Source organism: Eptatretus burgeri, chromosome 7 (genome assembly GCF_056783735.1).
Source record: "Eptatretus burgeri isolate ZD-2024b chromosome 7, Ebu_testis_v1, whole genome shotgun sequence".
Taxonomy (NCBI): domain Eukaryota; kingdom Metazoa; phylum Chordata; class Myxini; order Myxiniformes; family Myxinidae; genus Eptatretus; species Eptatretus burgeri.
This window is the reverse complement of record NC_140967.1, coordinates 79,096,523-79,163,953: the sequence shown is the minus strand read 5'-3', so window position 1 is coordinate 79,163,953 and position 67,431 is coordinate 79,096,523. Positions and strand designations below refer to the sequence as shown.

General features: G+C 45.9%; 1 protein-coding gene across 2 annotated transcripts; it reads right to left on the bottom strand.

Moving 5' to 3' along the window:
- Nucleotides 1-8,674: 8,674 nt before the first annotated feature.
- GTF2F2 (general transcription factor IIF subunit 2) lies at nucleotides 8,675-60,618 on the bottom strand. 2 transcript variants are annotated; one of them, XM_085889166.1, is made up of 8 exons: nucleotides 60,240-60,618; nucleotides 41,766-41,839; nucleotides 25,717-25,735; nucleotides 15,820-15,964; nucleotides 12,832-12,913; nucleotides 11,736-11,835; nucleotides 11,452-11,591; nucleotides 8,675-9,850 (listed from the first exon to the last, which is right to left on the bottom strand). In XM_085889166.1, the coding sequence occupies exons 1-8, from the start codon at nucleotides 60,303-60,305 to the stop codon at nucleotides 9,820-9,822; spliced, it is 657 nt and encodes a 218-aa protein (XP_085745292.1). In that variant the 5' UTR covers nucleotides 60,306-60,618; the 3' UTR covers nucleotides 8,675-9,819. The 2 variants fall into 2 exon arrangements, with proteins under 2 accessions (XP_085745292.1, XP_085745291.1); XM_085889165.1 differs by having other exon boundaries at nucleotides 11,452-11,595; nucleotides 60,240-60,610.
- Nucleotides 60,619-67,431: the final 6,813 nt, after the last annotated feature.

The following is a 67,431-nucleotide window of genomic DNA, read 5'->3' as shown; positions in this document are numbered from 1 at the left end:
CGTGACGTTTGTCATTTAATTTTTTAATCATGTACATTTTTTTTTTTTATTACCACCACCACCACCGAAGGTGGAGGTGATGTTTTCACACCTTTCTGTCTGTCTTTATTTGTCTGTTTGTATACAGGATATCTCAAAAAGCTGTGGACAGATCTGGATGGAATCTTAAACGAACCAGAATTACTTCATAAGTTAAGGAAACACCAGTGGATGAAGGGGTCTTAAGTGTCTTTAAGGTCTTAGAGGTTATTGGGGGTGTTAAGGGTCTTTCGAGTCTTCCAGATCTTAAGTGTCTTCAAAGTCTTAAGGATCTTCAACATCTTTGGAGTCTAAAGGGTCGTTGGAGTATTCAGGGTTTTAAAGTGTCTTAATTGTGTTCGGGGAAATAAATGGTCTTAAGGATCTTTTGGGTCTTCGGGGTCTAATGGAGAAAGCCCCCAAGCATGTAGAAAGCATTTACGGGGTGGGAGGGGGGGGGTGGAGAATCTTAGGGGTCTTTGAAGGCTGAGGTTGTGGATGAAAATACCCTTCGGACAATCCCCGGGTCAGATTTTCTGGTGGTTGTCCGTCCAGCGGTCCTTGCAAAATAATGCGAACAGACAGACAGACAGACAGACAGACAGACAGACAGACAGACAGACATCCAATTAATGTTATTTATTAGACAAAACCAAAAAGCACGGTCAGGCAGTGAAACCGTGAAGACTATCGATATGCCGATTAATCACGTCCTGCTTGAACGTTATTTCCCCAAAACCCTAAAGACCCCAAAATACCCAAAAGACATAAAAGATCCTGATGACCCAAAAGATCCCGAAGACCCAAACGACGAGAAGACCCTTCAGACCTTAACACCATTTAGACCCCTTTTACGCTTAAGACAGATGAGACAGCTTAGACCCTAGACCATTGAGACCACATGGACCTTTTAATATTTCAAATAAATTTTTACAAAAGAAATGTTTGTATTATGATTGGTGTAAATCATGACAACACAGCAAATCCATGACATCAATCTCCACAACGACGTGTGGAGAGGCGAGTGAAGCGAGCTGATCCACCCAGGATATCGATCTACACGACTGCTCAAGAGTTTTAGAACACCCCCATTTTTCCAGTTTTTACTGAAATTTAAGCAGTTTAATGTTTCAATGTGCTCGGAAATTAAAGCAGAGAACAAATAAACAATTGCAGATAAAAAATAAATCATGGAATCGTTTTGTTGAACAAAATCAAATCTAAATTTTTGACTCATCAAAGTAGTCACTTTTTGCAGATATAACAGCCGAACATACTCGTGGCATTCTTTCTACAATGGAAATCAAATATTGTTCGGAAAGTTCTTCCCAACACTGTTGCAGAAGTTCCCACAAATGTGTTGCACTTGTAGGTTGCTTTGCTTTCACCCTTCGGTCCAGTTCATCCCAAACCAGCTCCATGGGGTTTAAGTCTGGAGACTGTGCTGGCCATTCCATGATTTGAAGCCTTCCGTCTTGTTCTTTTCTTTTAAGGTAGTTCTGGCATAGCCTGGAGGTATGTTTTGGGTCGTTATCTTGCTGTAGGATGAACCCCTGACCAACCAGGCATAGACCAGAGGGTATTGCATGGTGCTGCAAAATGCTGTGGTCGCCCTTTTGGTTCAGGGTGACAGTCACTCTGTGCAAGTTGCCGACTCTGAATCAAGCAAAAGAGCCCCAGACCATCACGCTTCCTCCTCCATGTTCGACAGTTGGTGTCACACACTGAGGAACCATCCTTTCGCCGAGTCGACAGCGTACAAAAACCCTGCGTGATGAACCGAAGATTTCAAACTTTGATTCATCGGTCCATTAGACCTTCTTTCAGTTTTCAGTAGTCCACTGGCGGTGCTTCATGGCCGAGGCAAGCCTCTTTTTCTTATTTTGCCATCTTAGCACTGGCTTTCTTACTGCCTCTCGACCTGTCAAACCTGCAGCTCAAAGTCTTCTCATCACAGTTGAAACTGAGACTTCCTTACTTCGACCAGTGTTGAGCTGTGCTTGAAGCTGCTGTCCTGTGAGCCGCCTATCACACAAGCTGGTGACTCTCAGAAACTTGTCTTCTGATTGTGTTGTGGCTTTGGGTCTGCCAGACCTCTTCCTGTCAGTTTCTTCCAGTTTCCAAGTGCCTTTTGATGGTGTAGGAAACTGTACTCACTGACACCTTGGCTTGTTTGCAATTTCTCTAAAGGAAAGACCGACACTTCTAAGGGTTATAATGGTCTGTCTGTCTTCCTTTGTTTATTGTCTTTTTCTCGCCATTTTGATAGCAATATACTACTTCCTGCAGTGCAATATTGTCCAAATAATGCTTCAAAGGGTGCAGCACAACAGTCTGTTCCAACACTGCTTTTATACAGACAGAGGGTTTGTAACTAATCAACAAAAGTTGGGACACCTGCAGGAATTGTTTGCATCAACTTTCAAGGCTTAATTTACTTCCATTGCTGCAGAACAGCTGCAGTTGCTAACCCATTACTTGTTCCCTGAAAAGGGCCTTTTTTAACAACTCTGAAATTTACATTATTTTTCAGTTTTTGGAAACCTAAACTTTTTTTTAAAGCTCTGGCAGTTTACCACTTCGCTTTGTACCATTTCAGGGTATACACTGTACTTGAACTGCTTAAATTTCAGTAAAAACTGAAAAATTGGGTGTTCTAAAACTTTTTACCAGTAGTGTATCTATACCAATAAAAGGAAATGTGTGTGTGTGTGTGTGTGTGTGTGTGTGTGTGTGTGTGTGTGTGTGTGTGTGTGTGTGTGTGTGTGTGTGTGTGTGTGTGTGTGTGTGTGTGTGTGTGTGTGTGTGTCGTGTGTCCTTCGTAACTCCAAAATCATAAAACCGAGCAGCCTGAAACTTTGCATGTATACGAAGAAAACTCTAAGGAAGTGCAAGGGTGAAAATTGAGTGTTTGGGTTGATTAAAACACCCCTTTTGAAGATAATTAACGACATTATTTAATTATATCCTTCAACAGATGATCCTCGACCACCTTGCTGTCTGGGGTCTTAAGGCGTTTCCTGGGTAACTGTAACGAACTCATGCAGACTCCATCGTGCCGGAAGCGGAAGCGCGTTTATTGACGCGGTGACAATTAACTCTTGTCTGACAAATAAGCGCATCCGATAAACCACAACACAATTACAAGTCAGAACTAGGCACAACAAATCCCACCCATTTAAGGCATAAAGTTATTTTGGGGATCAAATTTAAATTTTATACATCCTTAACCGGAATGTTGATTATAAGGAATAGAATAAGGAATATTTTCGTCTTAGTTTGAAGTCAATTAAGCCATTTTTGACGAAGTTATGACCGTAAAACTTCGGACCCTACCGATCTTCACAAATATGCATTTTTCACTACAGGATTGTTCGGATTTTAAGTCACAAATAGAACAAGGTTCACTATAAGCTTAGTTTGAAGTAAATCGGATCATTTTTGACGAAGTTATGAGCGAAAAATGATTTTGACCTTTTCATGACCTGACCTTGACCTTTGATCCAATTGGACCCAAAAGTTAATGGGGTCGTCCGAGGTTCATTACCCACCTGTGGATACAGTTTGACAGTGTTTGAGCCAGCCGTTTTCCCGTAAAGTTGTATTTTCGTAACCATGTTTTAGTTTTAATGGAAAATTTGTAATTTTGACCGATGACCATGACCCGCAAAACTTCGGACCCCACCGATCTTCACAAATATGCATTTTTCACGATAGGAATGGGTAGGATTATAAGTGACAAATAGAATAAGGTTCACTATAAGCTTAGTTTGAAGTAAATCAGATCATTTTTTACGAAGTTATGAGCAATATTGTCACGATTTTGATATTTTCGTGACCTTGACCTTTGATCCAATTGGACCCAAAAGTTAATGGGGTCGACCAAGGTTCATTGCCCACCTGTGGATTAAATTTGATCGTGTTTGCTAAAACTGTTTTGCCTAAAGTTGCTAACAGACAGACAAACAAACAAACAAGTACAAACAGACAGACAAATCGGATGATTACAATATCCTGCTCCCTCCCTCCGGGGGGGGGGGGGGGGGAGATAATAATACGTTACATCCTCCTTTCTTTCAAGGAAGCCACTTTAAAGGAAACCAGCAAAGCAAATAACTCTATAAAGTAAAAACTTACAATGAATTAACAAACAGCATCACATTCAGATCACGTGAATCCAATTGATTTAAATTTAAAGATCCAGACGTCTGTGAGGGTTGACAGCTCTGCCGCTCCTATTGATGAACTTGGTATTTCTGGGAGATGCAGTGGCTCGAGGCGATGACACTGTTGGGAAACTTTGGGATTCAGATTCTTGCTCACTTGGACTTGAGGACTTGCAGCAGTTCTCCACTGGGGTGTCCTGTTGAGCGGTGGGATCAGGGAAGTCCCTCAGAGTGTCCTGGGAAGAGGAAAAGCGAGAGGGTGGCGGACTTTCCCAGAGAGCATCTTCATCCCAGACTATTCTCATATGTTTCTGCGAGAGCTCTCGCCGTTGGCCAATTTCTATAGCTTTAGCTAGTGTGAGCTCCTCGCCCCTATCGAGCAATTTCTCTTGGACCCTCTTATCATGGCTGCCATCAATGATGCAATCGACGATTATGTCGTCTGGGTCTTGGTAATCGCAATCCATGAGAATTATCCTCAGATCTTTTATGAAATGATCAAAAGACTCACCACTCCGCTGGGGCCTTTGTTTCAGTCGGTGTCTGGCAACTCTTTTGTTCTTTCTGTGCTGTACATAGTTCTAGAATTTGTCCAGCACTTTCTGCGGGTCATCTTTCTCTCCTTCCTCCCAAGCTAGAGTTTGGTATATTTGACGACCTTGTTCGCCAATCCACGTTCCGAGCCATCCTGCTTGACGAGGCTTAGTTATGTCTGCGAGCGGCCCTGACAAGACGAAACTGACGTGATTTCTGAACCGGCAAAACTCCTGGTAGAGATCCAGACTGTCCCAGTCGATCGAGGGTTGATCAAAGTTCGGAGATGCCATATTTATGGAGACGGATGGCGGCCGATGACGTGAATATCAAACGAACTTCTGACACCATATAACGAACTCATGCAGACTCCATGGTGCCGGAAGCGGAAGCGAGTGTTTATTGACGCGGTGACAATTCACTCGCGTCTGACAAATAAGCGCATCCGATAAACCACAACACAATTACAAGTCAGAATAATACGCTACAGTAACCTCGCTGGGGTCTGAAGCCGCCACGTTTTTTCGCTTGCTCAACCACGTTTTTTGACTTGGCCTTGAACTTGGAACAGGCCACAACAATTACTTCACGAGAAAGTTTTTTTTTCACTTTCTTCACTCATTTTACCAAATGCCTGTTCATCATACTACGAATCACTGGCTATATCTTTCACGAACTAGAATTACAAAATGTAAGCTCCAGATTTGAAAGTATCAGTAGTTCCAACTCCCCCAAAAAGTGTTGATTTGTCCAATTCGAACATTGCATCGTTGGATCAACGGCAATTGGTAATCGCTTGCCAAGCCAGGTGTTCCGTTGGAGTGCTTAAGCCACTTACCGAGCTGTACAGTACAGTTCATGTCCTGATTGGGATGTGCGGTCAACAATTACTCCAAGGCAGAGGTACGTATACAGCACACACAGGCATGGTACAAATGGGTAGATTTTGATCTGTACGGACTCTCCGTGGGTGTGTGGACGTGCCATGCCTCTTACAGGCATCGTGGTGGCAAGGCTTCATCTCATATCTTATGGAGGTTCTTTCAGGTTTTCCTTTGTCCTCACACCTGTTTCTAAAGCACTTGGTAATTGGATTTGCTTTACAAAAGTTAAATATTTCTCTTTTTGAGGTTCAAAGCAAAATATATTTGATAACCCCCGATTTCTGAGCCATTTGCCATATTAACATATTTTCTCAATTATCGAGAATTTTTTTTCCATCCGTCACACATAACACAGCTGTTTGTAAAGAATGTTTTTGATCATATCTTTGAAACGTCGATATAAATGTGACGTTTTTCAGTGAAAGCGACTCAAGGTTTCTGGATTATATTTTTGTGGAAATGGGCCCTTAGTGGGTTATTAAATATAGGATCAGCCCAGATCCCCCCTTAAATGCATGTTTAGCCAGGTTGTTCGGTAATTGGACGTTACATGCGTGTCGGGAAGTGTAGCAGGCTGTCCAGTGTTCATACAGTGGTGGTGTGCCGAGAGGCACCTTGCTTCTTTTTCCTTCCCCCCTTCTAACTAGCCCCGCCCAGCGCTCTGAGAGTGTCAGTCGGCGAGACGCGTTGGCAGCCGATTGGTGGAGAAAGGCTGCGGACTCGAGGGATGGACCAATCACGTATCCCCGGAGGCGTCCCAGAAAAGCGAGCCCCAAGAAGCAAGGGAGTAACTTCCTGAGTGTCAAGTCACGATCTGCTGTATAAGGGGACGGCTGTGTCTGTCTGCGATCTACTTCGTGAAAAAGGCAAGAGGAACTGCACAAGGTCTGTCTGCCTTCTGCTGGATGATAGGCTGCTGGTGTCAGTCGGCAATCTGCTTCGAGAGGGACGACTGTGTGAGTCTACGATCTGCTTTGTGGAAAAGGCCCGCCCCGAAAGGCAAGGGGAACGTCTTGTGCGGGTCGGCGATCGGCTTTGTGGAGAGTGGTTTTAGCCGGCTGTTCCTCCTCGGCCATGGACCCAGCCTGCGGAGCCCAAGACCCCGATTTGGTCTAGTCTGGAGAACAGGCCAGGCCTGGATTTATATACTGGACATTGTGAGAAACCAGCTGGAACACACCATAGATCTTGCTATCTTGTGCCGTCGACCTTACGGGTGCTGGACACGCCGAGGCTGCATGCGCGAGCGGTGCCGGGAGAAGAAGTACGAGCGCCATCTTGCCACGTGGCGTGCTCGAGCTTGGGCGCGCGAATCCGTTGACATCGGCTTCTCACGAGCCGTATTCATTCCTTCGACACTTCCTCTCGTCCATGAGGCATCACCAAGTACTCAGTGTCTTGTCTGCATGTTGTCTAAGGTTTATTTCGCTAGGGATCCCTTCGAAACCCGCATCCGTAGCTCCCTAGTTAAGAGCAGGTTATAGATTAATTATAACATTGTCGTGAATGTTTTGCTTGTGTCTTGTTTCCCCAATAAATCTGGCTGATTCATATGAATGTTGCCGCCTTGAGTTTATTTGTGCCGCGCTGAGGAACAGCCGCTCGATTTGTATATAAAACCAAAATGGTTACGGACTGGCAGACTTCGCTCGGTCTCTGACAAACCCAGTCTGTAACCGGGCTCTATTTCCCCAACTGGCAAGGCACAGGTGTACTTTGGTAACGTGATCCAAGGCACGTGACCCAAGGCCTGTGCTGAACCAGCCGGCGTTATAACCCCTGAGACGGCGGTGCTGTTAAGTGACGCCGAATCTTCAACATTTAGCTGTCAAGAGTAGGATGCGATTCCCTCCACCGCCGATCCTTAACCATATACAGTACATACTGTAGTTGGTAACCACACTGACTCCAACCTGCCGATTCCCGAAAAATTGCCAATATCGGCCAAGCACGTGTGTGTGTGTGTGTGTGTGTGTGTGTGTGTGTGTGTGTGTGTGTGTGTGTGTGTGTGTGTGTGTGTGTGTGTGTGTGTGTGTGTGTGTGTGTGTGTGTGTGTGTGTGTGTGTGTGTGTGTGTGTGTGTTCAATATAACCTTGCACACATGCACACTGTTCACATCCAATGCAAGTTCAAGGAATCACCTTGGATGAACACATTTCATTGTCACTGTCACTGGCTCAGCCATCCTCAGACTTCCATCATGTGAGACCATGAATGTTCTTACCTTGCACCGTGCTCTAAAAGAAAAACTCGTATACAACAGTGTAGAGGACGTACTATAATCCTTGCCACTTCGGGTAATTGATTAGTAGAGAGCCGATTGGTTATTCCCGCCAATTGTGAGTGAGAGACGCGATTGTCTTATTTATATGTATGAGGAAATCGGCCTGACAGGTTGGTCTAGGTATAGGTACACTCACTTCAAAGCTGTGTATCCTGGGTTCAAATCTCAGACCCAGCTATAAAATGTCATCCAGGTGTTTCACCAATGTGTGCCATCCCTCAAATGAACATAAAACTGGTTTCTCATCTGCCCGTCATTATGTGATGGACGTGAAAGATCCCACGTGTCCTCCACGAAGGGTCGGCAAGCTATCGCCGGCACCGTAGCCAAATTCCTGCCATAACTACTGCTGGGAGAGGGATGACAAATGGCCCAGCATGCATGACCCCTGGCCAGGAAACTGCTTCAGCAGAACAACGCTCTGTAACAGTGTATGGTACATCAGATCAGACCTTATAAACAAACACTCACCTTGTCCAACTGAGCTCCACACTTGTCCATTGGACGACCTTCAAAGACGACCAAAATTTTGATTCCACCATTTGAAGTGGTTCTGGAATTAAAGGGTCGAAAGCTCGATAATGTATGGTGCCCAGCTGAGGATCCAGCTAGTTACTGAATAAGCCACTCAAGCAAAATCAATCATCAGAGCTCTCTGGAATAAAAAAATATTGCAAAGTTTACACCATTCCAAACAAATTTTGCTAGTTTGCATGAATTTCAATGAACAAGTCATTAGGACTTCAAAGGGGTGGATTTTTAAGAACCACAATGAAAAAAACCATGGGTCGTAAAGAACACTTGCCTTTATTTTCAAATGCAATGTAAGCAAGTTGCCTTACCAGGGGAGGCAGCACGAAGTACATAAAACCCATTCAATAGAATAAGTTTGCCAAATCGAAGTGCAATTGCACAAAATAAACTGAGCTGCAATTGTATGCAGAAATGTTTACAAGAATACATTGGAAGAGTGCAGTGCCAAACTGTTACACAAACCTATGGAGGATACACAGAATGCAACAAAGAGAAATAATTGAGAAATTGCAGACATGGTAATTATTAGTTCTGAAGGGTTATACTCCATTCCAAAACCTACCTGGTATAAATTAATCCTTCGACCAAGTTGCAAGAAAAACGGATATAAAAGAAGCCGAGATATCAATCCTCAAGAGAAGCCGAGATATCTCACCCTCCATATGTGGAAAGGGCATTCCTTCAAACATTCCACATGCCATGCTTTCCAAAATTAGAAGCATTATTGAGCATAACACACGTCACATGAAAGGTCACGCTGTACGTTGATTATTTAAATCCAGCTCTGGGACATAATTCCACTGCAAGTGGTCAACAATTTCCCCTTTTCCAAGCTCTCAATCAGGTGGAAAAACAAGTAGTAACCATTTATTTGGATCCCAAGAGCACTTTTATTACTCTCTTTTTCTTTTTTAAATCATGCAAACATTCAACTCCAATAGAAAACACACTGGTTCAAAAGATGGAGATACATCTGAATGGAAGTTGTTAAGTGTCCCGGAACGAAACTGCTCGGAGATCGAGTTTGCTGAATGGATAAAAACAAGAGAGGGATCAAAAAAAAAAAACCGCCAAACTTGCATGAGAATAGCAAGATGGAAGAATAGCAATAAAAGAAGAGCAATAGCAATGGAAGAATAGAAATAAAATAGCAAGAGAAAAGGGATTCCAAAAAAATTGCAACCCCCCCCCAAACAGGTAATAAATGATGAATGCTCTTCAAATTTGGATTTCAACAAATCCTCAATCGAGGGAGGAAGGAAAAAGGAATGAATGATAGAAGATGTGCACATTTTCCTTTTCCACACTCAGTCATCTGTCTTCTCATCACCGTGGTAATGCCTGTATTCTGGTTTGAGCTCCCAAGTATTCTTGTGTGTGCCTTTGACATTGTAGATGCCTATTTCACGAAGGATGTCCTTAAGGTATGTCTGCCGTGGGAACACATGCACATCACGTGTACGTCAAAATCAACGCAGGGTCCTTCATACGAGCAGATAGCGATTAGGAAACACTGTTGGGCACGATGTGAAGGAATGAGGATTAACCAGGAGGGGATAAAGAGGGAGGGGGAGAGTGGCTTGCAAGGTCAGGTAAAATACTGAGTGGGGAGATTAGGGGTTTTGTTTGGTAAAGACAAATGACACAAAAATCTAATCAGCTTCTTCGCATCACTGAGCCAATTCATCCATCTCGTTTTGTCATAATGAATCCACAACTTTTTGAAATATTGTGCTATACATAGTTTTTGGCCATCTCTCTCAATGGTGAAGAATCATGTTAAAAATTTTAGTATCCGATCCTGATCTTCACCAACATTTAATTCATTCATTCTTGTCACACACCCAACCTGTCCACCAGGTTTTGTCTGAATATGTCCATAATTTTTTGAGATATCCTGCTTACAGACAGACAGACAGACAGACAGGGGTGAAAACAACCTCATCCACCTTCGGTGGCGGAGGTAAAAATGAAATGAGAGAAAACTATATAATAATGAATGTTCAGCAGTCCAAATTTAATCAAATGCAGTGAGCTTTGCTGCACACTGGGAACTTTCTTGTCTGTATTTCCAGTTGCAAGCAGCTGTGATCAATAAGTGAGAGTTAAGGGTAACGATTGCCATTATAGTAAAAGACATGTCTCGCAATGAGTCCAGCAGAGTACTTGAAGCTTGACCAAGACCCATTTCATCTGTCCATGTTTAAATACAATTAACCTGCTTTATTCATGCTGATAAATGTTTGTTTGTTTTCTTCGACCCTCACTTCCCAAGAAAGTTATATTTGATTCACAGACACTCATCTATGTGGTTATGTTCATTTGTTTATATTATCCCAACTAAGGTTTTTATTTTTAATGAGGATTAATTCCATTATCCTGGATGGCTGCGATATGAAAGTAACACAGATGTGATTGGAAAAATGATCCACTTTTGGATTGTTTTATTTTTTGTTCTTTTTAAAACACTTTTTAAATACCACTACATGAGAGTAACGAAACAAGAGCGAGAATTGCTTTGCAATACATGTCCCCTTCCGGTCCCAATGAATGTTCGGGAGATTAAAATTTGTTTGCGTTTGAAGCATGCTCGAGCCAACACCGGAACAAAAATGAAGAAGTAATTCTCTCACCCATCGTGTTTGGGTCTATTCAGCAAAATAAAAGGAAAAGCAATTTTCATTTACCAACATATTTTGTAGACGAGAAACCAATAAAGGCAACAAGCCAATACCGGACTGAAACAAATCAGAAAAACCTCTGAATTTTCTAAGTCTAAAAAGGGCATCGCTCTGTGAAAAATTGACGAAACACCCTAAAAGTCTAACCTGTTCTGAAACTTATCATAATAAAAGTCATGCACCAAGTTTCAATTGAATATGTTCAAGGGTATGGGAAAAATCTGGAAAAACCACAGGTGGGACGGACAGGCAGATAGATGGAGAGCAAACCTCTTGTCCCATCCAGTGATACCGGTAGGTGACTAATAACACAGTCAATGGGTTGAAACTGGAAGGGTAACACAACTTACAATGGGTTGCTTTGTAACGTCCACCAGATCCTTGATGTTATAGTATTGGTGCTTCTCGAATGCCGAGAAAAGCATATCCAGCACTTGCTGCTTGTCAGCCCGAGCTCGCTTTCCTTCCTCCTTCTTCCGTCGTTCAAACTCTATCTATTAAGGATGCACGTGGAGACAAATTAAGTTTTGTGCAAGGTGTGATGTACTACTGTGATGTACCATGAACCACTGCAGTGATGGTTTATAGTTTAAACTGTATGTATGACCCATCATCAAAGTACTCAAATACACACATTATACTGGTGGTTGGAAACAGGCTTGTAGTTTGTCGTTATTGCCTTCTCCAGCTGCTGGGACAACCGGCCTGGCTTAGACGATTGCTCGATGTGCATTCTGGGAAGAAAAAATAAAAATAAAAAAGGAACAATTATGTGGAAATATGAGCACAATGAGTTAGCTTCCTGGGTGAGATGAAGCACAGCAGGTGAGCCAACTGTAAAGGACAAGTTACAACCCCAGATAGAATCCAATAACCATGAAAAATTGACTATATTTTCGACAATGCATTCATGTTCTGGTAAGTCGTTTTGTTATATAATTCAATGCAATGTTGACCACTTCCTTTTGGAAATGTAAACGGTCAAATACAAGGAAATTATGTGCAGGAGGCCATTCGGCCCATCATGTCTGCACCACACCAATACCAGATTTTTAATAAATCCGTCAATACCCCTTCTCTTCAGGCGCAGCCTTTTGGCTGCTGGTTGCATCATTGGTTATGGGCACGGATATGCCGCTGATGCAGTGCCCCTATTACCAGTACACTGGTACTCATTTCGCCAACCTCAGAAGGACGGCAGGCTGAGTCAACCCCTTGGTGTTAATTCAGCAGAAAACGAGGCTTGAACTCAGGACCCTAGGATCCCAAGCCACCACCCTAACTGCTAAGCCACAATACCAGGTAACAGATCAGGAATGTATACAGCAAACTCCTTTTTCATTTCTTGAAATAACTACATCATCTACAAAATAATTTAATACACTACTTCAGAGTGATGTAGAGTTACGTTAACCAAGCAGAAGTTCACAAAATTAAGCATATAAAAGTCTCTAACCATTTTGAATGCAAATGTATGTTTTGTGACTTGCACAGAATGTTGTGCAGAAACAAAGCAGAACGCAATATTTTCCAGTGTTGCGATGTGACGTTAGTCTGTTATCAACTGGTCCTGGATGAAAAATTGTTCACCTGCATCATTGTATCCTTGACATACGTTTTTACATCCATGATGCAATTTGCATTCACACACTTTCACAAGCTCAATTCAGTGCAAAGATCAAACAAAGAAAATCAACCACTACGGACATTCCCGGATTGAGATCGGTCACCTCTTTAGTTTCATGTAAGCATCGTTTTTGCAAGGTTGGCAGTCGGCTTTCTGCACTACAACGCCCTCAAAACTCAATTTATCTGTGGAAGACAGGGTTGAAGACTTTAGAGCCAAGCAGATTTCTAGCTCTCTAGACAAAAGAAAGGCACAACATGCAATGTTTGACATGCTGACCACTTATTAAGAAAATAGAAAATTTACAATGATGGCGATCTACGATGACGCCACCATCGATGTCGATAAAGACCCTGCAGTGATCGTTGTTCATGTTACTGGGGCAGGAAGTCTCGACAGACTTTTGTACAGCACTCTTACACATCTCAAATATTGGTCTACTTTGCCTTTCATTACTACTTCTCCAAACAAACACTTTATTTTATACTTTGTCCTCAGCTTGCTCATGCTCAACTTTCTTGTCAATTTCTTCTAACCTTTCTAATTGTTTGACAGTGTTTCAGTTCTAAATTAGATTGAAAGAAATGTTCCATTTAAATCAAACTGCAGAGCTTACGGGATTTTTTTTCCACCCTTTTTGCTTAAGTAGAAGACAACTGATGGGTAGCAGAAAGTTAAATGAGTTAAGGCAGAAAGTCTTCGTCTTTGCTTAAGTTGAGTGAAATAAATTGAGGTTGATTTTGACCTGGAAGGAAGATAAACATAATGTTTCTGCAGGTTCTATCACAAAGCATTCAAAGGCCTTCCATTACGCAAGTATTCCTATAAAAATGATTTTTATTAATAAATGTACTTCAGAGCAAACAAGACAAACCCAGTCAGTGTACTGCACATTAGGTGAACAACTTTGGACATGGGAGCGAACAGCACACTTGCTGTGACCAAGGTCATGGTGAATTGTTGGTGAAAAAAAAAAGCCTGCCTGTAGCTATACAGTATTAAAGAGATGTTGACGTCAAGTTTATGAAGTTAATGTAAGAACTGGATGAGGATTATAGAAGAGATGTAATTTTATGGCAAGATTTGTGCACATTAAACACATATTCAAAGCAAGTTCACAAAAACATTTATTGACACAATATTTAGGAATTAAACTAAACAATGAAAAAAAAAAAAAAGACATAAAATGTCACAGCCCCCATTAGTAATTTTGCTGCACGGAGTTAAAGGGCTAGACCATATTCATTTACAACTGAAATGGAACAAAGGCATCATCACAACTGACTGGAAAAGGGGCCTTGTTGTCTCTAGAAAGGGAAGGGTGATTGCCAGGACTGCAACAACTACCGAGGGGTGACGCTGCTCTCAGTGCCGGATAAGGTCTTTGCTCGGATAATTCTTGAGAGGGTTCGCCACCATCTGCTTGAGCATCATCGTCCAGAGCAGTCAGGCTTTCATACCAAAGAGGTCAAAGATTGACCGTATCCTTGCTCTTCGGGATCTCACCGAACGCAGACGAGAGTTTCAGTAGGGGCTGCTTGCAGCCAATGTTGATCTCTGCAACAAGTTTGATTCAGTGAATCGGGATGCCCTCTGGAGGATACTTGGTCTTCGTGAGGTGCCACCAAAACTGATCGATCTGATGTCTGAACTATGCTCTGGGACTGAGATTGCAGTGAGATGTGGTGATACCATCACTGACTTATTTCCAGTTGTTACTGGAGTTCTTCAGGGGTGTGTACTGGCCCCCACACTTTTCAGCCCTTGAATGGACTGGATTCTGGGGAGGATGTCAGAGAGATCAAGCTGCGGTGCATCGTTTGGGAATGTCAAGATCTCTGACCTTGATTTCGCAGATGATGCAGTCATCTTTGCGGAGATTGGATATCCTTTTTGGGGCCATCGAGGAGGTGAATGAGGAGTCGGAGCCGCTGGGATTACCGGATTCCTGGGTCAAAACTAAGATCCAGGCTTTCAATGACATCTTGGATGCTGCTATCTTGTCTGTACCTGTTTGTGGTGAGGATGTTGAGGTCACAGAGAGATTCACTTACCTTGGCAGTGATATTCATGTCTCTGCTGGCTGTGAGCCAGAGGTCAATAGACGTCTGGGTCGGGCCTGGGGAGTCATGGATCCACTGGATCATGGGGTGTGGTGCTGTTGCTACCTGTGCAGGAGAACGAAAGTCCGAGTCTTCAGATCCTTGGTGCTTCCAGTCTTGCTCTATAGATGTGAGACTTGGACTTTGACCAGGGATCTGAGATGGAGACTTGATTCCTTTGGTACCAGGTCTCTTCGGAGAATCCTTGGCTATCACTGGTCAGACTTTGTGTCCAATGAGCCATTGCTGAGAGAAACTCAAATGAGATTTGTTACCTGCATTGTCCGTAAGCATCAGCTGTGGCTGTATGGACATGTGGCTCGTTTTCCTGATGCTGATCCTGTTCACCAGATTCTCTCAGCGAGGGAACCTCGTGAGTGGAGGAGGCCAATGGGCCGACCAAGTGCCTCGTGGTTGCAGCAGGTTGATCGGCATCTCAAGGAGATGGGGATGGGCCAGGCATCTGCCTGGAGGATGGCCAGGCGTAGGCCCCTGGAGTACCAGCGGAAAGTGGACGCATCGACGCGCTGCTCCGGCGCATGCTCCCATACCTGACCTGCCATACTCATCACATTCTTGCAGCCATTCCAAACATTTATTTACCACTACTTGATTGATGTCTTGCACACAGTTCCAATTCATAATAAACTTCATTCCTCATCTGCTAAAAGCATCATTCATACAATGAAAATGTGACCAATTTACAAAATGGGAGAACAATTGCTGAATACAAATCTCCTGCCAAGCTGCTTCGGCAGTATCGTTCTGGCTTGCAGCAGGGTGAAGGCACTATGTTGGTATTTATGATATCGTGTGATCACAACATTGAACAATCATTCAGTCTCCTGACTGGATTTATCAGTCGATTCACTTTAACTTATTTGAGTGTTCAATTAATTGATGTGAAGTTCCCACATCGGACATTGTATCATGTAAAATAAGGGGGAAAAAAAATTAAAAGCTCATAATACTCACTCATCCAGACTCACCTGACGGTCCCTTTGTAAAAACTCCGAGTGACTGTCCACCAGTTGTCTGTATGGCAAACTCATGCTCTCGTGGTGTCGACACCACAGGAGTTTTGATGGACGTGTTGTGAATTACTGTCAACTCTTCATTGAGGGAAAATGACACCTACTCACAAAAATGTAAAGGATATCACAGAAAGAAGTGGTTTTCTGCACATCACAGCATGACCACAAAAATGGTTCAAGGTGAAAAAACAAATATGGTCCAAGCCTCATGGAGAACCTTGTATATACACAGTAGTCTGCAAAAATAATCACCCCTCAAAAGTTTTCACATTTGATGCTACCTGAGATTATTTCATGATGCTTTCAATTCAAACTTAATATATAGTCTTCACAAATGACTCAAAAGTGATAAAGCTGAAAAATGCAGATGAAAGGTGAATAAGTTAGATTAACAAAGAAAAATCAGATGATTCTCAGTTGCACAAGTAGTCAACCCTTCACCTAATTAACCCTAAATCACTTCAGGAGTAAATGATTTGTTTGAAAGGTTACAAAATGAGGTTAATCGGTTTCACCTGTTTGTAATCAGTGGTTTAACTTAAACATTAAGCTCCCTCACTTATCTGACTTTTAAAGGTGCAACTCATTCATGTTGGACTGAACGAAAATCTGAATTTTTTTTTTTTGCTTTAACCGATTCATTAATGGATGTGAAACGTCATAATTATGATTTCGTAGTCATGGGGAATATTTGTTTTAAATTTCAACCTGATTGGACGCATGGTCTAGCAGCCAGAATTATGTAATAATTTGAATCTGGGTTCAGGGATTTAAATCAAACCTGATACAAGTATGTATGATGTAATAATGTGGGCGGAGGCACATCTGGTGACGTCGAAGAGTGCCCTTCTAGTTTCTTCAACTATTCTTTTCATCAAGTTTAGTTTGAGTACAAAGATGTTAGTTTCATTAAAATATATCTCTATCTCTCTCTCTGATTCAATCCATTTTGTCTTCAATTTTCCTATCCCTGCCCATGGTACACTGAATCCTGTGATGAGGCAGTAACTCAAAAACGACTAGCCTTCTCTTCCTGGAAGGCTAATCCGACCAATGGCAATCTCAGTGCATTCCAAAAGTCCACAACAAGGTGTGTCCACTCTCAGGAGAGTCAGAAAACAACATTTGTCAAACCTTAAGAATGAACTTTCAAACTTGCCTCCTTCCTCTAAAACCTGGTGGCATCTTGATAAGTCTGTTTCTGGAGTATGCCCCCCTTCCATCCCTTCCCTCACTTCAAATGACACCACAGCCGACTCTGCTCGAGTGAAGGCTGAATGCCTCAATTCTGTGTTTTTGTTCCAAATTTTGTCCCCAACTACTCACTCTCTGTACCCACTCTTCTCAGTCGTACCAAACTGCACATGGACTCTGTGTCTTTTGCACTTTGAGGAAGTTCAGTCATTAAAACTTTCGGGTCTCACTATCAGCCATGATTTTTCTTGGGCAAACCACATTTCAAAGTTCACCTCAAAAGCCAGCCGCTGACTGAGCATCCTCCATCATACAAAGTCCTTCCTTCGCACACCTTAACTCCTTTCCAGCTGCAGTGCTTTTATCCGCAGCCTGATGGAGTTTTGCTCTCCCCTCTGGGCTGTCGCCCCTGCCTCAGATCTTACTCAGCTTGACACAGTGGAAACCAAGGCCTTCAATATTATTGGAATCTCCCATGCGCTGAAGCTGTCTATGGGTCTATCACTTCCCCATCGCAGACAGGTATACTGCCCCTTTCTGCTCATTCTGTGCTTTGTCTCCACCGAGGTTTCTGCAAGGCACACACGGTTCACCATCAACCCCCTTCTGGTGAAACTACCTAAATCCAGGATCACTGCTCACCTACACTCATTTGTTCCTCTTTTTTCCTGCCTGTGGAACCAACTTCCACATTCTGTTGAATCTCATTCTTCCCTCCAGGTCTTTAAGACAGCTGTTCACCACCATCTCAGATCATCCCCAATACAAAACCATGATCTTTTCTACCCTTACTAACCCTCCCCCACCCCAATCCCTCGTTCAACATTTCCAGTTTTCTCTCCTGAGCGTTTCCTTCTGTATACATTTTGTCCACCCCATGCATCCTCTCCTCCCCCATTCCTTCCCACACCCATGATTGTTTGTCTGCCTCCCTCTGTCTTGGCCTTCAGCTCTGTTGTTGCCCCCCCCCACCCGTCCCTCTCTCTCTCCCTCTCTTTGCTGTACCGTTTGTCCTGTTGCGCCGTTATCTGTTCAGTGTACTCGTAAGAGCTCTTCCACGGGCCTCAACTATGTCTACAAAAAAAAAAAAAAAGTGAATGGGTTTTGCATTTGAAAATGCTTTCTAATGACTCTCGCCAGAGGAGAGGGTATTGTATTTTGGTCCATTCTGTCTGCACTCTGTCTGTCTTCACAACCTTCACACCTTTCAGAACTTTTAATACCATGTAGACCCTTGAGACCTTAAAATACACTCTTTAGACCCTTTCAACCTTTAAGACCTTTTCAGACCTTTCGACCTTCAGACCATTTGAACTTCACACGTTTACAATGAGATCATTTCAATATTTAATTTGCAACCAAGGAACTTTCATTGAGTACATCCTTAAATTTATTTGCCAAACAAAATAAATCACACAAAACAAGTCCTTGCAATGGTCTGCAATCTCCAATTTTTTTTTTTTTGTATACCTTGCCTAAGCTCGTACGAGAGCTAACACACAACGCACAGCAAGGGAGGCATGAGAGAAGAGGGGCAGGAGTGGGAAGGACAAAACAGTGGGGATTAGCGACATTGGGAGATCTATGAAAGGGAGAGGGATGGGGCAGGGAACATGTGGTATACAAGATGGACATTACAGGGACTTTCAGGAAGGAAAACAGGGAATTTGAAGGAGGTGGGTTTGGGGTGGATTAACGGGGGTATAAAAGATCGAGGATTTGGATGGGGGACGATAAGAGGTGGTGGTGAACAGCTTTTTTGAAGGCCTGGAGGGAAGAGTGGGATTGAACAGAGTGAAGGAAGTTTATTCCAAAGGCAGGAAAAAAAGAGGAATGAAAGAGTGAAGATGAGCAGTGATTCGTCGTGATTTTGGTAGTTTTACCAGAAGGGGGTTTTTGGCGGACCTTGAGCACCCTGTGGAAATATGGGGTGGACAAATCGCAGACAGAGCGGGGAGGGAGGGGGCGAGACCGGAGAGAAGATGGTAGAAGACAGAAAGACCACCGACCTGCCTGTGGTGAGAGAGTGAGAGGCCCAAAGACAGCCTCATCGCGAGAGATGCCAATGATCCGAAATGCCATGGTTTCCACAGCATGAAGCCGAGAAAGGTGAGAGGCAGGAGCCCAGATGTGAGAGCAGTACTCCATCAGGCTGCGGACAAAAGCTTTGCAAGTAGTCAGGAGCTCAGGTGGCCCGAGGAAGGACTTTGCACGACGGAGGATTCCCAGTCGGCGACTGGCTTTGGAGGCGAGGTTTGAAATGTGGCTTTCCAAAGAAAGATCGTGGCAGATAGTGAGACCCAGAAGCTTTAAAGAAAGGATTTCTTCCAGAGAATTGTTGAGAAAGTAGATTGGGGGGGGGGGGGTGGGTTCCAAATTGTCCTTTCGGAGAGAAAAAGTGAGAGTATGAGATTTGTCCGGATTGAAAGACATGTTCCACGTGTTGGACCAGTTTGTGATTTTACCCAGATCTGCAGTGAGCGAAGAAGCTGCTGCTTGCCGGTCTGAGGGATGACAGATGGTACGGCAGAGGGTGGAGTCATCAGCAAAGAGATAAAGAGGATTTTCCAGAGAGTCGGAGAGATCATTGATGATAACCAGAACATGGACAGGGCCCAGAACGCTACCTTGAGGAACTCCAGCCTGGACAGGACAAGGGGATGAAAGAACTCCAGTTAGGGCCACACGTTGACTACGACAGGAGAGGAAGTCTGTGAGCCATGAGTGGAGATGGCCTTGGATACCATCGGAAGAGAGTTTGGTGAGCAGGGCAGAGTGCCAGACCGTATCAAAAGCACGCGATATGTCTCGGGAGATGGCTCTGATTTCATGTCTGGCATTGAGGACCTCCATTAATTGTTGGGAGAGCAAAAGCAGCATATCCAGGGAAGAGTGACCTGGTCTGAAACCAAATTGATGATCAGAAATCAAGCCTTTGGAGAAGAGGAAGGATTTGATGTCTGAAGCGATGATGGATTCCATAACCTTTCTGGTGATTGGGAGAAGGCTGATTGGTCTGTAGTTGCAGGGATCTGTTTTTGCACCTTTTTATGCAGGGCAGTAATGTTTGCTGATTTCCAAGCAGATGGCAGATGACCTTGAGAAAATGAGAGGGTGAATAGAACAGAGAGAGGGTGAGCAAGAGCAGAGGAGCAGGTTTTTAAGACACGTGGGCTGATGCCATCTGGACCGGTTGCAGAATCTGAGTCGAGGTTTGACAGCAAGCTCTCCACTTTGTCAGACGAAAAGAACACAGAGTCCAGGGACAGTTGTGTGTGACTGGGTAAGGTGGGTAAGGTGGGTACAGAAAGCGATGGGTTTCAGACACAAGATTTCGATGCAAACACCGAGTTTAGGCATTCAGCCTTTTCACGTGTGGTATCAGCAGTGCGGCCATTTGAGGGAAGGGAAGGGATGGAGGGGGAACATACACCAGAAACAGAATTGATTAGATGCCACCAGGATTTGGAGGAGGGAGAGAGGTTTGAGAGTTCAGACGAGATTGGAAAGACGTTGTTTTCTGGCTCTCCTGAGGGGAGATACACACTTGTTCCGAGCTTTATGGAAGGAACTGAGATTACCTTCAGTTCGACTTGCTTTCCATGAGGCAAAGGTAAGTTGTTTCAAGACAATTGCCTTGCCACAAGCTTCAGTGAAACATGGGTGGGAGGAAGGGTAAGACAACTGAAAACGAGAGGGGATAAATCTGTGCATGAGGGAGTGTAAGTTTCTTTGAAAGAATTCCCAGGATGAGTTGATGTTGGAGAAAGTAGCGATAGGAGACCAGTCTAGAAGTTTGATGGCTGCTTGGAGACCCTGCCAGTCGGCTTGAGTGAAATAACAGACTCAACGGCACTGAGGTGGTTCTCTGATAACAGCCAGAGAGATGTCCACTTTGACAAGGACGTGGTCAGAATAACCGATTGGAGCAAATGAAGAACAGCAGATATTTTCAGGAAAATTTGTCAAAATCAGATCCAGAAGAGATGGAGTACCATTGGTTGAGATCTGGGTTGGGAAATTGATTGAGTCAGTCCAAATGAGTCGCAGAAAGCTTTTGCTGAAGTGCCATGACAGGTGAGAGAGGTACCCACACCTTGCTAACTGGCCTGATGACAACTGAAATCACCATATATGAGGAAGAGAGAGTTTGGATGAGAAGATAGAAGTTAGTCCATGTTTTTGGATAGTCAGGTGTAAATGCAGTCATCACTGTTTGGTGTTGGTGCAGTACACAAATAAACATGAGGTGGGAGTGGAGGGGAAGCCGTAGCCAGAGGTATTCCTGGGGGTGTGGGGGAGTGAGGGCAGTGCATGGAGTATGAGGAATAGAGACTTTGATGAAGAGAGCAACTCCTTCACCAGGACAAGGCTCAGGTCTGTCATACTGGAGGAGGGAGTAACCAGGGAGAGATACGAGGGAGTCAAAGACGTCTTGAGGGAGGAAAGTTTCTGTTCGGCAGATTATGTCTGGTTTGTCAGTGGCAACCTGTATGGAAAGATCTGTAAGGTTTGAGCAAAGGCCCTGGATATTTGAGGTCCACACTGTTAATGAAGAGGGAGGGGAGGAGGCTTTGGGTGCAGGGGATGGGGAGTGGGTGGGTAGGACAAGGGAGTAGGGGAGGGGTAAGGAGAGTTGTTTAAAGAGGGTGGGTGATTGCAGAATAGCTAGGGAAGGGGCTGGATGAGGAGGAGAAAAGGCTCTGTGGTGCTGGGAGAGAGGGGGGGCAAGAGAGGGGGCATAAGGCAGTTGAGGATTTGAGGAGTTGGAGTGATGAGATGGAGGTGAGAGGACAGAGGAAGTAGACAGCTTTGTGGATGAGAGGAGGGCAACTTTGAGAAGGGTGGGTGAGAGGGGTGAATGGTGGGAGAAGAGTGAGTGGGGAAAGTTGAGGGAGAAAGGTGAGGTGGGAGTTTTTGAGAAAGGTGAGAGGGAGGTTTGGAGGGAGAAGTGTGTGATGGTTGCTTTGAGAGTGAGGGGTGAGAGGGGTGAGTTGGCACTGAAGTTGGAAAAATGAATGGTTGATGGAAAGCGAACATTCATTGCAAACTTAGGTTTTTTACATTTTTAGGTCAGAGATGTGACTAGACATTTGAGGGATGCAATAAAGGCGAATTAAGAGAATGGAGAGAAGAAACGCTGCAACAGTTGGATTTTTTCGGCAAGGTATGAGGGAAAGGTCAAATTGAGAGCATTCTGTTGAAATACAAAAGGAGTCGTGCATTATGATACAGTAATGAGCACCACACGTGTGAAAGAGGAAGAAGGAAGATGAAGCATTATAAGAGATCGTTTTTCTTATTACCGTATTACTTACGAAATCTAAAGATTTCGTAAGTATATTGATGACTTCCGTTTCTGTTTGTTTGGAGGCACGATAACTCGAGAACGGAAGAAGCTACCAATGTCAAATTACACCAGGTGATTCAGGAGGGGTGATGGCTAGTGCTGATTAGATTTTGGTCAAAATCGGTCAAAGGTCAAGGTCACAGTGAGGTCAAATATTCGATTTTTGATGGTTTGGTACAGATAACTCGAGAACGGAAGAAGCTACCAATGTCAAATTACACCACGTGATTCAGGAGGGTGGTGGCGCTGATTAGATTTTGGTCAAAATCGGTCAAAGGTCATGGTCCCAGTGAGGTGAAACATCCAAAACATTCGATTTTTGATGGTTTGGTACAGAATCATTGTAGAAACTTCTGGTTTGCGTCGCTACCTTCTCCAGAGACAGCTTTTATTAGACAAGGTCAGAGGTCAAGTTGACAATTTCGTAAGTGCCAGTCTATGACTGCTTGTTTGTTTGTTTGTTTGTAGGCACGATAACTTGGGAACGGAAGAAGCTACCAATGTCAAATTACACCACGTGATTCAGGAGGGTGATGGCTAGTTCTGATTAGATTTTGGTCAAAATCGGTCAAAGGTCAAGGTCACAGTGAGGTCAAACATAATTCCGTAAATTCATGTGGAGAAATGGAGTATTTTTGCTTCGATCGACGTTACGAGTTCGTTTTAACTTCGATTTTAATTTTGTCTTCGGTTTTTGCGATCGCTTCGGACGCTTAAAACTCGGTTGTCAAAATTCTGGTAAAAATCGGATGTTTTGGAGACGTTTTAAGATTGTATAAAAAATATTTCACTCGCCACGTCACGGGTCGTCACGTGGTGCAGCGCGCTCGAGCAGAGGCGTCGTTGATCACGTAAAGGTTTTCCGTGTGCGCGCTGACGGTGTTTTCGATAAAGATGGTGTTTAAAAGTCATTTTTTTATCCCAATAAAGGTTATCGTCGCATGCCTGACTCGCTAAGCCGTCGGATTATGTAAAGATTGTTGGTGAATGGCCGAATATTACCGTTTTGTGATTTTGATAAAATAATATTAAATAATTGCATGGAGAAATGGAGATTTTTGCTTCGGTCGACGTTACGACTATTGATGGTTTGGTACAGAATCATCGTGGAAACTTCTGGTTTGCGTCGCTACCTTCTCCAGAGACAGCTTTTATTGGACAAGGTCAGAGGTCAAGTTGACAATTTCGTAAGTACCAGTCTATGACTGCTTGTTTATTTATTTATTGAGAGAGTTTTCATCAGATTAGGTGATGGAAAGGTTGTAGAAAAAATCGTGAGGTGAATGGTGAATTTGCATTAGTAAACGCAGAGGGTGGAAACAGATCGCGTGGTTACGGGAGAAGGTGATTGCTCTTTCTTGTTTATAATGTGTTCGTATGTTTATTTTATCTGCCCATTTTGCTTTGGCCACCTGTTGAAATGGGAACTTATTTGCCCTTTGTTGCTGAGATCCTCTGTGACCCCACACTTCTGTATACCAAGAAATTTGACAAATAATTAATGGACTATGTTCCTACACACACTCTGTAGTTCAAACCTGACATTCTTTTTGACAGGCATGCCTGAGGAAATTTTGGTGCAAGGAGCAAATGGAATTACAAAAAGGAAATCTATGCATGTGCAAAAAATAAACACCACTCAAATCAAATAAAATGACCTCCATGCAACATACAAAAGGAAAGGAAGGAAGAGAAACTTCCAAGGTAATTTTTCTCTCCGATGGTGTTTATAGTTTATAGCTAACTAGTATAAAACGTGTGGGTGTTGAAGTTCCCCCCTTCGGTTAGAGCATGAATTTTGAATATGCCCAGGGTTCCAGTGATAACTCGCCTCCTCTTTGCGAAATTCAGCTTGGGATCTTTAATTTCCAGCGATGATGCTAGCAGACGGGACCCTGCTTAGCTTCGCATCTGAGGAATATTGTAAACACTGATAAATCACCCTGCACTCTAAATAACAAGATGACTGTTTGTAGCTGGAACGAGATTGAACAAGGCTCGGCAGTTCAGACGCAAATGTGCTATCCTGCAAACCAAGCCTTCAGTTAATGATTCAGTTCAAATGACCAAAAAAAAGTTAGTGTTGGCTTACTTGGTGTTCTGATCTGAACATAGCTCATAATGCTGGGATCCCAAGGTTCAAATGCCATCACATACAATCGTAATTTGTCCATTAAATATCCTTGTCTTGCTTACAATATATGTACGAGCTCCTCCATGAGCCTTAGTTTTTTACTCCGTGCAGGCAAAGTGAAAAGCGTGGTTAAGCAATTGGTTCGTGTCTGTCTGTCTCTCCCCCAAACATCAGTTTATGATCGAGGAACAATTTATTTCAATTAAATGCTATATTTGTAACACAAATCAGAACATGAATCGGAAAACAAACCTGCTGTTTAACAGTACTTTGTCTCTGAATTTGTCCCAATTGCACATGCACAGAGAGGAATGAGATTTTCTTTTTACTCTGCCTACCTGCCTGACAGTCAAACAAAATAGAAAATCATTCCAAACAGGATACGTTTTTTTAAGGATGTCATAAAGGACACAAACGACAGGCACAAATAACTAATGTAATGTTTTATATAGGGTGACATAATAGCCACTGCATCAATGGTGACGACGGTAAACTTCCGGAATTATTACTTTTGCGAAAGGTTTTTACTTTTTAAACAACATGGATATTATTGCCACTGATGATGAGAAATGAACAACTCCTGTACAGCATTCAGCACAATAACCGAGTGGCCAAGCTTGTAGAATAGTATTTTTGAAAGCAGGCCAATATCAAGGTGACATCAGAGAGTTCAACAACAGACAATTACACATTTAAGTGCAACAAATGGACAACCTGGCCAATTTCCAAAAGTTACAGGTTACATAACAAGAGGCAAGCTGAAAAGGTGAGCACAAACATGTTTATATTTTCTCAAGGACAATTTAATCGCAGTGATCAATGTGTGACCTGGATGTTTGTGGATTAAATCTTGCCTGGATACAGAGAGATAAAGGTAAGTAGAAAACAATTACTTGACATTTACGCAAACAGGAAGAAAGTTATTATCCACAAATTGAAGTTCACTGGAAATATTTCAGAACAACACAACTGCTATTTCACAAGCCATTTCAAATACATTTCAGCCATTGTGCCAAGCCAATGATTTCAGATTAGATATCTTCTCCAACTACTCAGACAATTTGAAATGACAATTGTTTGTCCTATTGCCAGAAAAGGAAAATAAATATTGTCAAATATTTTTATGATGTGGAGAAAACATATTCAAAGTGAAGGCATCTGCTTTAAATCTTACCTGTGGCTTTCCTTGACCCCTGCATAGAGGAAAAGGGCAAAGGCAGAATGAAAGCTGATCAATAAAATGGAAATTCAGAAAGTGGAAACACAGTCGTAATGATCTATGTGACACAGCAGAATTTTTTCCATGAAATTGTGCATACAAAAATGGTGAAATTTTAAAACAGTCCTTATATCCTCTTCTAACTATCCACCCACTCCCACCCCCACCCCCTGATTGCCCCTCCTTCACACACAACCCCCAACCCCTAAAACATGTCCTCAATTCATCCTCCTTACTCTTAGTTCTACATCTTCCACCAACCGGGGACCCATGAGGGACAACTTGTTCAGTCTCTGCAATACTATTACCACCTTGCAACAAAGAAAGCAGAAACACAAGTCATACTGATCTGTGGTATGTTGTATTTAAAATAAAATAATAAAAAAAATAAATAATTGAGGGTATAAGGTCAAAGCATCAGTCACAGTCACCAAATAGTAATAATAAAAAAAATTACAAACAAATAAAAACCTCTTAATGTCTTTTTTTTTTTTTACTCAATATAAAGTGACTACAGAATACAAGTTTTACTGTTTTTACAACCGAAAAAAAATCTCAAGACCAGACTGTGGTGTTAGGAAGAGCATCCACTCTGAGTCTGGAAGATTGGTTCAAGATGAAACCCCAGCAGAGTCATACCAAAGTTTAAAAAAGTCTATGTGCTACTTCCTTGCTTGGTGTTCAGCATTTATAAAGTTAAGAACATAGAGAATCCCACATACGGTGGCATCCATGGGGACGAGGAAGTTTCTGCTGAGGAAATGCTCCGCTGAGTATGACTAGAAAAGTGGTGCCATTGTTGTGACTTCGCTAGGACCCAGAATGCCCCGGGAAGTGATGACACTTCCCCCAGTTTCAATGGCTGTGTTTGTCTCGTCAGTATGTCCAGGTGTGTGTGAGTGGCAGCTCCAATATGAGCCTTCGACCTTGTATTAACATATTGTTGTAGATTTCCGCCCGCCGGCGTGCGGACAGCCGCTTTTAGCTGAATCGCGGCTGTACGCCCACCGGACGAGCAATCCAGTCGCAGCCTTCCTATCAAACGCCGAAATCCCACTACGGGTGTGTTTTGGATGCACACCACAGCCTAGTCAACACTCTACCTGCGCACTACAGGGTCAATCGCCGAATTGTCGATAGACCTAATTAATCGCGTGGGCAGACTACCGAGAGACTGTACCTCAACAGCGCCCGCTTGGAAACAAGCCGCTTAAGCAGCTCGCTTCGTTTTGGGATAACCGAGCGGGGTATTATCACGAAAGCCCCGTTGGATCCGATTCTATTATCGGCTATTAAAAAGCCAGTTATTATTTCGAATGCAATACGGCAGTTCAATTCGAAGGAAAAGGACGCGACGAACGGGTTAACATTCACGCAAGGACATTTATTTGCACACATACAGTGGGGAGAACAAGTATTTGATACACCGTTGATTTTGCAGGTTTTCCCACTTACAAAGCACATAGAGGTCTGTAATTTTTATCATAGGTACACTTCAACTGTGAAAGACGGAAACTAAAACAAAAATCCTGAAAATCACATTGTATGATTTTAAAATATTTAATTTGCATTTTATTGCATGAAATAAGTATTTGATACATCAGAAAAACAGAACTTAATATTTGGTACAGAAACCTTTGTTTGCAATTACAGAGATCAGACGTTTCCTGTAGTTCTTAACCAGGTTTGCACAGACTGCAGCAGGGATTTTGGCCCACTCCTCCTTACAGATCTTCTCCAGATCCTTCAGGTTTCGGGGCTGTCGCTGGGCAACACAGACTTTCAGCTCCCTCCAAAGATTTTCTATTGGGTTCAGGTCTGGAGACCGGTTAGGTCACTCCAGGACCTTGAGATACTTCTTACAGAGCCACTCCTTAGTTGCCCTGGCTATGTGTTTCGGGTCGTTGTCATGCTGGAAGACCCAGCCACGCCCCATCTTCAATGCTCTTGTTGAGGGAAGGAGGTTGTTGGAAAAGATCTCGCGATACATGGCCCCGACCATCCTCCCCTCAATACGGTGCAGTTGTCCTGTCCCCTTTGCAGAAAAGCATCCCCAAAGAATGATGTTTCCACCTCCATGCTTCACGGTTGGGATGGTGTTCTTGGGGTTGTACTCATCCTTCTTCTTCCTCCAAACACGGCGAGTGGAGTTTGAACCAAAAAGCTCTATTTTGGTCTCATCAGACCACATGACCTTCTCCCATTCCTCCTCTGGATCATCCAGATGGTCATTGGCAAACTTCAGACGGGCCTGGACATGCGCTGGCTTGAGCAGAGGGACCTTGCGTGCGCTGCAGGATTTTAATCCATGACGGTGTAGTGTGTTACTTATGGTTTTCTTTGATACTGTGGTCCCAGCTCTCTTCAGGTCATTGACCAGGTCCTGCTATGTAGTTCTGGGCTGATCCCTCACCTTTCTCATGATCATTGAGGCTCCACGAGGTGAAATCTTGCATGGAGCCCCAGACCGAGGGAGATTGACTGTTATCTTGAACTTCTTCCATTTTCTAATAATTGCGCCAACAGTTGTTGCATTCTCACCAAGCTGCTTGCCTATTGTCCTGTCACCCATCCCAGCCTTGTGCAAGTCTACAATTTTGTCCCTGATGTCCTTAGACAACTCTCTGGTCTTGCCCATTGTGGAGAGGTTGGAGTCTGATTGATTGAGTGTGGACAGCTGTCTTTTATGCAGATAACGAGTTCAAACAGGTGCAGTTAATACAGGTAATGAGTGGAGAATGGGAGGGCTTCTTAAAGACAAATCTGTGAGAGCCGGAATTCTTCCTGGTTGGTAGGTGATCAAATACTTATTTCATGCAATAAAATGCAAATTAATTATTTAAAAATCATACAATGTGATTTTCAGGATTTTTCTTTTAGATTCTGTCTTTCACAGTTGAATTGTACCTATGATAAAAAAATTACAGACCCATACATGCTTTGTAAGTGGGAAAACCTGCAAAATCGGGTGTATCAAATACTTGTTCTCCCCACTGTATACGGTCAAAGCAGCAATGCAGAGATATACAAGCATGCAATGAATGGGGGTAGGGACAAGACGCGAGCAAGACAAAGACTACAACCGTATATTTATTATGTACAGTCACTTGCACTTAACATCAGTTCCACCTAAGGACATGGTGCCACAATGTTCATGCAATGAAACAAGGAAAGACGAGGGGTAGACTGGACCTCTTGGGTCTTTATATTCACGGAGCTGTGACGACCGCAGAAGCTCCGAGAGGCCGGGCTGGTTATCTTCACCTTTGTGGTTCCTCGCTGGGGCGACCCGCGACGTCCCATCCTCACGGCAGCTGGCGTGACCACGGTTCGACCCAGGCCTCGTGGTTCGGGCCCAGCCGACAACGCCTCCGAGGAACGAACGGGTCTTTGCTCTTTTAGAGTTGATGCCCTCTGTAAGAGCCCGTCCGTCCCTCAGCTTTGCTCGGACTGTCCCAAGGCCTGATCACCTCCGACCGTTATGCCGCTGGCTGGCGACTCCTCTCCACGTCCCGCACACGAACACGCAGTTCTGCGCGGCACGGCAGGGCAGGCTTGGCTGCGCTCCTTGGCTCCTCGGCGAACCCAGACCTCCACTGGACTCGAACCTTGATCTTCACACAACTCCAAACCCAGACCGACTGCCTGCCTTGGTGCTCTGCGCGCTTTTTTATAGGGCCCGTGAGGCGAGGTTTGATCTTCGATCCCTCACCTCTGACCCCCCGCTGGCTCCGCCCCCTTCGATCTCCTGATCCGATGCGAAGCTCGGAGAGAGCGGACGTGGGTGAAATCACCGTCGCTGGCACCAACAAAGGAGAGCGGACGTGGGTGAAATCACCGTCCCTGCGCAACAAGGAAACCCCCGCGTCTGTTTGCAGCGATGCTGTTCGCTGAGAACTCGCCGTGGCTGGCGCAAAGATGGCGGCGTTTGCGGAGTTGAAGGTGAGGCGATGGTGTTCGTTGTTGGTTATCGGGGGAGATGTGGTTTAGGAGATGTTGGCTGCGGTTGGCGTTGTGGAGAAGGGTGGTTGTGGTTGGCGTTGTGGAGAAGGTGGTTGTTGTGAAGGCGGCTGTGGAGAAGGTGGTTGTTCGTTGTCTGTGGGGATGTTGGCGATTGTGGAGAAGGTGGTTGTGGTCGGCGTTGTCGAGAAGGTGGTTGCGGTGGTTGAAATGCGGTTGGTCCAAATTAACGATAGCAAAAGAATAACACTACCTCAATGATCACAGCCCGGTTACACGAATAAATCCCTTTAAACATCGGTGGGGAAATCTATCTGAACACAGACTTATCGACATAACTGATCTAAGAACCTTTATGGTGCTCTGTGAATTTCCACAACCGTAACACTACCCCCTCCCCTTTTTACAGACTCGTCCCGAGTCATCGAATTTTCGTGTGCCATCATGTGTAGTTTTCCCCTAATACGATTTACCTTCGGATCCCTGAGTGCGACATTTACTGTATTCGTGTCCCAAAAGTAAATAACCTACGGGCTGAGTAACTAACTTAACAAACTCACTCATGCAGACGACTTTAATAAATTGCCGGCGCCAAGACACACATGCAGGGGGAGCAAACGATGTACAATTTTACTTTTCCTTAACTTATAAATTTACAGTAACGATGGCCCAGGACTGATGGACTCTGTGGGAAAGAGAAGCAGGGAGCCAGGCTGCTCAAATGCAATCTCTGGCTCATGAAAGAAATGCAGGTTTAAACGGGGAATGTGGCCGGCTGTCCAATGCAGTCTTAGGCCTCCCCCCTGAAATGAGCGCAGTGAACACAAACGGTGCACGGGCTGCACCAATGCAGTCCCCGTGTGCGGCTGCCTGCAAGGCAGTCCCTGCAGAATACTGGATGGTACCGACGCAAGCAAACACAAATGAGTGGTGCATGGGCTGCTCAATGCGGTCCCGTGGTGCGGCTGCCTACAGGGCAGTCCATGCAACTTGCGCGATGATCTTGGGGCACATGGTGATGGATGGAATGGGGCAATTGCAAATAAGGGCTAGCAGGCATGGGGTCAAGGCAAAGGCAGGCAGACAAGGCATGGCAAGGCCGGCACAGGCCGTTGTAGCAAAAACAGTCAGGCAGATGAAGCTGGCCGGCACAGGCCTTGTAGCAAAAAACAGGCCGGCAGGTGAAGCTGGCCGGCACAGGCCTTGTAGCAAAAACAGGCTGGCAGGTGAAGCTGGCCGGCACAGGCCTTGTAGCAAAAACAGGCCGGCAGGTGAAGCTGGCTGGCACAGGCCTTGTAGCAAAAACAGGCCGGCAGGTGAAGCTTGCCGGCCTCTTATCCCGTTCTGGAGGTTTGTGGAGGGAGTGCGGTGATGCTGGCCACTCAGAAGGTGGGCTCGGACCTACCCTACTGTCTCCCTCCCAACCTATCGCCTTTGCCTGTCTCTGTCCATACCCACCCCCTTAGTTTGCAAAAATCCAAATTTAGCCCCCCAACTTATTTTTTTTTTGTTTCATTTCCCCTATAAATTCATCTCCCTAACCCCCTTTATCGTCTCTGTCCGGCTAACCTACCATGTAACCTAGCCTACTCCCAACCCCTACGTTCCCTTCCTGGAGGGGAATAAGGGAGAGCTTGTGTCCTGTGTCGAGGCCCCACAAAGCCTCAGAATGGCCTCCTCAGATCTCAGCGATCTACTTACCACGGTGAGTCCAGTGGCCCACAACGAGAGCGAAGGAATGGATAGTGCGTAGGGGTACATCTCCCTATCTACCCTAACATTTATTACTCCTAAACTACCACGGGGCTTCCCAAAAGCGCCTCTCGCTTAATCTATTGGTTCTACCAACCAAGATTCCCATCGCCTGTGTTGGTGTCCTCACAAATTTGGGCCTCGCCCTCGAATTTTCCGTCGTGCCCTTGCACGGTCTCATGGCTGGGACGCGTGGCTACCTTGGCAGGAACCTCCCTCTGCCGATTCTCTAACTATGGCACCCCCGGGCCCTGCAACCATCTCCGAGCTTACCAGCTCCCTAAAAACTGGGGAGTGCCCTCCCTGGCTACTCCCCCTCGATGCTCACGTGGCAGGCTGGCACCCCGGGCCCCTTTCCTGGGTGCCCGTGCCCAATGCACTGCCTACGTGGCCAATGGCGCCCCGGGCCCCGCATCATGCGGGCCCACCTGTGCCCACTACACTATCCCGGCCCCCCATGGGCCCTTGGCCTACCGCGGCCGACGAGCCCGGTGCCCGGGGTACCCCCTAAGCGATACTCACCATTCGCAGCCACGCTCCCAGCCGTCAACAGGGCTCCTGCACCCCTCCAAACGGGTTTCGAGCCTACATTCCCAACAGCAAAACAACCTCCATTTTGTCAATTTGACTAACCCACCAACTCACTTTACACTGACCCCGAGGTCCCTTGGGTGGGAATCACTCCTCCCCCCCCCAATCACTCATTGCACCATGCATACCACATTCACTCCATACACACAGGCCCACTGGCCCTCACTCACTCAACATGTCTCCATTCATTTCACCACTCACATCGCTGAACACTGCCATTCTTCTTCACTCAAACCCTCAACGAACTCGTGCTCCCTCGTCATCCCTTATAACATAGCACATCCTTTTAACACTACGTAGCTAAGCTACGTCCCCACTACATACTCAAAGTCTGTCAGTGTCTCCAAAAATCCCATACTCCATCCTAAATCTGAAGGAAAATCCCTCGAACTTATCCATTCCACAGGCTCCATGAGGACTTATCCCTACCCCATGAAGCCGGTCTAACTAAGCTAACCCATCCCCCTAACTAGTTGTGTCCTGTTCCCCAGGCAAGGGGGTCTTCCACCCCTGCCTAGGCTCGTGTACTCGCAGCAAAGCTCTGCGAGCCTAGCGCCTGTACGGGAGCGGCTGTTCCAGCTCCGGCAAGACGTAACCATGAGGGCGTAAGATTGCCCTTGTAAGGACTCAGGCGGTCCGTGTGGATGATCCGGGGGAGGGCTCGTAGTCCCATTTTAATTTTAAGGACCACGTCACTGATTTGCACCAGGACGACCCCCAGGCCCTCCCAACGCGAGGTGAGCTTCGGGCATATGCCCTTCCTCCTCCGGGGGTTGAAGAACCAAATCTTCGCCCCTGGTGGGGACTTGCTCACTTGGCTCCGGTGGTCGTACCTGCGCTTCATCTGCATACCCGCCTGTTGGAGCCGGTGGCGAGCGAAGGCATGGACTTTTTCCATGCCCTCCTCCAACCGACGGGCATAGCCCTTCCCCGGGGGTCTGTCGGACGCTCAGGCGTGTAACCGCACAGCAAATCGACAGGGCTTCTCAGCTCCCGTCCGTACATTAACAGCACCGGGCTACAAGCGGTCGCCCCATGTTGGGACGTGCGATAAGCCATCAGGAGATACGGGAGATGTTCGTCCCAGTCCTCCTGGTTATCGGCGGTGAAGAGGGACAATTGATGGATCAGGGTCTTATTGAACCTCTCCACCATACAGTCAGATTGTGGTCTCAGGGGCGTTGTTCGGGTTTTTCGAATTTCTAGGAGTCTGCACACCTCCTTTAGCAATTCACTCTCAAAATTTCGCCCCTGATCAGTGTGCAGCTCCTCCGGAATCCCGTACCAACATGCAAATACTTCTACGAAAGCCCTCACCACGACCCCAGCTTCCTGGTTGGGAAGGGCAAAGGCCTCCGGCCATTTGGTGAAATAGTCCATCATCACGAGGATGTATCGATTACCTTGGCATGTGGGGGGCAGTGGTCCCAAAATGTCCATGGCCACTCGCTCAAGGGGGGCCCCAACCTGATGAAGTTGGAGTGGGGCTCTCATCCTCCGTGCCGGTCTCTTTTTGGCAGTACAGGCGTCGCATGCTCGACACCAGTCCTGTACACTGCGCCCCATGTTAACCCAATAGAACCGCCGGCGGACCAGATATTTTGTTCTGGTCCTGCCCAAATGGCCGCCGGCGCGGGTACCGTGCACCTGTTTCAAAATTTCACCTTAAACCCATCAGGGACTATCACCAGCCAAGAAGTCCTCTCTGAAGGAATCTCCACCCACTTGCAATACAAGATGTTGTCCCTCATTTCTAGGGTCTTCCACTGAGCCCAGTATGCCTTTGTTTGCGCCCCGAATGGGGTGATCTCCTCCCCACTGGGCCTCTTGTTTTCTTGGACCCACTTGTACACTGGCCCTATCACGGGGTCTTCCCGCTGGGCTGTACTCCACGCCAAACCGCCAAATACCTCCTCTGCGGTTAGTGGCAAAGTTGGGCCTACCACCCGAGCCGCATGGGCTGGGAGTTTCTGAGAGGTGTCTGCCAATTGGTCCCTCTCCTCATGCCTCGTGCAATATTTGCAGTTTTCTCTCAGACAGGGGTGTCGAGACAGTGCATCGGCGTTCCCATGAGCCTTACCGGCTCTATGGGCCACACTGAAATCGTACTGCTGCAACTTTTCCAACCGCCTTGCAATCTGGCCTTCTGCTTCTTTGAACCGTAAGAGCCATTGCAAGGAGGAATGGTCAGTTCGAACCAAAAATTTCCTCCCGTACAAGTACGGGTGGAAATGGCTCACTGGAGACAGCATAGCCAATAGTTCCTTGCGAGTAACGCAATAATTTCGTTCGGGCCTACTCATGGCCCGACTGTAATACGCAATCACTCTTTCCATGCCCCCCCCCCCGTGTCTGAGACAAAACTGCTCCCAATCCTTCCTGGCTTGCATCCGTGTCCAGGGTATACATCCCGTAATCGGCAGGGTACGCTAAAACGGGTGTGGATGTCAAACACCCCTTTAATTTGAAGAAGGCCTGATGGCATTCCCCTGTCCAATTAAATCTCAACCTCTTATCCTTTAGCCGGTGAAGGAGCCTGGCTATCTCCACAAAGTTTGCCACAAAGCACCGGTAGTAGGAGCAAAGACCCCAAAAAACCCGCACCTGTTTAACATTCGTAGGTACGGGCCACTCCTCTACCGCGGTAATTTTCCCTGGGTCGGTTTTCAACCCCTCGCGGCCTATCACGTGTCCGAGATAGGCCACCTCTGTCGCGAACAAAGTACATTTCTCCGGGCTCAATTTCAGCCCTGCCTGCCTGAGGCGCCCAAACACCTGGTCCAAATTGGCTATTGCTTGGGGAAATGTCCTAGCGTGTACTAGGACGTCATCCAGGTACACCAGGCATGATTGCCATGGCATGCCGCCTAGCACACGCTCCATCAATCTCTCAAAGGTGGCGGGGGCGTTACACAAAGCGAACGGCATTACAGTGGACTGATACAGTCCCTTCCCTGGAGAAAATGCCGTTTTCTCCTTCCCTGTCTTATCCATCTCCACCTGCCAATACCAACTCGTGAGGTCCAAAGTTGAGAACCATTTGGAGCCTGAAACGGCGTCGAGGGTATCGTCAATTCTAGGCAGGGGATTGGAGTCTTTGAGTGTCACGTTGTTTAGCTGGCGTTAGTCCACGCAGAAAACGCGTGGTCCCATCCTTCTTTTTAACCAGCACAACCGGTGACATCCAAGGACTTCCCGAGGGCTCAATGATGCCTGCATTGAGCATCTTTTATACCTGTTCATCAGCCTCCACTCTCTTGCTCCATGGGAGCCGTCAAGCAGGCTGACGGACAGGCCGGGCCCCATCGGTGTGGATCTGATGTTTCACCAGGCCGGTATGTCCAATATCCTCGGGTGACAAGGAGAAGATTTCTATATGTCGGTCGACCAGTTTGTGTAAGGCCTCCCGCTGGGCATCCTCCAAATCTACACTACTCCGATTTACCATCTCGCAAATGGGATTGGGCCAATTCCTAACAAGCTCTGGAGACCCCCTCTGGGGCCGGTCCAGCCCAATGTTATCGTCCCTCAGCTCTGCGACTTCTACCACTGGGGTGCAATCTGCCACCTTCGTGCCCCGTTTAATAGTGCGTGGTTCCGTGCTAACATTTATCACCCGGACGGGCACGATAGGCCCATCGATGTTTACTAGGGTGCGGCCCAAGACTAAACCCGGGGTTGATTGCCCCGCCAGTAGTTCCACCAGGCCGCAGGAGCCCTGCCAGGTTGGGTATGCCCGCCACCGGGCCGGGACCACCGCCTCGGCACCCGGGGGAATGACCACGGAGTCGGGAGCCTCCAGCTCTACGCTCTCATCCGTGCCCACACCCCTTAAAGGCAATTCCTCACCACCCAACTGCATGACTCCTCGGTCTAAGTCAATTTTGCAACCACCGGCAGTCAGCACATCCAACCCTATTAGACATGGGTCGTACACCTTTGCCACCCAAACCTCTATTCTTCTTTTGACAGTGCCCAATTTAAAGGACACGAAACCATGCCCTATGATGGGGGCCGTTGCCCCGGTAGCTTGCTGCAAACTATGATTTTGCAGACGGTGGATCTCATCCCACCCGTCCACACTCGAATTAAGGACCACAGGGCTGATGATCGTGGCACTTGCTCCTGTGTCCACAACGGCGTCTACCCCTACGCCAGCAATTTTGCACCGAATTGTCAAACTACCATTGCCAATTTGGCCACAATTGATGACCTGTCGCAGCTCTGAGGGGCTCTTCTCCATCTGGGTCTGCCGAACACGGCCCTGCATGTTCGGCACTTTTTTGTTTCCCTGGGACTGGTGGGGGGGTGATGTTTGGGCCTGGCTATTCCAATCGGCCCGGGGCGGAGTTGGTGATCCGGGGGGCCGTGGCTCTTCCCTGCGCGGGGCGTTGCACTCCCGCTGCAGGTGGTCCCTCCTGCCACAGTTATAACACCTTGCCTGGTAAGGTGCGTGCCTCCGGTAGCTCGAATTATACCCCCTTTAATTCCGAATTGTGGTATCCCCTGATGGCCTATCCCCCGCCCCTCCTGGGCCCGACCGCTTCGGCCCAGATCTTGCCAACTGGCGGTCAACCATGCCCTGGACAATCTTTTCCAACCACGCCTGGTCGCCCAAGGTCGCCCCGGCTCCCAGCGCACTGTCGTCCACGGGCCCACCTGCCGGATTGCTCCTGCATGTCGCCCGGCCCCTCCAGTGGGCGATTTTGCTGCCTCCCAGCAGGCTGCAGTGTCAGCTGCCTTCTGGAGGTTCTCCGGGCGCCATGTGGTTAGTAATGCCCCGGCATCGGTGCCCGCTATAGCGCGGAGAAAGTGGTCCAGGGCAATCTCCTCCCGGTACTCCGGCGCCATGTTGGCATGTGCGATCCCCACTGAGCGGCGAATATCGTGTGCCAATTCTCCCATCGTCTCCTGGGAGCGTCGTTTGCGCCCACTGAGCTGAGCTTTAACAAGCTCGCTCTGCTGTTCCATACCAAACCGGTTATTTAGGGCTGAACAGAGGTCCTCTAGTGTCGCTCCTTCCCAAGGTACCGTGGTCAAGACCTCTGATGCCACACCGCGTAGTGCCGCCATGACCTGTGCCATGCCCTGCACCTCGTTCCAGCCATTGCCCCTGGCCACGCAGCGGAACTGGGCTAAATACGCCCTCAGGTCTGTCTTGCCATCGTACGGAGGCAGCGGCACCCTTGATTCCTTTGAGGCCCGACCCCCACCTTCCAGTCCCTCAGCGACACTTGGAGAAGTGGACCCCCCAGATTCCAACGGTGCCCTACCCCCGCAGGGCCCGAGCCATTTGCCCGGGGAGTTTATTACCCCCATCTGCGTTGGTGCACGCTCCGCAGCGTCCTGCTCACTCCCCCATGCCATCAGACTCGCCATCTGCATCCTCTCAGGGACAGTCATACTGGGGAGCCCGCGTTAGGCCAAGAGACCCCGCGGCCTCTGCCCCCCCCAAACTCAGCATGCACACCCCCACGTCGTGCAACCCTCTTCCTTCGCTTAGTGACACCGGCCCCACCTGGTTATGATGTGCCTCGAGGGAGCGTATTCTCTCCCCCTGTTCCATAAGGAGGCCATCCCGCCTCTCACACCGGGTCTCAACACATTCTTCCAACTCCATTATCTTCCCCTCCATCCGTGCCTGATCCTCCTTCACTTTATTTAATTCCTCCCTCTCCTGCTCTCTTCCCTTTTGTGTCTCTGACAATTCTTTTTTTGTCTTTTCAACCTCTTCCTTTACCTACTGTATTCCTCTCTGCTTCTGACAATTCTTTTTTTGTTTTTTCAAACTGTCTTTTTGTCTCGCCCTTGTGTTCTTCTAAGCATGCTCCCATTCCCTGCGTCTTTGTCTCGGCCTTCCGCTCCATCTCCTTAACCATCTCCGTTATCTCTTCGCATCTCGTTTTACACTCTTCCTTTACGGCCTCCAATCCCTTCCTTGTTTCCCGCTGATCTTTTAATTGTCCCAGCGCCGTCATGTTCTTCTTCATTCCCCCCTTTAATTGATCCTGTCCTTTTTGTACTTTTTCCACCCCTTTTCCTAACTTATCTACTTCCTGCCCAACCGTTGTTATTTTGTTCGTCATTTCTTCCTGACCCGCCTCAATCGTGGACCCCACACCTTCTACACTCTCTTTCAACTTGTTCACCTCCGCTCGTATCGTGCCGATCTCCTCTTTCATTTTGTTTTTCACCTCTTTCAAGCTTTCCTGCAAGCCTAACCCCATGCTCTGCATCTCACCCCTCATCTCTTTCATTTTGCCATTCATTTCTTCTTTTATTTCGCACGCATTTTTTTTTCATTTCGTTTGTGTTCGTATTTATGTTGTTTTTTCAATTCCTGCATCATTTGCATCAACATTTCCCCCACTCGGCTGAATTCAGCCGACCCCGACGAAGCCAAATCGCCTCGGTCGGTCGCGGCTTCGCTGGGGACCGGGGAGGGAATTTGATGGAGGAGTGGGGGGAGGGTGTCAAAACCCGCGGCCCCCGCCGCTGCGCCCATTTCGGACTCTACATTTATTTGTGGGGGGTGTTCAACCTGCATATTGGGAATGTCCTGCACGGGGATTTCGTCCTGGACCATAGATTCTAACATTTCCAAATCTATATCTAAAACCCCCTGCTCCCGTTCGCCTTGAACTGCGTATCGGAATTAATTTAAAAGCTCGCAATTTAGGGGAACACGGAGGGTTGCTTCGCACACCCTTGGTCCGGTTCCGTTAATTTAGTTTGGAGACAGGAGAGTTTGTTTCCCGCTCGCTGACACCAGTGTTGTAGATTTCCGCCCGCCAGCGTGCGGACAGCCGCTTTTAGCCGAATCGCGGCCGTACGCCCACCGGACGAGCAATCCAGTCGCAGCCTTCCGGATCAAATGCCGGAATCCCGCTACGGGTGTGTTTTGTGAAGTACCTGCGCAGGCTTGGACACCAGCAGGATGTGAAGCGCTTTCACTGTCTGGTGCACCAGGAGGCTCTATGCGCCAAGTCTGTGACCATTACAGAGGTCATGACTGTCGTCATCAGGGCGGTGAACTTTGTTTGTGCCCGTGCTCTCAACCACAGACAGTTCCACGATGTCCTGGCTGACGCTGAGGCAGAGTTCGGCGACCTGATCTACTTCTGCGAGGTCCGTTGGCTCAGTCGAGTAAAGATGTTTCAGAGAGTCTTCAGCCGATTCCACTGCGAGCTCGTCGCCGACCGCCGTCTTCCTTGCCTCGGACCCGAGCTATTCGGTCTCTTCCCCAATTCTCCTCAGCCGACTGCAGCAAACCACCTGTACGCCCTCGCCTCCCGACTCACTCCCCGCTCCTCCAAGGTCGACTGCGCTCAAAACTCTCTTCGCCCTTCCAAGGCCAACTCCCCGCTCAAACCGATCCTGCCAGCCGACTCTCTCAAACCGACTCTTCTTTCGCGCTCCAAGCTCCAGGCTTCCTCTCTCTGCAACTCCCCGACAGACTCCGAACCCCGACAGACTGCGAGCTCCACTCGGCTCTCCGACCTCTCCAGACTGACTCTTTTAAAACTGACTGCCCCAGATTCGCCCCGCGCTCGGCGCTTTATAGGCCGGCAGGAGAACCCATATGCAAATTTCTGGATCAGAACGAGCTCGGGGGTGGAGCCACGCTCGCCCATTGGATGGAGAAAAAGGGGCGTGAGTCTACCCTGATCCTAGAATTTGCATATCGCGATTCTACACCGACGCGCCTGGAGGCGGGGCCAAACCGCCCCGCGCTTGCTGATTGGACGGATCAGAAGTGGGCGTGTATCATTCCTGATCCGAATTCTCCCCGGAAAGGCCGCACCCCGCACTCGCGGTTCGGCGCGCACCCCGTACGAGTCCAGGACAGCCTGACGCTCGGTGCTCACAAGTGGTGCGGGAATGGCGGTAGAAGGAGGAGAGGTGAAGGTGGTGGAGGGTTTATTGTGGTGGTTTATGGCCATGGCGACGTTTGGAATGGCGGTGATGCGATGTTTGCGGGAGCGAGTTGTGAAGGTAAAGGTCATGGCTGTTGGCGTTGTTGTTGTTGTGAAGCGGCGTTGCGGTTGGTAGCTGTTGTGTGATGGCGGTTGAGACGTGGTTGGTTTAAAATAAAGATAGAACAGAAAAATGGCTATCTCAAAGGGTCGCAGCCCGAATGGATCACATTTATTCCCTCTAAACAACAGGTTTGGGGCTAAATACACATGTACTTACAGAGATATCTCACCTACGGGACCTGAATGGTGGTTTGCAAATTTCCTCAACAATATATTATATATATATATATATATATATATATATATACATATATATATATATATATATATATATATATATATATATATATATATATATATATATATATATATATATATATATACATACATACATACATTTTGGCGGCCGATTTATAATTGCTAGTGCCCCTACATTTTGAAGACCCTCCGGCTGCCGAGCCAAATGTGACTTAGGCCTTACCTCGTGTTTTCAACTTCATTTGTGATGTTTGTTTTTTTTAATCATCTTGTGTTTTAATTAATAACAAAAAAAAAGCAATCCGATCACGTGGTGTGACGGACTGTCGTGCAAGGATCGAATTTCACAGTAAAACCAGTTGTAATTTGGAATATCCATGATTACATCAGCCCGATGCGTTTGATGAAAGTGATTGTGGTTCTGCGGGCATCATGTTTGATGAGCTGCCCCGGGGGCAGCGCTCTCGCAGAGTGCGCGAGCGATCGGAACCCAGGACAGAGCTTGAGCCTGTGTGGACCGACCTTTAGATGTGGTGATTGTACCAGTTTACATATAATACACCGCCACCAAAGGTCATTTACTCATCTTATTTTTACCTTAAACATGGGTAATTTCAGTTTAAAGTGCCTTGAAAGTGGGTTTTCTTTGGGTCCACGAACGGATTAATTCACTTTCCATGATTTGTTATTGGGAAAATATTTTTGGAATCCGAACTTTTTGCAATCCGAACAGCCTCCTGGAACGAATTAAATTGGGATTCTGGGGGCACCACTGTGTATATGCAAACACCTATACTCCGATCTCTAGCGGAAGCGCACGGTGGACACACGGTTGACGCAGACTGCCACGGAGGCCGTACGTAGGTGCACGGCGGGCGTAGGGGAACCATGCGTCGACCCTGCGTTGCCCGCAGGTAGTCACACAGACCGCAAGGCCAGCGTACGGCGACTGTGGAAATAGTGCGGCCGCCGTATTTTTTTGGGGGGGTTGGGAAAATTCATTTTTCATTGAGAAGAGCTTACGGCAGCCGCACGAATAACGCAAGCCCACCGTACGCCCTACGTACGGTCGACGTGGAACACATCTACGTCATATCTTGGCTTGTCGAATTGCTACGGCGAACGTAGAAATGAAAAAAGTTATGACTCCGCGCTACAATTCCACGGTGCCCCCACGGCCTGTAAAATATAGCCAAACGGCGTAGGGCCTCCCTGAGGCCACCTCAGTTTCTCTGCGGCCGCAGCACGTTTGTCAATTCAGAGGGCGTACGGTCGCCGTATTCTCGCCGTAGAGCAAATGTGACCTAGGCCTTATCCTCAACGTCACTCCATGGCATAATAGTACCAAAGATGTCTGTTTTTTTTTTTACTAAATAGCCCCTAAATAATCCTTTTAGCCCCTGCCCATGTATGATTACATGCATATGAAGGAAGAACATAATGTCAGTGTAACAACAGACTTACTTGGTGATGGAAAGTTTTCCCACCTCGCACCGACCTGATGCTTTTTCCCATTGGTGAGCAAGGTACTTTGGAACCTGTGGTGACAATTTGATTTGATTTGCTAAAAAAGACAAAACATGATGTTTTTCATCATCTTAATGCGTTTCTACATAGAATGTGTAGGTTTTTCAATTTCTGGTAATGAAATACGAGATTGCACCACACATACACACCATGTTGATGAAAAATAAAGTGAGAGACAGTTAAGAATTTTCCACTTCATCTTATGTCCCCTGTATAGATCAATTGTACAGTATAAATTAATGCCAGATGAACTCAGATGTTTTGTCAATTCTATTCATACGTCCAACATGTCTCAGTCAGAGAATCCTCTCTGACGAATCAGAGAATCCATCAGAGAAACATTAAAAAAAAAACCCCTCAAAAAGCGACTCTAAAAAGCCCAGATTATCTGAACTTGTAACCCTAACCATGACAAATACTTGCTCACTGGCATGGCAGGACAACTTATACAGAGACATGACAGAAGTAAATAGGCACCTTAAAATTCATTTCATCTGTATAAAGCAAGTTTTACTCAGTGATTTGTACTAATATTCAACTATTTATTTGCAGAAACGAGTTCCTGGGTCATATGACAATTTAATATGCCTCGAACCCAGGGAGCACATGATGTTTGTGATTTTCAGAGGACGAATTGTTGGCCAATTGGAAGGTGGAGTCAGCCAGCATCAGATAGCTCAGAACCTTGGCATTCCGCTTTCTACGGTTAATCGGGTGATTGTGCAATTCACCAGCGAAGGCAAGGAATCCACAGCTTCCCGTTCTGGTTGATCTGGGCCCTCAGAGGGCCCAGATCTGGGTCTTCGAGCTGTCAAGCGGTACGTTGAGAAAACTCCCCGTTGCAATGCAGCAGATGTTGCAGAGGAGGTCCAGGTTAGCTCAAGAACTGCCATGCGGTACCTTCATCAACTAGGCTACTATGGGAGAGCAGCAAGGAGAAAACCTCTTCTTAGACCAGCCAACATTCAAAGGAGAAAGAAGTGGGCTGACGAGATGGCTACCAGACCCATGGAGTTTTGGAAAACTGTCGTTTTTTTTCAGATGAGTCCCAATTTGCTCAATTTTCTGACAGTGGACGCGTATGGATCTGGAGACTTCCCAATGAAGAGTTTTCTTTGAACCGATTGCAGCCAACTGTCAAACACGGTGTTTTTTCAGTGATTGTGTGGGGAGCAATCTGGAGCGCTGGTTGGTCAGAGTTTGTGGAGTGTGTTGGCAACATCAACTCCACGACTTACATTTCTATCCTTGAGGATGGACTTCTCCCAGTTTTCTTCACTGGTCAGATGGTCAAAAACAACACCCTGTTCATGGAAGATTGAGCTCCATGCCACACTGCAAAAAGATCAAAGAATGGCAGGACAGAAATGGAATCAAGTGACTTCCATGGCCAAGTCAGTCTCCTGACATGGATTCCATTGAACACCTCTGGGCCATATTGGATTGAGCTGTGCGGAAAAAGTCCAGGAAACCAACATCACGGGCAGACTTCCTAAAGTGTTTGCATGAAGCCTGGCAGAAATCCCACAAGAGAAAATTTTGGAACTCGTTAGTTCTATGCCTGAAAGAGTAAAAGCGTTGAAATCTGCAAATGGCAAGTCTACAAAATACTAGTGTATGTATTAAAATGGATCAAATGTTCTTCAAATGTTAAATAAATAAATTCTTTGAAAATCATGGTGTCTATTTACTTCTGTCATATCTCTGTATGCATGTGCATTCGCCTTTGAGTGTCAAATTTACCTTCGTTTAAATATCGACCCAGATATAAACTATCATCGTGGTATTTTGCAGACTGGGCGATAGACCATCCATCAATGTGTGTACCGTGCATTAGATTAACGTCAAGCTTGTAGTCCAGGCAAACCAGCTTTTGAAATGGAAAAAATTGCAACACAATTTATTTGGGCACAGAGGTCTTCTCTGAAGTGTCCTGAATAACATACTAAAAGTCCTAAGAAATTACTGCTGCGGAAATCAGTTAAATATGCAAAAATCCAAGATGGCCGCCATAAATCAATAATGTCTCATATCTCCACCACCAGAAAAGATATTTGAATGATTTAAAATGCTATTATAGGGTTATTGGACATGTGGAATCATTTAGAATAGTTTACGACTTGATTGGATACAAAAGTCATGGAAAAAAAATCCAATATGGCCACTAAAAATCCATATCTTATTATATATTTGTGTGCTAATCTTCACTAATCATCAGTTTGCTATATTTCGGGTATTTATTACTGAAATATGAATCATAACATTACCTGGTGGTATCTATTTCCTTCAATGTATGTTTAATGTCTTATTTCAGGCAGGCTGAAGAAGTGAGATGTCGTCAGTTACGAGACAGACGTGTTGTATATGTGAAGAATCAACCGGCGATGGAAAGCCGACCGTTGTTCTACAAACGAAGGGCAGTGAAGGGGTGAATCGTGCAAGTCTACAGCGTGGTAATGATTTGAAAACTGTACCAGGGGAAGTAGTACATGTTCAATGTCACCGTACATATTGCAAACCAGATAACATTGAACATGACATAGCATCTCGTCAGCATCAATCAGAAAATCGATGTGATCTCCGTTCATTGCAACCGGCATTGAATATTCAAGAACATTGCCTATTTTGTGGACAATCTGCGAAAAATGACAAGAAACGGAGAGACATTGATGTGTTTCAAGTTAGAACATATGAGTTACAAGCCAGTGTGCTTCAAGCTTGTAGTTCTAGGAAAGACAAGTGGTCTGATGTGGTGTATGGCAGAATAGCATTTGTGAACGATCTGCATGCGGCAGACGCAATATATCACCAGCAGTGTAGTGTCAATTTCAGGACAGGGAAGAATATTCCCAATAGATTATCTGCAGACACAAAAAGGTTCAAACGTGGAAGACCTGAGACCAAGCGAGCAGCAGCATTCCTGGAAGTCGCACAATTCCAAGAAGACAATGACGAGGGACAAGCGACCATCAGTGAACTTGTTACGAAAATGACTGAGGATCTCGTGGACACAGGGCAGGATCCGTACAGTGCCAAATACATGAAATTAAAATAAAGGAACATTTTGGTGACAGAGTTCTAATGACAGCACGTGGTGCAAAAGACTGTGTTGTGACATTGCGTGACACTGCAAGTTCCATCCTGCATACATTTCATAAGCAATGTAAAACTGAAAATGCTGAAGACGAGAAACATAGCATCGTTGAAACTGCTGCACAACCCATTGAGAGTGACGTCAAATCTATGGAGACCTCACATGATTTCTACCCAGAAATAGAAGATATGGAAAATGAAGAACGTGCTCTGAACTATATTCCGAAGTCACTACAAGTACTGTTGAGGACAATGTTTGCTGGACAGAACATTGACGTGAAGCTTGCTTCGATTGGTCAGTGTATCATGCAAGCAATACGGCCAAGAGCCATACTAGCGCCTCTACAGATAGGCCAGAGGTGCAAATGCACCACCATTTTGCATCACGCTTCTTGATGGACACACTTCATGGGCATGGCTTCTCATGCTCATACACGGAGGTACAGAGGTACAAACGGAATGCAGCAGTTACCCAAGGTATTGTCATTCCTGGGTTCACATCAGAACACACTATGCAATATATTGCTGACAATGTGGATCACAATCTAGCCACTGTTGATGGTACAGGTACCTTCCATAGAATGGGTATAATTGCTGCAGTCACACCAGGAACAAGAGCAAATAAGCATATTCCCAAAGCAAATGTGACCGCTGCAGACATTGCTGCTGTTGGTCGCATAAACATTCGGTACTTCAAGATCCCTCCAGCATTACCACCCCTTAGATAGCTACCCCTTGTATTGTTGGAGGCAGAAGATCCAACAGCACAGCTAGATGTCCTATGGAAGAGCTCACTACTACTTCATTCTCCAAGACCAGCATGGGCTGGTATGATGCAGATGTTGCATCATGGTCAACACCCAGGAAAGGCCTAAATACATGAGGCGTAGTGACAGATACTGGGGAGGACTGTTCACAGACCTCATCATAGAACAGGTGCTAATGAGGAGCGTAAAAACGCATAGAGGCCTGACATGAGGAAAGGGCATGACCGAAACTCAGCGCCTACTGTGGGTCATGTCCATGCCGGCATGTGCCAACATGAATGATGCCATGCAGAAGTTCACTGGTGTGTCATACGAGACCAGTGACCAACACAAGGATATGTCAACGGCTAGACAAGCTAAAGATGTCAATGACAACCTGAATTTTATCAGCTATCTGGCACAGTGGGATCCATTCGTTGAAAATCCATCACTGTTCAACATCGCCAATGGCATGACGGCCCAAAAAGGAGTCAACGTTGACCGATCAAGGGAAATTGGGGAAGATATTCTAGACTCTATGGTCGGGGTCTCTGTAGAAGATCATGTCTTCAAGAAAGCTGACCAGGCCACGACACTTGGATCAAAATCAACAGTGAAGGTCAAAGGAGAATCTGTAACGGTGGATCCACACTTGATATTTCAGAGGTTGGTAACTGTAGGACAGCGTTCAGAAGATGTGTCATCCTTATTCAAGTATGGGCTCTGCACTCATCCACCTGCACAGTTTGAATCAGCTGCACTCCCCCTGCAGGCAAATAAGGCAACACTGGCCGATGTGCTCTGGAAGTCTATGAAGGGAGAGCAACGAGATCCCAGTGAAAATGTCCAGTATGTGCTAGATGGTGGTGCTCTACTTCATCGCATACCATGGCCAAGAGGATCTACATTTGACAGTGTGTGTCAAATGTACGTTGCGTACGTCACACATAAGTATGGAGCTGCTGTCGTTGTCTTTGATGGGTACAAAGATGAGCCCGCAACAAAAGATGCCACACAACTGAGACGAACAGGGGCTTGTGCTGGTGTGACAGTACACTTCGATGGTGACATGATGATTCAATCAAAGAAAGAAGATTTCCTGAACAACAAGGCAAACAAGCAGCGATTCATCCATTATCTGAGCGACAAGTTGGAGAGAGCTGGCTGCAGCATAGACGAGGCAATGCATGACGCAGACGTGTTAATTGTTCAAACAGCAGTTGCCACTGCCCAAACAAAAGACACTGCACTGATCGAGGATGACACAGACCTGCTGATTCTCCTACTGCACCATGTCAAAACGGACGCACACAAGTTGTTCATGGCACCAGAGCCTAAACAATCCACCAAAAGGAAGAGAGTTTGGTGCATAAAACAATCCAGGGAGTTGCTCGGTCCTAAACTGTGTGATCATCTGCTCTTTGTCCACGCAATTGCAGGCTGTGATACTACCTCTCGCCTGTTTGGTTTCGGGAAGGGCGTGGCAGTCAAGAAAATCGAGAATGACCCTGTGTTCTACAATCAGGCCAAAGTGTTCAGTCAACCTGATCAAGCGAAGGAGGCGATCATCGCAGCAGGAGAGAAGGCATTGGTGTCAATGTATGGTGGTGCCGAAGACGAAGGACTAGACAGCTTACGATACCGGCGGTTCTGTGAAAAGGTTTCAAAAGGCACCGCCGCCGTGGAACCCCAAAGTCTACCACCAACGTCTGGCTCCTCTAAGTACCACAGCCTTCGTGTATACTATCAGGTTATGGAATGGAAAGATGCCTGCATCAATACGAGACCAGAGGATTTTGGATGGAACATTGTCGACGGAAGATATCTGCCAATACAGACCGACCAACCAGGCGCTCCATCAGAACTTCTGGATGTCATCTGTTGTAGCTGTAAGAAGGACTGTACCACCCGGAGGTGCACATGCCGAAAATATGGCTTGCCTTAAACAAATGTGTGTGGAGAATGCCGTGGTGTGAGCTGTACCAACTCACAGTTACCAGACTTGTTAAATGCATATGATGACGATGGTTGAGTTGGACCCAGTCTAAACGGTGTATCAACTACAATGATCAATCACTGTATTGACAATAGTATCATGGTGTGTCACATTTCTGCTATATTCTTCATGTGATGTGTAGAATTGATGTTGATGAGTGTGTTACTAACATATGATGTCGTGAATAAACTTAAAAACACTTACCTGCCTTCATTATATTAGTACACAATTTCATTCAATACAATTTGTCATATAACAGTGCAAATATATGATAAGAAATGGATTTTTGGAGGCCATATTGGATTTGTTCAACGAGTATTGCATCCAATCGAATCGTAACCTATTCTAAATGATTCCTTATGTCCAACAACCGTATAAAGCATTTTAAATCATTCAAATATCTCTTCTGATGGTGGAGATACGAGAAATTATTGATTTATGGCGGCCATCTTGGATTTTTGCATATTTAACCGATTTCCGCAGCAGTAATTTCTTCGGACTTTTAGTATGTTATTCAAGACACTTCATAGAAGACCTCTGTGCTCCAAAAAATTCTGTTGCAATTTTTTTCCATTTTTAATGGTTAAATGGGCTAGATTGCCTGGACTATTGAGGATCCGTCTGCCAGTGCTGGTCATTGGTGGACGTCAAAGATCTCGTGGTGTCTTGTGTGAAGAGGTGTTGAGTTATCACTGGCAATGAACAAATTACAAATTGTTGCTCGAACCTACTTCAGGACCCCGCATCACTGTCACAGCATATTCCCAGCAGATCACGCACACCAACAGTGATGAACTACAAATGAATGAAGGGATGAATTGAATATTCAATACAAATCTAACCATTGGCATATTGCAAAAAAAACAGAGAAGCTTTTGGTCTAATGGTATTACTAATAGGGTATATATTAGTCAATATGATCTAAACACAAGTGCAGGGTTTCACTTCATGCGGGATCTTGCTCTCAGGGCTGGGCATAAAAATACAGCAATGCTTCACAGGCTTGCTTAGGTTGTATTGCGCTTATTAATAAGATGAGAAGCACCTACTCTCTAAGTGGCTGAGTGCGGCGGGGGGGGGGGGGGGGTCATGTTATTATCGTTATGATTATCAATACGATAGCAGAATACTAGCCCTACGGGTGAGCAATGTTCTTCTGACACATCCTTTTATTTGGGTGCTGTATAGGCAACAGACCGCTGCCTCAATTGCTCCCAAAAAACAACAACCCAGGTTACGTATATGAAGCAAACACATGCGTACATATATAGTACATTGTGGTTATATCGCTCGGCTAATTCCAACTCTCCGGAATTCTCCCGGTTTAGATGACCAACTCGTCATTTTTAAGCAGTGTCGCCGCTTCAATGTTTGATATATCCTTCCTTCCTTCCTTCCGTCCATCAAAAATGAAGAAAAAGAACTTTTCTAATCCTCCATGCGGGGATAAACAGTCACAAGTTGGCGTATGCAGTTTCACCACGTGTGCCCACGTACCCATACAGAGAAACAGACTTTAAAAAAATATATATATATATTTTAAACTGCTGCACCGCTTCCTTCGGACATGTGTGAGATTTCTTTTTTCATTCCAAGCAAACCACTTTTTAAAACCACTTGATTGAAGTTGGAGTGCTGGCATTTCGATCAAAATGCCCACAGCCTTCGTAATCATTCGGTAAAAAACGGTTAATCTGTGACAACACCGCTTATTGGATTATAAACAATCACAATCGTTTGGATTTGAAGTTGAACACCATTTTTCTTGATCCATGATGGTGGTTGCTATATTGTTGTGGGAATAACTTATCGGGGCTAACTTTGCATACGATAGGGTAGTTATCTCCAATATTGAATGTACTGTATATAATTAAAATAAAATAATATAAAAATATAATATTAAAATAAGCATGAGGTAATTGACCCACGATATGAGATGTGCATCGTTTTTTTGTGTAGAAAGATGTCGTCTACCCACCCCAATGTTTGTGTCTCAAACTGCTATCCCTGAAAACCCCTTTTTAATGTTCTTACTTTTGTAATCCATCTTTTATGTGCTTTTCAACGATCTGACAGGCCTTTAGGTGCAAGTTTGGGCGGACAAAGCCGTGCTTCGATCGCAACCAAAACTGAGGTCGATGGGTGGTGCCCCCACCTGTAAAACTGGGCCCCGGACCAACAGCGGGCAAGAGGGGCGGGGCGAAGTGCATCAGAGCAGGTGCGGCAGAAGCTATATAAAGGTGGGTGTCATCCACGCAGGGGCAGCAGATGCTGGGAAACTCCACTGGAGAAAATGCACGCGAGTTGCCGCAGGGTGTCATCCTAAACTGGCCACCATGACTGTTGCGATCTCCACCATGCCCCACCCAGCAAGCCATGCCCACCCTCCTCTTCATGCTGGGTTCAATCTGTGGACCTGTGTCTCGCTTGCTTGTCTTTCTTCAGTGGTCAAGCTGCATCTTGCTGAATCTGGCTTGCGGTATTGCGTCTTGTCTGACTCACTCTCGTCTATCTCCTGTGGTATGAAAGAGGCCTTCAGAGACTTACATAATTAAGGTTCCCGTTCATTTGTTTGACTTATGGGTGCGTGTCCAGTAGTGGGTTAACAGTGATTATTTGTAATAATCGTTTGCTTCTTCTGATATTCCCACATGTGTTCTTCCAATAATTACATTTTAAAACCACTTGGTCTAGTGAATTCGGGTCGTTTCAATCACGAATGCAACCATGTACATCAGTTAGAGGACAAATTCAATTCGGGTGTTCAGCACCCATAACAAGGTCGTGCCACACACCCAATGACTCTGTTCGGTCATTAATTGAGATCAGGCAAACGGATCCGAATAAGCACAGCACATTTATTGGCACGGTGGTCCCACTCGGCACATTATTGTAGTGGGCAGACATGTGATCCGGCCTGGGACGACCGAATCAGTCATCCGCCGCAACTGCTTTCACCAGGATTCAATCCGGGAAACTGGACGAACCCGACAACTTCAACAATATGATGAACCAATGATGTAGTTGGTCTGCAGCGAAAAATGGCAAATGTTTTTGTACTTTTTCATCTGATCAGACAAAACAGCTCTCATTACTTCCACCACCGAAGATGGACGGAGGTTATATTTTGACCCATTTGGCTGTCTGTCTGTCTGTCTGTCTGTCTGTCTCTGTGAGCAGAATATCTCAAAAAATTATAGACGGATTCGGATGAAACTTCTGGACAGGTTGGACGTGTGACAAGGATGAATTGATTAGATTTTGGTGAAGATCCGGATCTGGATATGAGAATTTTTAAAGCGATTCTTCACAATTGAGAGTTTGGGCCAAACACTAAAAATAGCATATTTCAAAAAGTTGTGGACAGATTATGACAAAACTAAGTGAATGATTTGGGTAGGTGACAAGAACAAACAGATTCGATTTTGGTCAAGGTCCTGATGCAGATGAAAAGGTCATGCTATCATTGGGATACAAAATCTATCTGTTCAACCTGCCAGAGGTATGCACTCTACAGAGTGCTGTTCTCGTTTTACAGGAATTAAACCATGGGAGAGCAGCACACATATTGCTGTGTATTTAACAACAACATTTCAGTGAAATAGGACGGAATTAAAGCAGTGAAAGAACACCGTGGTTGCAACAAACATATCAAAGAAGCCTGTCATGAAAAATAATTTGTCGATCGGTAGCTGGATATATATTGGTGGCGATGCTTCGAATGTGAATGCTGTCATCAATGCAGATGTTTTGTTTACCAGCTGGTTTATCTCAGACAACATATCACTCCAAGCTGCAATTCCTGCCAGTTTTCAAAATCTTTCCAAACAACAACATAGCCAGTGGTTATCAGTGTGGAAGAACAAAGACAACAAATGCTAAATAGTGCCACTGCCCTCGTGGCATCACAGGAAGACCTTAGCAATAAAGCCCTTTCTTGGGAAAATCAGCCAATCACAATTTTTCTTACAAATGACCAACATGTGACCTTTGTGTGCAAGCGACCATTAAATGACAAGCGTTTGCAAATTATTTATGTGATTCCAGCGCGAAAACGGTCAGAACTGCAAATCTCAGGTTTTTATTTTTTTAAGAATGCAATATCACCAGCATATGGCCACTGGATGAAATAGCATATGGATTGGAAGTATGTTTTAGATACCATTTCTGCTTCTTCTTCTTCTTCTTCTTCTTCTTAATGCCGCTGGATGAAACAGCATATGGTTTGGAAGTATTGTTGTGGATTTGGAATTTAACTGCATTCAACATACAGGTCCTATAGATCAGTTATATCGGTAAGTACATGTTACCAGTTCGGGTCCCGTCCCTGGTCTAATGGGTAATTAAATGTTCATGCGCTGTGGAGTTATTTTGATAGTTTGGGTTTTTATTTTATTTTTACACCAACATCAACGCCGCCGACACGGCATCACCCTCACCTTCACCTCGCTCTGGTCGACGTCATGGTGGGCGGAGTTCAAGGAGGAGTCGCGCGGTGGCCCGCAACCAATCAGCGTGCAACGAGTGAGGTGACCGTCACCCGGCCAATCAGATTCCGCAACAGGAGGAAAGGGCTCAGTGTGATGTCACCACACCCCCGGGCCAATCAAGGAGCTTGCCACCCATTCTGGCCAGTGAGAGAGACGAAGAGCGATTTGTGCACCAAAACCAGCCAGTGAGAGAAGGAGGGTCACGAGGAGCCCCCCCCCCACTCTGAAGAGGGGTGTATAATTATAGGCACGGTCTGCGCGTTCGGGGGTTCTGGTTCTAGCAAGAAGTGCTCGCACGGGGTTCTGAGAGTTCTGGCAAGGAGTGAACATCTGCGCGCAGGGCAGTTGAGTGCGAAAGCGTCTGTACACGGAGTGGTTGGTGCAACCGAGGGTCTTCTCCTGTGACCTTTTGCCCTGCCGGACTTCGTTCGCCTGGAGCCCGGTCGTGAGGGCGTCTGGATTGTGCTGGGGGTCCAGTCCTGCCCCGAGGAGCTGATCCTTGAAGACCGCACAAGATGGACAGGTCTGAGACAGGCCTCAATAAAGACCATTTTGGTCCGATTTTTTTGGGTGTGTGCGTATGTGTGTCTGTGGTGCTAGTCTCTAAGTCAGTGCTTCTCAACCGGGGTTCCCCGGAACCCTAGGGTTCCGCAAGAGGTCGCTAGGGGTTCCGCGAGAAACAGTAATAAATAGGCTAATGTATTTTTGAGTAGTTTTTGTTTGATTTAATATTCGTAATTTTACTATACACGTACGGTATATTGTTGGAAACTCCTTGGTTATTATAATAGAGGCTTCAACCTCTTATATTATTTACAATTATAACAACCATAGGGAATGTATTTAACGATGTCTATATGGCGCCAGTTTGAAACCGCCCTCACTGGTTCGTGGACGTCCTGGACGCGGTGGATTCGTGTATCATTGAGTGACTGGCTCAAGTACGGGACGCATGCACGGTGTCCATCTATCTTCTCTGTGCTTCCTAACGCGAAGTCTCTCTCTCTCAAGGTTAGTTCTTCTGTTTACCTTTATTGCTTCAGCTTTATTTGTTTAAGTTTTGTTTATCAAGTTACATGAGGTGTGTATTTTTTTTGATTTAAAAAAGATTTCTTTTTTTGTGAATTAAAACCTCGGTGTGAGGTCTCATAAACGAGCAGTAAGTTTTTTTTTCATTGCCAATAAATTTGACAAAAAGGGGGTCATTTTTTCCTTAAACCAGGTATCCGAAAAAAATATGTTATATTTACCACGTGAACTACGATAAAAATATAAAAGAGCTAGATATTAATAATGGTATATTATAATTTTTATGCAGGGATTCCCTGAGACATGAAAACTATTTCAAGGGTCCACAAGGGTAAAAAGGTTGAGAAACGCTGCTCTCAGTAGTGAATGGTTTAAGTGCTTTTTGCTTGTACATACATGCATTTCTTTCATCGGTTTAACTCTGAGCTTATGTGCTCCCGTCATTCCCCCATTGTAAATAAACTTTCCCATTTGTTAAATGTTTCAGCTCGTTCGTGTCTTTTCCTCCATTTGCTTAGTGTGCTGCGTGTTGGGAAATTAGCCAGGCTGTTGCCGTTGTAACGGGATATTTGGGACCGTCGGACCTCGGCGATAAACCGCTTGGATCGCACACGGTTCGAGTACGCTAAGCGGCTCGTTCCGTACGGGTGCCGTCGAGGGTGTGGAGACATGGTAATTCGCCACGTAGAAATCTAGGTATTTTGAAAATTGGCGAATAACCCTGTACCACGTGGTAGAAATACTGACCCTTCACGGTCCGATAAGGGACCCGTACTTCTCGGACTTCTCCAAAAAAGTACGATCTAAATTCCGGGCGATCGGTCGAGCTGACTCTACTGCTCCATCTGGTGGTCGTGCTCGCGGCCGATACCCGGCCCCGCAACAGTATTACATGTTTCTGCTACTACTTCTTCTTGCCACTGGATGAAATAGCATATGGATTGGAAGTATGGTTTCTTCGACTTCTTATTATCCCGCCCCCCGGAGGGAGGGAGCGAGATATTGTAATCGTCCGGTTTGTTTGTCTGTCTGTCTGTCTGTCTGTCTGTCTGTCTGTCTGTCTGTCTGTCTGTCTGTCTGTCTGTTAGCAACTTTACGGCAAAACGGCTTTAGCAAACACTATCAAATTTAATCCACAGGTGGGCAATGAACCTTGGACGACCCCATTAACCTTTGGGTCCAATTGGATCAAAGGTCAAGGTCACAAAAAGATCAACATCGTTTTTCGCTCATAACTTCGTCAAAAATGATCTGATTTACTTCAAACTAAGCTTATAGTGAACCTTATTAACCTCCGCCATCGAAGATCAGAGGTTACTGTTTTCACCCCTTTCTGTTTGTTTGTTTGTTGGATTCGCTATACAATATATGAGATATCCCTTATTGTCGGGTTTTCCGGCTGTCTGTCTGTGTGTGTATATATATATATGTGTGTCTGCAACGCGAGGCTCCACAGCACGAACCAGCGAACCGATTTCGATGAAACTTTGCCAACAGTTGTCATATGGTCTGGGAATGTGCGCGTTTGAATTTCGTTGCCTCGTAACCACCCGTTGCTGTACAGCGGCTGAAAAACCGTGTACAGTATTTTCAATACTTGTCCAGTTTTGAATGTAGAGAAACGAGACTTCAGAATTAAACACTTCGAGATATTTAGAAAATTTTACTCGCGCCGATTTTTGATTGAGGTTTTATTTTTCAAATGGTAGTCCTTCAAAAATCGGGTGTCTATTTGCCGTCATTTAAGGTGTGTATACAGTGTTTGTAAGGAACAACACCGTCGTTCCACCTTCGATCTTTCCTCAATCCAAAATAAATGGAATCACCGGCATTTCTATCTTTGTGGATTTCTATAATATAATATGTTTATTTATTTACCGAAAACGATTCCACGACCCACACACCACCTTCAATTATTTATTTATTTACCGAAAACAATTCCACGACCCACACACCACCTTAAATTATTTATTTACCGAAAACAATTCCACGACCCACACACCACCTCCAATTATTTATTTATTTACCAAAAACGATTCCACGACCCACACACCAGGGTCATTCCACGTCAAATCATCAAAGAATCTGCCGTCATCTCTCAGATTTTTGTAAAACTTTGGGAACCAATTGGGACCCATGAAAAACAGCAAGAACTCAAATATTTTTGCTAACAGCTTCTTAATTAGTGAGATGCAGACTAACGAACTTTGGACTAATTAGCACGACGTCACGAATTCAAATGGCCATATCTCTAAAAGTATAACACCTAGAGAGCTGGTTTTGGTGTCATTTTAAAGGTATTTTCATGCCCTATGAATTTGTCTGGGCAACATTTTCCTACCTCCAACCACAAAAAAGTTATCACAAAATATAAACTTCAATCGTGAATCCCCAAAAAATGTATCCTTCAAATTTCCTCAAATTCATCCCAGAGGTACCTTATGATGTCAAGAAGCTTCCACATAAGTTTTGTGATGGGCACTCCAATAGTTTCTGAGATATGAGCAATAATGTACATGTACGTATGGCATATAGGTTCGAAAATCAGCATTTGTAATGTATTATACAATCATTCTAACCTAGCCATGACAGGGAACACAGCGAACGACCATCAATTGCTTTGAAGTATCATATACTTTCATTTTCAACTGGGTCTGAGGGGAAGAAACAAGTGCTGCTGTTGCTGCATTGAAGAGGAAATTGAAAGCCTAAGTCAGGTTAGTGAACACTGAGTACTTGAACTCACTTATTGATTGTATAATACAATACAAATGCTGATTTTCGAACCTCTATGCCATACGCACATGTACATTATTGCTCATATCTCAGAAACTATTGGAGTGCCCATCACAAAATTTATGTGGAAGCTTCTTGACATCATAAGGTACCTCTGGGATGAATTTGAGGAAATTTGAAGGATACATTTTTTGGGGATTCACGATTGAAGTTTATATTTTGTGATAACTTTTTTGTGGTTGGAGGTAGGAAAATGTTGCCCAGACAAATTCACAGGGCATGAAAATACCTTTAAAATTACACCAAAACCAGCTCTCTAGGTGTTATACTTTTAGAGATATGGCCATTTGAATTCGCGACGTCGTGCTAATTAGTCCAAAGTTCGTTAGTCTGTATCTCACTAATTAAGAAGCTGTTAGCAAAAATATTTGAGTTCTTGCCGTTTTTCATGGGTCCCAATTGGTTCCCAAAGTTTTACAAAAATCTGAGAGATGACGGCAGATTCTTTGATGATTTGACATCGAATGACCCACCACCTTCAATTATTTATTTATCTGTCGAAAACAATTCCACGACCCACACACCACCTCCAATTATTTATTTATTTATGATTCCACAATCATGATTCCACCACAATAAAACGATTCCACAATCCACACACCACCTCCAATTATTTATTTATTTACCGAAAACAATTCCACGACCCACATACCACCTCCAATTATTTATTTATTTACCGAAAACGATTCCACGACCCACACACCACCTCCAATTATTTATTTATTTATGATTCCACAATCATGATTCCACCACAATAAAACGATTCCACAATCCACACACCACCTCCAATTATTTATTTATTTACCGAAAACAATTCCACGACCCACACACCACCTTCAATTATTTATTTATTTACTGAAAACGATTCCACGACCCACACACCACCTCCAATTATTTATTTATTGACTGAAAACAATTCCACGACCCACACACCACCTTCAATTATTTGTTTATTTACCGAAAACAATTCCACAATCCACACACCACCTTCAATTATTTACTTATTTACTGAAAACGATTCCACGACCCACACACCACCTCCAATTATTTATTTATTTACCAAAAACGGTTCCCCACCCACACACCACCTCCAATTATTTATTTATTTACCAAAAACGATTCCATGACCCACACACCACCTCCAATTATTTATTAAAGTGGGAGTGGCGTAGGAAAGTGGGTGTGGCTTATGAAAAATATTGTGTGGCTCAGGAGATGTGGTCAAACAAGAGCATTGAGAGAAGTTTATCGGGTTTTCCGTGTGTGTGTGTGTGCGTGTGCGTGTGCGTGTGCGTGTGCGTGTGCGTGTGCGTGTGCGTGTGCGTGTGCGTGTGCGTGTGCGTGTGCGTGTGTTTGCAACGAGAGGCTCCACAGCACAAACCAGCAAACCGATTTTTTTCAAATGGTATAGTCCTTCAAAAATAGGGTGTCTATTTACCGTCATTTTTTATGAGGAGTGCCAGTTGGCAAAATACGCAATAGGAAAAATCTTGCCAGGCAGAGGAACAATTGTATGTGAACCAATAAGTCTTGGCAATGAATCTTCGTTGGTGGATCGGTCAGAATGAAAAGCATCGTATCCAGCGCTTCGATCCTAGCGAATCCCTCGTCACCTACCGGCTTCTTTGTTTGTTTGTTAACAGTATTACGGAAAAACTCCTCGTCGGATTTCGATTAAACTTGGTGGGGGGGTTAGGTATGGTCCAAGAATCATGCCATTAGATTTTGGACCCCCACTCCAAAAAAAATTGAGAAAATTTTTTTTTTTTTGCATATCTACATGTTTTAAGTGATTTCCAACCCCCCCCCCCCCCAAAAAAAAAAATTTTGCACCTTTTTTTTCAACAAAATTTCGATTTGTATTTTTTTGCATTTCTACATGTTTTAAGTGATTTCCAACCCCCTCCCCACCCCCCCACAAAAAAAAATGTTGGAGAAAAGAACTATAACTGTCAGCACTGTTGACATCATATTTAATGAATAAGATATAAGGTTCACTTGAGTGACCCAGCAGTATTGGCGGGGAGGTTTTGCACTCTCCCGAGTGCTCCCCCTCGAGTTCTATTTGTCACTTATAATCCTACCCATTCCTATAGTGAAAAATGCATATTTGTGAAGATCGGTAGGGTCTGAAGTTTTGTGGGTCATGGTCATCGGTCATAATTACAAATTTTCTATTAAAACTAAAACATGGTTATGAAAATACAACTTTACGGGAAAACGGCTGGCTCAAACACTGTCAAATTGTATCCACAGGTGGGTAATGAACCTCGGACGACCCCATTAACTTTTGGGTCCAATTTAGTCAAAGGTCAATGTCAGGTCACGAAAAGGTCAAAATCGTTTTTCGCTCATAACTTCGTCAAATTTAAATTTGATCCCAAAATAACTTTCTGCCTTAAATGGGCAGGATTTGTTGTGCCTGGCACCACTTGTTATTATTTAATATCACTGGATGAAACAGCATATGGATTGGATGTTTATACTACTATTATAATGGCACCAATTATTTCCACAATTCTTCTTCTGAGATTGTCCAAGGAAAGTGTTTGGCCAAAGCCTTGCACAAACCGGCTGGTCAGGCCCGACACTCGCCTGAAATTGCAGCAATTGATCATTTGTTCAGTGTTGTCGATAACTGGCCTCCTCATCATGGTGATGGTCATATGGCAGCTTAGCTGCTGGGGTAGGTATCATTTCTTGAAGCGCGACTGTGTCGCTGATGCAGTGCCCCTCTACCAGTACACACACTGGAACTGGTACTCATTTCGCCGACCTCGGAAGGATGACGGGCTGAGTCAACCCCACCTGGTATTAATTCAGCGGCCGCCGGGGCTTGAACTCAGGACCCTAGGATCCCAAACCGCCACCCTAACCACTGAGCCAACACCAGGCTACCTCCTCATCATGAAAGACACCGTGTGATCTTTAACGTCCACTGTGGGAGGTAACATTGATTCGCTTATGAAGAGCTAAAATTAATTTAATAGACTTTTGTACCATGAGCCTCGCTCGCTCTTGTAGATTGGGGAGGGAGTTGGGAGGGGGTTGGGAGGGGGTGGTAGTCGGTCTACCTGCTTTCGAGTTGTTTCAGTACGAATATATCTCTTCAACAACATGTGTACAGTACACACACACACACATGGTTGTATAAAACACACACACACACAAACACACACACACACACACACACACACACGGTTGTATAAAACACACACACACACACACACACACACATGGTTGTATAAAACACACACACACACACACACACACACACACACATGGTTGTATAAAACACACACACACACACACATGGTTGTATAAAACACACACACACACACACACACACACACACACACACACACACACACACACACACACACACACACACGGTTGTATAAAACACACAGACACACACACACACGGTTGTATAAAACACACAGACACACACACACACGGTTGTATAAAAACACACACACACACACACACGGTTGTATAAAACACACAGACACACACACACACGGTTGTATAAAAAACACACACACACACACACACGGTTGTATAAAACACACAGACACACACACACACGGTTGTATAAAAAACACACACACACACACACACACACACACACACACACACATGGTTGTATAAAAAACACACACACACACACACACACACACACACACACACACACACACACATGGTTGTATAAAACACACACACACACACACACACACACACACACATGGTTGTATAAAACACACACACACACACACATGGTTGTATAAAACACACACACACACACACACACACACACACACACACACACACACGGTTGTATAAAACACACAGACACACACACACACATGGTTGTATAAAACACACACAGACACACACACACACACACACACACACACACACACACACACACACACACACACACACACACATGGTTGTATAAAAAACACACACACACACACACACACACACACACACACACACATGGTTGTATAAAAAACACACACACACACACACACACACACACACACACACACGGATTACTCTCTCGCCTGATTACAAACAGATATCACTCTGTTACGAGTCCGACGCCTCACGTTTAAATACCATTCGAGAAACAGGAACAGGAACAGGAACAGGAACAGTACTCGAAGAGTAAAATGAAGCTTCCACATTGCTGAAGGAATTTTAAATATGAAAGTCGACTTGAAGATTAAATTGTGTTTACTGTAAATAACTTTACCTTAACGAGCCACAAGCCGCGGTTTAGTCGCGCACCCGTCAGGTCGAGCTCCGTTTTCTCTGCCATCTCCCAATATGCTCACTCTTCACTCTTCACTCTTCACTCTTCACTCTTCACTCTTCACTCTTCACTCTTCACTCTTCACTCTTCACTCTTCACTCTTCACTCTTCCCCGATTTCCACGGATAATCTGACAACTCCCTTTCTCTCCAGATTCCAATTCTCAAGTGCACAAACAAACGGGGAAACACTAAGAAACGAAACATCCAGTAAAGGAGTGCAACTTCACTTCCATCAAATATTTACTTTCCTTAAACCCCTCAGGCCGTTAATAAACAAATCGAAATGGGGATTAAAATTAACACAACGAACATCACCTAATGGTGGTGAAGAAAAAAATTCTCAGGCCGGCGCGCGTTACTCCGACATGGCCGCCATACGGTGAATGAAACGTGTTTTGAAGAAAAATTAGAAATCAATGCATTTTGGAAGGAGACTTTTCGTACACAATTTTATTTCACAAAATTTCGCCGATTATTGCCGAGTTCAATCCCACACAATGGTACGCACATCAAGAACACCAGCCGAAGGTCAAGGAGACGGACCTTTTACATGAGAATTGGGGCGATTGTGAGGGTCACGATGTCACGATGATTTAATTATTGGATCCGTGTGTTCGTGCGATTGAACCTTCGGAATTGAAAGAAAACTTCATCGTAATAGGCAAAATAAGTACCGCCTGACCGGTGACGGAGGCACTGCATCAGCGGCACAGCCGCACTTCCAGGAAATGATGAAACCTCAGGATACATCAGGGTTGCCAGATTTGACAAAAGTAGAAATGTCGTATTAGAACCTCAAAACGATCGTATTTTCAGAAAAAAAATTATCGGACGATTCCCACGAACCACTTGAAAAACAAGCTCGAATGAGCTAAGATCCTCATCCTTTTTATGATGACGTCATAAAAACGAATATGACGTCATCGTGATGTATCAGGTTTGCGATAAATTATCTGTGCTAATGCCCGGCTTGATTCCCGCAAACAGACTTCAAACAGCTTGCCGCGTTTCGGAGATAATGGTATAGGCGATTGCCATTTGCGGCGATATTATGACGTCAACTTTTTTTCTGGGAAGAATTTCCAAAATCGGAGATGGTTACTGCCTGCGCGTGGGCTTTCTGCATATACATGGCAAGTTTCACGAAGATCCGATGAAAACTCTGGGTTGTGAAACAAAAAATGTCAAAAAATAGGAATGACGTCATAAAAATTGATATGTCGTCATAGTGATGCATCATATGTGCGGTTCTCTGCTAAGATGAAGAACAACAACGTGAGTAAGACTTTGAGATCCTCCACGAGTATCTAAAAATCATTTTTTACTGGCGTTAACCCACAATGCACAGCGACACATTTAAATTTGCAACCGTCGACCTGAAATTCGTGACGTCATGATAGAAATTGTCATGCCCGTGACTTCCCCTCACCGGACACGGAATCTGCTGTGGTCTTTCTTCACCTTATTAACGCATCGATGCGTGTGAGTTATAATATAATAACATCTTGGCAATATAAACGGCCTTTGAAAAAAAATCAAAAAAAAATCAAGACATTGAATCGTGTTATGCAATATTACGCACCGCCTAAGAATAAAACGTTTGAAACATCCTCATACCAAATATTAAAGGGGAAAGTTATTATATTTTCGGAAAGAGGAGATAAATGCGATGTTACCTGATAACTTTCATCAATTGGAAGGTAGAGTGTACTCGGTGCGGTGGGACGCAAGAAGCACGCGGGCCACCATCTACTCGGCTTTATTGCGCGGCCAGAAGCACAGTCCTGCCACCCCTAGCGGGCGAGGCATGATATACGAAAACCCAATCACGTGACACAGCACACTCCTCCCCCCGTAAAATGACCCGTCACACGATGAACGGACAATCACAACATGACCATCTGAAACCCATCATCACTCATAATCCTCCAAGTACCACGGCCGCACCCTGACCCGCCTCGGACGGGCAGCGCCGCCAGACAGCCCAGGCTCATACGCCTCCCGGCTCGGTCGAGGTGACACCCTCGCCGGACTCGCACTTTCCGCAACACCAGCTACCCCCGACTGCCCAGCCTGCTCGACGTCCCCGGGTAGGACGGCATCAGGCGAAGCCCCCCTCGGCGCCGGCCCAGCCAGTCCCGGCGATACAACGTCAGGTGCCGGCGAGACTACCGGTGGGGGTCCCGCAACGTTCGGCCCGGGGAGGTGTGGGGGGGGGTGACGCTGAACAGCGATCATGCATCTGGTCCACGTGCCGCTTCCACACATCCCCACCATCAGTCCGCACCATGCAATTCGCCGGCCCCAGCACCCCAGAGACCACCGCCGGCACCCATTTGGAACCGTGGAAATAATCGCGCACCATTACCCGCTGCCCCACCTCGAAGCTGCGCGGCTGCGTCGGACGCGACATAGCCCCACTCCCCGACCCTCCAGGTCGCAGCAAATCCAGCCTGGACCGCAAAGCCCGTCCATAGAGACGAATGGCAGGCGAATCACCCGTGACAGGATGAACTGCGTTCCTGTAATGGAGCAAAAAGACATCGACCACCGTCTGCACAGGTGCAACACCCCCCCCCCCCCCTGCGCAAAGCCCGCTTCAACATCTTGACAAACGACTCAGCTTGGCCATTCGTCTCAGGATGATACGGTGCGGACCTTAGATGTCGAATACCATTCTGGCGCATAAACTCATCAAATACACCCGCGATGAACTGCGGACCATTATCAGAGACCAGGATCTCCGGTAACCCTTTATTAGCAAAGATCGTCCACAGTTTCTCTACTGTAATGTTTGCTGAAGTATGCGGCATTACTACAACCTCCGGCCATTTAGAGAATGCATCAATCACAATCAAAAACATCTTGCCATTAACCGGTCCCGCAAAATCTACATGGACCCTCTGCCAAGCTCGGTCTGGCACAGGTCAGAGACCCGAAGCTCGACGCGGGTTATCAGCATCTGTCTGGCACGTGGCGCAACGCTTAACCAATTGCTCTATGTCTTTGTCCAACCCCGGCCACCACAACAGGCTACGAGCAAGACTCTTGGTCTTCACGATGCCAAGGTGACTGACATGCAGTTCTTCCAAACACCGCTGCCTGAACCTCGGTGGAATCACGGTCCTCATTCCCCACATTACGCACCGTTGGACCAACGACAGCTCCGCTGCGCGTGACGTGAAAGGTCGAAATGCCGGTGTCGAAGGCAGATCGCTCCAATTCCCCGTAGAAATCGCCTGGACGACACGGGCAAGCACCGGATCACGAGCCGACTCCACCGCAACCTGCCTGGCCGTGACCGGCCCGCTTTGGACCTGGTCCAGCGCGAACACGTCGACCCGGTCGCCCAGCTCAGACGCAGCTGGACCCTCCGCACACGGCAAGCGTGAGAGCCCGTCGCAGTTAGCATGCTTCTCGGTGCTTCAGAACTGAATATCATAATCGTAAGCACCCAGAAACAGACACCACCGCTGTATTCGCGCCGCTGCTACCACCGGCACCCCGCGTTCGGGTCTCAGGATGAATTGAAGTGGTTTGTGATCCGTCTGTAAAATGAAATGCCGTCCCAGCAGATATTGATGAAACCTCCGCACACCCCAGACGAGGCTGAGAGCCTCATGCTCAATCTGGGCATATCCGCGCTCTGCTGTGGACAGGGTCCGGGATGCAAAACAAACAGGCTGCTCGGAACCATTGTCCATCCTGTGGGAGAGCACTGCCCCGATGCCATATGCAGAGCTGTCGCATGCCAATAGGAGCGGACGCGCAGGCTCGTCGTGCACAAGGACCGTATCCTCTGTGAGCAGCCGCTTGACGCGGTCGAACGACGCCTGGTGTGCAGGCCCCCAAGCCCAGCGCTCGTCCTTCTTGAGCAACCGCGTCAATGGCGCAAGTTGTGAGCTGAGCCCGCGCATGAACCTTTGGTAATACTGGGCCATGCCAATGAACGAGCGCAGCTGCGTCTTGTCGCGAGGCGGTGGCATGCGCTGAATCGCCTCCACCTTCCGAGGACCTTTCAACAGCCCCTCCGGCGTGATGATGTGCCCGAGGTATTCCAAGCGCTGCTTGAAGAACGCGCACTTGTTCCTGTTTAAGCGCAGGCCGCACGCTTCTAGCTTCGTCAGCACTCGGGCAATGTTCGCCAGATGCTCGTCCGCCGTTTTCCCCGCAATGAGTACATCGTCCAGGTAGGTCTGAGCGGGCAGGCCACTGCAAACCTGATCCATAGCTTTCTGCCACAAGGCTGGGGCCGAAGCAATCCCAAAACAGAGTCGGGTATATCGATAGAGCCCTTGACACGTGTTGATTGTCAAAAGCTCGCTACTCCCGGGATCCATCGCCAGGTGAAAATATGCATCACGCAGGTCTAGCTTCGTGAAGTATTGACTCCCCGCCAATCGCGCATATATTTCATCGATTGACGGCAATGGATATTGCTCCACGCTGAGCCCCGGGTTAACTGTGGATTTGAAGTCCCCGCACAATCGGACGTCTCCATTCCGTTTCAGCACCGTGACAACCGGGGTGGCCCAATCCGAGCACGACACCCATTCGATCACTCCACAGGCCTCCAGCCTATCCAGTTCACCCTTGACCTTGTCCCGCAGGGCATACGGCACCGGACGCGGTTTACAAAACCGAGGAACCACCCCCTCCTTCAAGAAGAGCTTTGCCTCCATGCCCTTGAGTTTTCCAAGGTCGCCTCTAAACAACCCTTGATGTCTTTGAAGAATCTCCTCCAACTGATCTTCCCACTGGCTCGGCACGGGTTGCACAAGGTAAACTGCGGCCCAGTCTAGCCTGATGCGGGCCATCCAATCTCGGCCGAGGAGAGACGGCCCCCTCCCCCGTACGACGTACACCCGAAACGTGGCGACCTGGCCTTGGTACCGCACCGACACGTCTGCCATCCCGACTGGCGTTATCTTCTCGCGGGTGTACGTGAACAGCGCGAGGTTTGACCTGATAAGCTTCAAGCCGTTGAGTCTACACGCGGTCTGTTCGCTGATGAGCGACACCGCTGCTCCCGTATCAACCTGAAACGTGATCGGCGTTTTGTTCACTTCGACCTCCACCGTCATCGGGCACGCCGTCGTCGGGCCAACTGAACCCAGGCTCAACAACGGCCGCTGGTTCCGCCCCGAGTCGCGTCGCACATCGCCGTCCACGACTTTAACGGTGGCCGACGCCCCACGGCACACACGCGCCAAATGACCCACCTTGTGACAATTCAAACACACGTTGCCTTTATACAGGCATGCACGGCGCAGGTGTCGACCTCCACATCCCAAGCATGTCCGCGGTGTCACCCCGCCGCACGCGTGGCCGCGTGGCGACGTCCGACCCGCATCGAAGGTCGTGCGCGCATCCCGGGGTGCTCGCGACCCCGTGTGGCCGGTGATGGCTCGAACATCCCCGCGAATCTGCTCAACCGCCATGTGTGCTTTCATTTTCTCCACGATGTCCCGAAACGCCAGCCCGTCATCCCGGGGCCTGTTCGGTGCCACTAAATCACCCAGCAGCCGATAATGCTCCGGCGAAAGCGAAGCGAGCAAGATCGACTTCTGCTTGCTCTCGTCGACCACATCGTTCACGTGGAAATAGCAATCCAATTGCTCTGAAAACGATTCGAAGTCGTCCCCGTCGAAAACGGGCATAAGTCCGTATGATCCCATCTTCGTCGCCAACGAGTGTGTACTAGGTGTGGTGGGACGCAAGAAGCACGCGGGCCACCATCTACTCCGCTTTATTGCACGGCCAGAAGCACAGTCCTGCCACCCCTAGCGGGCGAGGCATGATATACGAAAACCCAATCACGTGACACAGCACAGAAGGTTTACTGAATGTCCCCCAAAAATGCAGTCAAGTTAATACAGAGAACATCAACTCTGGATTGCTCGAGGCATATTTTAAAAGGTAAATTAATCATTGGTTCGTGGGCGCCAGCAGTGACCACTATTTTCGTTGTGTCTGTGACGTTCGATGCGATCTTGATGAAACTTGGACACAAGCTCGATATCATGGTCTAGTTGTGCCTTTTTCGCCGCATCTCGCGTTGCGAACGCTGCTCGAAGAGAGCTTCTTCTTCTTCTTCTTCTTCTTCTTCTTCTTCTTCTTCTTCTTCTTCTTCTTCTTCTTCTTCTTCTTCTTCTTCTGAAGACAAAACCTTTCGGACCCGGCTCTTTTATATACAGGATCCGGATCTCCTTAAATACTAAACACTTGTACACATCCTCACATTGACGGTGCCTTTTGAGAGCGTCGATCATGAAGTTTTAAATATATTCGGACATTTGCTTTAAAGTTTCGAAAAGTTCACGTTACTATTTAAAGATTATTCCATTTATCGTATTGTAATTTCGTAAATACACGATATATTGTAAATACGTTAATACATTATGACGGGTTTTGCTATTGGCTTAATCAAGGCACGTGACGAAATATCGGAAGTTGTTTTTTTTTTTTTTAGCCGACAAAACCTTTATGACGCGGCTCTTGGACACATTTGTCCTTGTTGTATGAGGGGCGTCCCACGCCCCTTGTGGGTGGAGCCACGCCCACTTGAACTTTTTATTTATTTTTATTTTTTTTCTCGCAATTTCATTTCCTAGAAGCTGTGCCTAACGTCCATAAGTACAACATATAAAAAATCCGATTTGATTTGGTCAATTTTGACAGAAGAGAGAGGTTTTTACGGTAGGGCTTCCTCAAAAGCTACCACTAACTCAATTGTACCTATTGTGGCATTGTTCAATAACGCCCGCGAACCGTCGTCGCCTCCCGGCTAGTTTTATCCTTATTTATGCTCTACTTGGTTTATTTTATTTTATTTTTTGTCGTAGATCACCATACGACAACTTTCTGACCTCACTGCATTCATGTGCACACAGTGCTGTCATTTTCTTTTGGATTCAGTAAACCTTCCAATATCCTGGGTTTATAGCAATCGCGGAAATCCTATTGTGCCATCGTGGTATTTCATTTCGGCCAATCACAGTTTTTGAGCCGAGATGAGTTTTCGTATCAACATGTAATGTATAGTAAATACCTGACTTCATTACGAGTCTTTTGTTGTTTCTCAGGCACCGTTAATTGTAGTAATCAGACCAGGATACAGGAACGAAGCT

Excerpts from the sequence above, each read along its gene's own strand:
- GTF2F2 (XM_085889165.1), bottom strand. The coding sequence starts at position 60,305 with ATGGCAGAGAAAACGGAGCTCGACCTGACGGGTGCGCGACTAAACCGC. Across the intron at positions 41,840-60,239 it reads GCGGCTTGTGGCTCGTTAAG|GTTCCAAAGTACCTTGCTCA; the intron begins GTAAAGTTATTT and ends TTGTCACCACAG. Across the intron at positions 11,596-11,735 it reads TTTCCAACCACCAGTATAAT|ATAGAGTTTGAACGACGGAA; the intron begins GTGTGTATTTGA and ends CATCCTTAATAG.